The 72,089-nt window shown below is 44.0% G+C and overlaps 1 protein-coding gene across 2 annotated transcripts; it reads right to left on the bottom strand.

Annotated features, from left to right (window-relative positions):
• Positions 1 to 13,442: 13,442 nt before the first annotated feature.
• Positions 13,443 to 70,641, bottom strand: LOC147446387 (DHHC-type zinc finger family protein). Of its 2 annotated transcripts, none has more exons than XM_086525627.1 (7): positions 70,369 to 70,641; positions 22,961 to 23,210; positions 21,823 to 21,929; positions 14,639 to 14,765; positions 14,463 to 14,548; positions 14,157 to 14,222; positions 13,443 to 14,077 (listed from the first exon to the last, which is right to left on the bottom strand). In XM_086525627.1, the coding sequence occupies exons 1-7, from the start codon at positions 70,564 to 70,566 to the stop codon at positions 13,952 to 13,954; spliced, it is 960 nt and encodes a 319-aa protein (XP_086381753.1). In that variant the 5' UTR covers positions 70,567 to 70,641; the 3' UTR covers positions 13,443 to 13,951. The 2 variants fall into 2 exon arrangements, with proteins under 2 accessions (XP_086381753.1, XP_086381754.1); XM_086525628.1 differs by having other exon boundaries at positions 21,823 to 21,914; positions 70,369 to 70,640.
• Between the last annotated feature and the right edge of the window lie 1,448 nt (positions 70,642 to 72,089).

Raw genomic sequence — 72,089 nt, 5'->3', positions numbered from 1 at the left:
ATCCCTGACGCACTAACCATGTAGGTTAGCTTAACAAAAAAAGAAAAGATATGAGCTCCACACCCTTGATCCAAGTCATCGACCCTTTTTTCAAGGCTAAGCAATGTAAGCAGCCTAATTTTGTACCAATTATGTCATGAGAAACATAGTATATCTAACCATATCATACGCATCTTGCATATGCAGAAACAATCCTTTCTAAGGTAATCAATTGTACAAAGTTTTTGCCCTTCACGCCTGACATAATCTATCAAAACCACTTCATAATTCAATTTACAACCATAAATCATAATCCAATTCTCATCACATGGGGGAATAATTCACCTAGATGATGCACATCCATCCCCTACATACCACTTTAGCACATATCATGGCTCCAAAATCTTTGCCCAATCATAACCAAAAAAAAAATCTATGAGCCGCACCAGCTATCACAATTAAAAGTCAAAACCATAACCATAAAGGAGCTTCAGCTCGTGACCATAAATCATATTCATCATTGAAACCAACTCCCGCACTTGTAGCTTCGATTGTGTTGTAGACCACTGAGCCAACACACATGGCCCTTAAAAATCAAGTTTTTATGTATACAAAAAATAGTACGACCAACGACTGTTGGGATTCAGGCCAACTGGCCAGAATCCCACTTACTACTAACCCATCTACTAACTTAACATATGTACACTTATTCTTTAATACAACAGAATAAGGAGCTGCAAACAACAGGATAACGTTCCTGTGCGCTCTACCCAAAGCAGGTCTCTCTGTGTGTGTGTGTGTGTGTGTGTGTGTGTGTGTGTGTGTCTATGTGTGCTCTCGCACTTGCACTCGCACACGCTTCTCGTGCACCTTCAATTGGTATCAAAGCAAGGTTTGTGCTTGCCGTTTTCACATCCGCGCGCACGTGCACTTTCAAAAGTGCAAACAGGTTTCCGATTTCGGCATCTGTAAATTCAGCATTCTGAGAGCGTTTCCAGAAGGTGTCCTGAAGTTTTATCCCCCTTTCGAAGCTATTTGTGCAGTCTAAAGCTTCATCCAAGCTACACTTCAGGAGTTGCATTTTTCAACTCCACTTTTGCTACAAGTACAGGTACAGGTACAAGTACAGATACAGGTACAGGTATAGGTACATGACACATGTGCAGGTTGTTTAGAGACTATTTTGGGATTGTATATAGCCGTTTAATGGCTATTATGTGCTATTGAGATGGTGTTTATGGGCCGATTAGGAGCACTTTTCGGCATCGACATTGTCTCGGGTTTTTCAGGCATCCATCTCCTCACAAGTTCTTGCATACATACAGGACATCCAGGTTTCTTACAGGTTGCAGTGTTTTGCATCAGCACAGATTTTAGTGGGAGTACTTGATGCGCATATGCATTGTTTATGCTCTTTTAATAGTGCTTGAGCTCTTTTGAGAGAGGTTTTACTCCCCACAGGGATTTGTTTACTGCTTGCACATTTCGTTTGGCGCCTGTTTGAGTGCGTATACTGCACCTTGCAGTATTGTTGATAGTGGATGTACGTTGAGTTGCGAAAACTGCCATATGTACCTTTTGTGGAGCCGATTTGGCTTGTTTTTGGCAGTCCTGACCGTTTTTGAGACTCGGTTCGGAGGCCCTTTCTGAAACTGGGCTGGTTTCTTGTTTGTATAACCTTTTGTGAGGGTCGATAGCGTGAGTTTTTCTTGAGCTGGGGAATTCTCGAATGTTGAGATCCTTTCGGTGATATAGGTTGCCTCTTTTTTGTGGCGTCGCCATAGGACATGTATAGAGAGGGCTAGGTGCATTTGACGCCATGTTGGCAGTCTTGGGTCAGCTTTTGACTTTTTATGCACAATTAGTGGTTGATGTGCATGTCTTATGCTCTGAGAGCATTACTTTTGATGCGTTACTGATCTCTTATGACAGTTTTGGACTAAGATTCTGTCAGTTTTTCTGGGGAAACTCTGTCGAATTTTTCCCAGAATTATCAATGTTTATCGCCATATTATCTTTTGCTTGCAGCCATGTCATCTAGTGGTGAAAAGGATATTTACAATATTCGGAAATTTGATGGGATGAATTTTTCTATCTGGAAAGAGCAGATTCAAGATGTTCTTATACAAAAGGCTAGCTGGATCCTATCATGGAGCGCCCAGAGGGTGAGTATACAGATGTTGAGTGGGAGAAACTTGATGCTAAGGCCAAATCTACCCTTCGTTTTCATTTGGCCGAATCTGTGTACTTTACTATAGTTGGAGAAAGGATTGCTAGAGATGTATGGGATAAGTTGTGTTCCAGTTACAAGAACAAAAGTGCTACTAATAAGGTTTTCTTGATGAAGAAGCTGTTTGACCTTCGAATGAAGGAAGAGGGCACTATTTCTACCCACATTAATGAGTTCAATATCATTTTCACTCAGTTGACCACTCAGGGTTTGGTCTTCAATGAGGAAATCAAATGTATCTTCTTGCTATGCAGTTTACTACCCTCTTCTTGGGATACGTTCTGTACTGCGATTAGCAACTTAGCACCTGGTACTGGTCTAGTGTACAATGACATCCTTGGGAGTCTGTTTACCGAGGAGATTCGCAGAAAATCTCTCGAAGGCAAGAAGGATGGTGATGTCTATGTTGCTAGTGATAGACAGAGGGGTCACACTCAAAGTCATGCCAAAAGTAAGGAACATGGGGGCTCATGCAATAAGTCTCGGGGTTCTATGCATAATGTCGAGTGCTATCACTGCCATAAAAAAGCGCATGTGAAGAAGGATTGCAGAAAATGGCAGCAACAAGGGCAAAGCAAAGTTAGAGGAGATCAATGTGCTAGAGTCTTCAAATGCTCCTTTGTAGAGACTCTTCCAGTGGTTGTTATGCCACTTATCTCTGACGTATTGGTCTTCACAGCAGATCTACCTGTCACGGCTCTTGTTACAGAAGATGCGCAGTACGCACAGAATTGGATAGTAGATTCTAGTGCGAGTTTCCATGTGACACCACATAGAGAGTGGTTCTCTACTTATTCTCACTCTTGTGGAAAAGTGAGACTTAGTGATGCTTATAAACTAGACATTTAGGGTGTCAGAAATGTCAAATTTCATCTAAGGAATTGCACGCACTTTACTTTATGTAATGTCAGACATGTGCTCAAGTTGACTAAGAGCTTGTTTTCTGTTGGCCAGCTTGATGATTTGGGCTACAACACCACATTTGGCAATGGTTCATGGATAGTACGCAAAGGTAATATTGTTGCACTCAGAGGTCAGAAGCATGGTACCTTGTATTCCATGCATGTGTCAGATGTTGGTCATGATTACATATCTATAGGCGAGCTGCCGTCTACTGAGTTGTGGCATTGCCGGCAAGGTCATATTAGCTAAAAAGGAAGGAGAACTCCGACTCGTTTTGGCTACTTACCAGTCTTGTCTTATGTTGACTTTCCTGTTTGTGAGCATTGTATCTATGGCAAACAGACTAGGTCCGTTCATTTACCATTGGGTCAAAAGCGAATTGAACCTCTAGATTTAATACATAGTGATGTTTGTGGTCCTATGTCAACCAACTCTCTAGGGGGGCCCAACTATTTTGTGACATTCATAGATGACTCTACTCAAAAGGTGTGGGCATATCCTTTGAAACATAAGGATCAAGTTCTTCCTGTGTTCCAGAAATTTTTGGCACTTGTTGAGAATCAGTCAAGCAAGAAACTCAAGAGGTTGCAGATTGACAACGATGGAGAGTATGTCTCGAAGGAGTTTGACAATTTTTGTGCTAAAAGGGGGATTAAAAGGCAGTTTACTGCACCATACACACCAGCTCAGAATGGAGTTGCTGAGCACATGAATCGTACGATTGAGGAAAGAGTCACAGCCATGCGTTCTATGGAAAATCTCACACAAGGCTTTTGGACAGAAGCCGTCTTGACCGCAATGCCCATTATAAATTGTTCACCTAGTACGCCATTGAATTATGAGATTCTAGAAGAGTTATGGTCTAAACGTAAGCCCCATTATGACCATCTACGTGTTTTTGGTTGTGAAGCTTATGCTCACGTGCCTAAAAAACTTCGACAGAAGTTAGAGCCAAAGTCACACAAATGTATTTTCATTGGATATGGTGTAGATGGAGAGATGAGGTATCGTCTCTGGCACCCGGAATCTCGTCGAGTCATCCGTAGTTTAGATGTGATCTTCAATGAGTTGAAGATGCATAAACAACCTATCAAGAAAATAGAGATTCGGAGAGTCACTTTTGAGGATGTTGCCTCAGAGACAATGAAAATCAACTCAACGGGCTAGTGATGTACCTTCCACTAGCAATGCTCTAGAGGGAGCAGATAGCAATGGTCAAGGAGTGAGACGGTCTACTAGAGTCTCTTGTCCACCTACACGTTTTGAGCCAAGTCATGATTACATCATGTTGACCAATTGCGGTGAGCTAAGCTGCTACCAAGAAGCCATGATGATGGATGATGTGGTGAAGTGGGAGCAGGCTATGGAATCTGAGTATAACTCGATTCTGGCTAATGACACTTGGGACTTGGTAAAACTGCCAAATGATGCAAAATCTTTACCTTGCAAATGGGTTTACAAGAAGAAATTTACCTCAGGTGATCCAAATACAAAGTACTAGACTTGTAGCCAAAGGGTTCAAACAACAAAAGGGGGTCGATTTTGATGAAATCTTCTCGCTTGTGGTCAAGATGACAATGCTTAGAATCGTACTTAGTCTTGTAGCGATTGAGGACATGGAACTTGTCCAAATGGATGTGAAGACAACATTTCTTCACGGGGATCTCAATGAGGATGTTTACATGCAGCAGCCTGAAGGGTTTGTTCAGGAGAATGCGTCTCGTGAGGAGCTAGTATGTAAGCTCAAAAAGGCACTTTATGGTTTAAAGCAAGGTTCAAGACAATGGTATCATAAATTTGATGCATGTATGAGGTCTCAAGGATATAAAAGGAGCAAAGAGGATCACTGCTTGTACACAAGAAAGCTAGATGATGGCTCGATGATCATTCTAGTTCTGTATGTTGATGACATGCTTATAGATGGGAAATCCATTGAGGAGATTGCCAACTTGAAGAAAACACTTAGCAACAATTTTGCAATGAAAGATTTAGGGGATGCTACACACTTTCTTGGCATGTGAATCAAAAGAGATCGCAAACGTCGTATTCTTGCGTTATCTCATGAAACATACATCCAGAAAGTTTTGCAGCATTTCAATATGCAGGGGGGGAAGCATTGAGAATCCCAATGCAGGCATTCTTGAAACTCAGCAAGGAAGATGCACCCAAATCTGATGTTGAGAGAGCAGAAATGGCTAAGGTACCATATTCTTCGGTAGTGGGCAGTCTCATGTATGGTATGGTGGCCACAAGGCCAGACATTGCTTTTGCAGTGGGAGTGGTGAGCCGATATATGGCAAATCCTGGCCGCAAGCATTGGAAAGCACTGAAGCACATTCTTAGGTACCTCAAAGGTATGGTTTGTAGGTGTTTACGCTTCGGGAACAGTGATGCATCCATCGTGGGTTATGCGGATACAGACTATGCGGGTTGTGTCAACAATAGGAGATCGACATCTGGCTATGTTTTCATATTTGCTGGAGCAGTAGTATCTTGGAGGTCATGTCTTCAAGATTGTACCTCGTCTTCCACTACAGAAGCAGAGTACGTTGCATTGTCGAATGCAAGTAAAGAGGCTGTGTGGTTATCTCGCATGGTTAGAAATCTTGGCATTGATGAGAATCCAGTGATATATTGCGATAGCCAGAGTGCTCTTGCATTGGCAAGGAATCCCGTTTTCACTCCAAATCGAAACACATTGAAGTTAGGTATCATCTCGTGAGAGATTTCTTGGCCAAAAAGCTCATTGATTTGGTCAAGGTACACACTGACGATAACCCAGCAGATGCTTTGAGGAAAGGCTTAGGTTTGGAGCGGTTTACACATTGCAGTGAGTTGATGGGTATAGGTTGAAGCCACTAGATTGCTTCATGGTTGTACATGCCAGATCACTTGGACTGCACTGGCCTTCAAGTGGGAGTTTGCTGGGATTCAGGCCAACTGGCCAAACATCCCACGTACTACTAACCCATCTACTAACTTAACCTATATACACTTATTCTTGAATGCAACAGAACAAGGAGCTGCAACAACGAGATAACGGTGTTGTGCGCTCCACCCAAAGCAGGTCTCTCTCTCTCTCTCTCTCTCTCTCTCTCTCTCTCTCTCTCTCTCTCTCTCTCTCTCTCTCTCTGCTTTCACACTTGCACTCGCACACGCTTCTCGCGGCACATTCAACGACTAAACATAATCTCAAATCATCAAATTAAGATCACTCAATTATATGCAAATCATGCACCACAATCGCACATCACCCTCCTTCCACATAGAACTAGTTTTGATCTAAAAGGATGGAAAGTAGTACATACATGCACATGAGACATCTGCACCTATCGTTCGAGGTTTCATGCATCAGATAGAATTTTCAAATAACCTTACTTATAACACAAAACATCCCCATCCCTTTGACCATTCATATGCCATAACTTCACACTTAGGTACAAAACAACTTTTCTCTATTTTCGGATGCAGACATGATATTCAAGAGGGAGTGTTTGACCTCATACCAATATATAAAGATCAGCTCTATAACATAGAATATCACCTTGCCACATCATTTTACACATATGAAACTCATGCTAACAATCATGGCGTGAGAAGGAGGCCGTTTTATGCAAAATTTTCCATACATTTTGGGTTGGATAACCATACATCAACTCATGAGTCTATGGGCATCAAACAAGTGGATAACCCCACCAAAACAAACCATAAAATATATATGAACTTCACATCAAACCCACCTTTCTATATGGTATCCTCATTATTAGTACCCCTACACATAAAGGTAATTCCGTACAAACAACGATTAATAGCTCACCCTCATGAAGTGATAAAGGTGACCTAAGTACATCAATTAACATCTCTAATCAAGGTCTTTACTTGACTAAGTGATTTTTTCCATCCGATAAGTCTATACAATGACTCTACAAAGAGCTTAGGGTTCCAAATATTGAAAGTGCAGTGGGCAGCAACCTATATTTTGACCCTGACTTGTCGCTCAAGCAAAATTCTCACATGATATATGAAAAACAAAATGCTCTAAATGATAAGTTTAATCTCTAATTAGAAGGGTTTGGCTTGATTCATAAGGTTTGGAAGATATAGACAAAATAGTGTCCCTATCGTCTACATGACATGAAAGCAACGTGTGCTTTTTAGGTATCTACATGATCATAAACACACTGCATGCATGCAGCATGCTAAACATGATAAAACAAGCAGTAATCAACATTGTACACTTTCAACGAGACTATATATGCTTAAGTCCACATAAAAACCATTGATCGAGAGTGTAGTTTTTCTGCACATGATGGAAACAAAAGTAAAGAGAGAAAGTAATGATGGCTATGCAGTTTAGAGATTCTTACCATGAATAAAAAGTGATTATCAGTGATCAAGAGGATTTTTTCTTTGTTACAAGAGGGCGATGATGAGAGCTACTTAGATGATTCTGCCATAAAGTTGATGTAGAGCTTGTTCACCATGATAAAGAAAGAAAATATAGTAAGAGAGTAGAGAGAGATGGTCCTTTTTTTTTCTTTTAGTAAACTAGAGAGAGAGAGATTCTTATGGAGACGGTGATGGAGGGCTTGTATCACCTCCATATAATATGTACATAGAGTTTTATTGTATTTTATACATATGTCAGCTTCTAAAATTGAGTATTATTGCTCCTTATATAGTGAATCTGCAAGCTGGAGTGATACCCAAGTCAGAACTGGGCGCCTTGTTTTTTGCCAGGAATAGCCCTAAGCTTTTGAAAAAAGTTTTCCCTTTGCTAAAAACAAGTCTCGACTTTTAGAAGTCAACTCTTGGCCATACCATCCAATTTTCTGTTGTAATCTGCTCACTAAAACGATATTTAAACAACAAATGTGATCGTAAGTTGACTAAATCATACCATGATGTCCCAACATGATCATGATGCTCACCGTATTGCTCAACATATTTACGATGCCGCTTTTTATGAAAATGATCTCCTTGAAAATTTTGTTTAATCTCGTTCCTCCACCCTATGTCCATTCTACACTTTTACGGTGACTAAAAATAATAATTTTGGGTTTAATCAATATTTGAAAACACGTTGCTTTTTTAAAAAGGCTAAAAAGCACAAAAAACAAAAAATAAATAAACTAAAATAAATATTTCTAAAATTGAACCACGGCTTCACCTAGCCTACCTGAACTAGGAAACGAACCTATCAAAAAGCATTAAAAAGAATTCAAAAGGTAGATTTTTATAAAATTGTAACTTAGCTTCTTGGCTTAGTAGATTGAGGATTTGGCTCTATTTTTCACCAAAAAAACACCGAAAAGCACCGAAAAAAATAAAAATAAAATCCAAAATTGAACCAAGTGTTTGTTTGACCTAATAGAACATGGAAAACACCTTGCTTTCCTCTGTAAAACACCACAGTATTGAATAGCAAGCATTTTAAACCAAAAGAAAAATAATGTACATTGAAAATCTAATTGTGTTGTTTTTAAAGGAGATCCAAAAATCAAAGATCTTACAAATCCCTATTATGAAGTTTTTGAGAAATCATCTCCTTTATGTCTCCAAACTTTTTGACTTTACAACACTATATATGAAGCTCAATTTGGAGGGCCTGAAATTTTCAGAGTCAAGTCTCTTATCTCTCAAAAGTTTTTCTTATAAGTTTGAGAAGGATAGGTAGAAGACATTATTAGTAGAAAATTCAGCCTTGAATTTTGACTTTTTCTGGTTACAATGTAAGAATGTAAACATAGAAAATGGAGAAAGAGATTCATCAAGATTATAGATGAAATTGACATCACATCTTGGTTGAATTTTCTTTTGGATAATTTATGTATAGCCTTCATTGACTCTCTTTTCAAGCAAACAATTAGTATCCCTATGGGCACCATTTGTGCTATTTTTCTTACGAATCTCTATCTTTATATGTATAAGTTTGATTTTATGGAGCATCTTGCCTTTGCTTACTCTTCCCCAATATTTTTGCACAAGTTATGAAATGTAAGACGCTTCGTAGATGATCTTTTTGTTCCTAATGTTCCTTCTTTTCAAGATTTTATGTACTTGGATTCAAATTCTATAGGTGGAGGAAATTTTCCTAAGAAGTTTTGTGAACTTCATTGTACCACTGATAGTGTTTGTGTGCCTTTTTAGACCTTAAGATATCTCAAACTCCCTTGGATTTGGAATTAGATATCTTTGATAAACGCCTTGAATGAGAATATGTCGATTCAAATATCATCTATATGCCTCACATTGCCTTGAACATCTCTCTGTTTGCTAAATATAGTGTCATTTGTTTTTAACTCTTTAGACTATATCGTCTTACTCTAGTAAATCTACTTTTGTTGTTCAGTTGTGCCATCTTATTTCTTTACTTGTTGAGAAAGGATTTTCATTCAAAAGAATCGTGAAAGATGTATATTTTTGCATCGTAATAAGTTTATTTTCAATTTTTCTTCTTTTGGAATGTTCAAGATAATCAGTAGTAAATTAAATAAAACTGGAAAACTTAAAAGCACATTTATTGTTTGTCATAGTAACACACTAATTTGTTGTTGTTGTTGAAATCTTTAGTGCTTTTAATATTTTTGCTCACTTAACAAATGCCAGCCTTATTAGGGCTAAGTATGCCCATCACTTCCAAGGGGTGATGGAGACTCAATTAATTGGTTTTATGGAGTATGTTCAAAGCATGAATAAACTCTATACAAGCCTGCACCTACTCTTGGGCACTTATGGCATAAGTAGGGATGTCATAGTTATTGTCCAGGCTATGCATGATAAAGGTGATAATCTTATTCTTCCTAGTTGGACAAGCAATGAAGTTGAAGTTGCATACTGTCAAGTTTTGCACTTTGTACTACCTTGGTTATGTTTGTCTCTTCCAGGTAAGCTTGTAGTAGTATTCATTTCTAGTAGTTAGCTTACATCATGATTTAAAAATTTGTTCCTGCAAAAATTGTGGAATACGATTTCTAAGATTAAGTTTTTAAGATGTCGTATCCTTGTTAGTTTAAAGTTGAATACTTGTTTCAAGTTTAGTCAAGTAAGCTTCTTCAACTTGTTTTGCTTATGCCTTTCCTCAAAGCATTTTCAAGTGAACAATGGTTTGTTTCATCTAGTTTTGTTTGGTAACAAATCAAATGACTTAATTCTTCCTTTTTTTTTTTTTTTCTTGTCTCTTGTTTTCTTATTTTTGTGCAAGTGTTTTATCTCCTCTTATAATTCTCAAGTTCATCTCCTCTTATCATTCCAAAGTTTAGACTATTCTGACCTTATGAAGGTATATTCATGAACAATGTGCCTAGATAGGCATGCATAACCAAAGCCTGTCACCGTTTTCTAAGGATGCCTTAAAAAGGCACTACAAAGCAAGCTTCTAACTTATATAATGGAGAGGGCTCTCGAGAAAGTGCCACGTGGGTGCTTCACATAAAAACAAAAACATTAAATTAAAAAAAAACAACGATATCAACCACCACGCGACTATGCAAAGATACATGTCTTCTCCGTTCTACAAGAAACAAGCTTCACGAAGGGTATATGTGTGTGTGTGTGTGTGTGTGTGTGTGTGTGTGTGTGTGTGTGTGTGTGTTGCGTTCGATTGTTGTTACCAGCAAAGTAATTCGCTCTGTTGAGTACAAGGGCTCTCTCTCTCTCTCTCTCTCTCTCTCTCTCTCTCTCTCTCTCCAAGTTCCCAAGGCCAGGCTCACACCCTTACCTTCCTTACCATCGAAAACTTTCCAATCAATGTCCAAAACTGCTCTTGGGCGATAGTGATGAAGGTGAGCAAGATATAACCGTGGTTCTCCACTTACAACTTTTTTTGAACTTAAAACTATTGTCCGAAGTGTTCATGTCTTACAATCCTTTAGTTTTTTATTGTTTTGTTCAAAAGTTTATTATCCCACTGATTGGAAGTAATTATATGTATGGTTTCTATGTAGCCCCAATTTTTATAAGACCTTAAATAAATATTTAACATACGTATCAGAAGGCCACCACCCCTTTTGATCCAAGTGTCTTAATTCCCATATTAGCCCATAAGTCAGCTTTTCAAATATTACTTTACGATATTGTCAGGCACTTAACTCCTCTTTCACAAGTACCATAAAGCCATAAAGTAACCTAATCCCCAACTTTAGATATCTCCTTTTACAAAAATTGTATTGTTAGGTTAAGACATCAAAACTCGATTGTGTTATCAAGAAAAACCAAATCTCATAGGCCCACTTGGGCATACAATATCCAATATGATTCCGTCTATTTTAGTAAGTGTCGTGCCAAATAAGAAGAAAACCTACCAAATCTAGTCAACCTAGCCTTTATCTAGTTAAAATTGTCACACCCTAAAAAAGTGGCATCCCTTAATATGTTGTTAGCCTGGTACGCATCTAGTATCAAATAGAATGAGAAGTTACCCCAAAGTATGCAAAACAACAGGCCCCACAATCGGTTCAAACAATAATCGCCCTTTTGGGCGAACCTGCTCAATACACCAATACCTTACCTACGAGTGTCAAGGGTAAATCATACTACCCTTCTTGCTTTTTCAAAGAAAACAAACTTTAGGCTGCATATTATCAAGACAAGAGTCCTACTAGACTTACGACAGTAAGTACCTAATACTCTCATTATAGCCGTCAGCCATGGCATTTATCTAGATCCGCACAATTTTGTTTATGCAGGGTTTTCTGACACCCAACATTAAGGTCACATGTCTAAATCGAGGTTTGCTCCCCTTGGTTCCTTGTCAAGAAACAAAGGCAATACCACAACATTATTCGTCTGTAAACAGTCAATAATGGGTACAATGTATACAGAGAGTCATGCAGCTATGGTTATTAAAAATCCCTTCCCATCACCTACAATAAACAGTTACAGTGTTTCCATTGTATGCATATCGCCATGCAGGGTCACTGACCACTTTATTGAGCCATTAAACCATCAACGCGAGCTACGATCAAACAGCTCCATACACTTTGTATCTATAAACCCACACCCTAATGAAGAAAACCGTATGCAAAGGAACAATCATCAATAACCAGTCCAAAACAAGACACCCCTTCAAAAAAAACCTTTTGCTAGCCGTAACGCGCATTCACCAAGCTAGGAATTCCCAGCCAAATGCCCAAAGAATATCAAGTTATTTAGTGTTGTTTTGTTTTATTAAATTGCACAGTACACCAAAATCGTCAAAAACCTTCACATACTGACATAGTGCAGGGAAACAGAAATAGAGGTGGCTAAAAAACTGGAAAAAACAGAGGCAACCTCGACAGTGAACGAACCTGAGAAGCACCATCTTTAACCACCAAATCCATAGCCAACTAGTAAACATGTGTTAAATTTGCCCTCAATTCTCTCTTTCACAAACACAATACACAAAGACAAGGCTAAGTGAGTGGCATGGAACCAACCTCACCTCATTTAAATAGTGATCATCACTAAAAGATGTAATGAGTAAGGCCATTAGGGCAGATCCCTTCACAATCTCCTTATCCAATGGTCGATTCACCAAGCCCAAGGCTAGATATGGCAACCGCCATGGTAACTCTCAAAGTGGAAAGGGTGAGAGAGAGAGAGAGGGGGGGGGAGGGGGGGGGATCATCATTGAGCTCGCAAGTGCATAGAAAGCACACTATAGTTGCAAGGTAGAGAGAGAGAGAGATCTAGTGTGATGCATTTACAAAGCACGTACCCCCATTTATTAAGTTACTTAAGTGCTGTCACAAAAAACGAGGATATAAGCCAAGTGCCCCAGTAGGAGTGGTATCACACAATACCAGTGCCCCATGAAGGGTTTAGTTCATGAAAGCCTTTTTCTCTTAAACTTGAGGTGCAAGCGAAGTTAGTAAAAGATCCCATAGGGTATCATAGGAAAGCGCAGATCATGCTTGGGCCTACTTTTTACTAGTCAAAGTAGTAGTACCTGTCTGTATGTGTGTGTGTTCATTCAAGCTCTTCATGCACTGGAAGAACTTCAGATGCACCACAAAAAAATATACAATTTGGTAGAAAGTAGGGGTTCGGGAAACAAAACCAAATTTGAGTCAAGCCCCACTGGTGCATTTCAATCAGAGCTTACAACCTTTATTTTGGGGGTAGAGCGTGGACAACATAGCATACATTTTTTTAATCAGACATGCAAGAATATGAATAAGTGCATCATAAAGAGTGTGTGTGTGTGAAAAACATCCATACAACACACTAATTTTCTCAATGTGAGACAATGCATATTGTATCAGAATAGGTATGTTTTAACTTACCCATCTTTCAATCAGCTCTTTCCCACATAGAGAACAAAGAGGCTTATATGGGGACACATGCACAAGGTAAATGCCATTTTTTTCATGGTCCACATTAAATGAAAACTTGCTATAAATCTGGTCCCTCAATGCTTTTCTTTACATAGAAGCAATAAGCTGGATGCTTGCCAAAAATGCCAGGAATTTGGCTGGTGGAGCTACAGCTACAGTATGGGGATCAAAAACCCCATAAGCAATGTGAATTCCTTCTTTTCTTGTACACATTGTTGTACATTCTTATACACAGGCTCATGTCATCATGAGAGCCAATTAGTATCTTACCTTTCCTCCAGAGAAATGCAACTTCAGCAGTTCATCTCCTGCTCAAAGGCTTCACCTCTACTGTAAAAAGAATACAAAGAATCTGACCAGGATGTCTAAATGTTTGTGTGTGTAAATGCTTTGTATTCCAAGTGGGCACTTCTTGCCGAGATGGATGACTCAGCATCTCATCCAAAAGACAAAACTCACAACTCATCTCCTCCTACATCTGGTTTGCGAGGGAAATCAAGCAATGCAGTGCAGGCAAAACTCACAACTCGTCTCCTCCTACATCTGGTTTGCAAGGGAAATCAAGCCCATGCAATGCAGGCAGTCTCCTCATATCTTCCTCAGCATAAGACGGAATCAACCAATATGATTTTCGCGCCCCGAAGACCTGGTACAAGCTGAGTGTCAATAGTGCTACTCAATGTCCTTCTAAACATAACCACAAATTGCATAGCCAGAAAAGCCACCTGTTCAAAATTCCTCTTTCGACCCAAATCATACTTCCATTTTGCAGATACTTTCTTTTCATAAGCCTGTACACAGCAAAAGAGGATATGTAAGAAGAGCAAACAATGATGGCCATTTTATGGTTGTGGAACTCTTATATCTCACACAAGCAAAATGTGCACTTCAAAAAGATGACAAGGCGTATATAATAATCGTCACAGAAGACAAATACAAACAATCTTCTCTTTTACAAGAGCACGAAGCTTTTCCTCTACACACAGACGAAAGTTAATTCTACACAAGGAGAGAACTCAGAGAAAACAAACCTCAATTGTTGTGCTGTTTCCTGCCACCAACGATGCGTGCATGATGAGAAACCCAAGGACACTCAGTGCAAATGCAAGGTTCAAGACTGTACAAAAAGCAAAACAAAGACATCAATGTTGAAATGAGCAGTACCAATTGCATGGATCTCAAGCTAGAAAGGCAAGAAGGTGCTTACCAAACCCAAGAAATGTGGCAGCAAGCTTGCCTGGAGACCCTGAATCTTCCTCCACATCAGTGAAGAAGGCAATAAAATGAGGCAGCAATGCCAAAGTAACTAATGTTGTCTCCAAGAAAGTATAGAACTGCAATCAAAAGCACATAAAATGGATAGAAAAGGAGCTGCATGAAAATGTATTGAAACATTGAAGCTGTGTATGCACGCGCATGTGCTTGTTTACTTTGATACTTTCAAGTACAGGACGCTATACCAGCAGTTCCAAGCGCAGAATCAAAATTTCTAGAAGGCTTTAGTATAACGAGGGAAAATATTGATACCTGATAGAGACTGCAGTAGTTGAAACAGTCCGGAGTCTGAAGGTGGAAGTTATGCAGTTAAATCTTGAAGAGAGACACTTCTACTTTATGTGCGGGCTTTTAACAGAAACCGAACAAACCTTATTAACTAATGTTAGGCTTTGACCCTGAGGCCAACTAATTCTTTCGGCATGGAACCGGTTTCTTTTGGAAGAGGAGGATACCTTCAGAACTACGATAAGATTTTCTGGAACACTTATCTTTATGTGGTTTCTTTCCAACAAGTTACTCTGGAAGAGCATTGTTGTTAGCTGCCACAGCTGTTGGTCCCTCACCAGAATCCATCCTCCACACATGACACAAGCCAAACTCACACATAGACAAGCTTAGTGAGGGGACATCACGCTCACCTCCCATCCAAAGAGCCAATACATCTGCACCGATGTTGCAAATAATGGATCCGAATAAGCATTTTGTGTCAAAAACAGCTGCCAACTATTATGGATGGGCATTGTTCTCTATTACAGCCGACTTGTAGCATTTAGTAGTTGCAAGCTCACAGACACGCAATCCTGTTACTTCACACAGGAAAAGGAACCGTTGGCAATCATCCACACTCTGAAAATTTGGCATCATTACCTTGATGGAGTCTACTTCATGGTGTACTATTCATTTAAATATCTTTGTGATCAACCTAACCTTCAAAATCGCAAGGGGAGATGGGCCAAACTCATGCATGGGTTCAATTTTGAGATACGTGACCATACAGGTGCCACCAATGCTCTAGTTGGTAATTGCCCATCGCACTCACACAATACCTTCCAAAACAAACTGGTCAACCAAAGACTGTCTAACACAATCGACTCTCGCATCCCATGATACTTGAAGATCTATGCAATGAACAATGGCCATGTGATCGGCTTTGATTATCTTCTTCCCTAACTAGTACAAAGTGAGCTTGCTTGTTGAATCTATCCACTAGGTGTCATCATGCTCACTCCGAGTCTTCCAAAGATCAACGATGGAATCCATGGCAATAATCTCCCGCGGTCTCTCTAGAATTGGTAAAATTTAGGAGTCCTGCTGCTTTGTGTTTGTCATACTCCATCTTTTGACATATCATGTAAGTCTCAAACATATCTGCATCTTACTTGAGTTAAGGCAATAAAGGTAGATCTCTATTGCCTCGAGGGTCACCTCCATGCCTCCATGTCTGAAATAAAGTGGAATATGTATTGCACTCGCGTGCCTGCATGAGAGAGAGAGAGAGAGAGAGAGAGAGAGAGAGAGAGAGAGAGAGAGAGAGAGAGAGAGAGAGAGACACTATGTAGCCAGAGCTCCAATGGTGAGCTCGGTAACCGACCACTTGGCTTTTAGCCCCCACAACCTCGCACCTAAAGGTCACTGTGCCTTCAAGCAGAGCAACCATAAGAAACTTGTAAGGATTCTAGTCGTTAATCCTTAATTAAGTACTTAAACTCATGATTAAGACTTAAGAAACTGAAACTGAACTCAGAACAAGACTTAGAAGACTCTGTGTTTGATTGATTGAAAGTGTGATATAAGGGTTCCTTTTATAGGAATTGAATAGTCATCAGTGAAGAGGCATGCCTCTTTGTGAAGAGACATGACTTTAGGCGAAAAAACACATCCTTTCGGCGAAGAGCTGCAACCATTGGGTGAAGAGTCGCACCCGTAGAGCAAAGGGGTGTGACCAGTCGTCGAAGGCGTGTGGCTTTTGGCGAAGTGGCACGTCTCTTGAGCGAAGGGTCGTGACCATCCAAGCGTAGGGGTTCTGCTTGGCATGGCACTTCGCATATCTGCAACTAGGAGTAGATGTATTGCTGTTAACATAGTCACAATCGTGACATTCCCTCCCTCTTTAAGTAAAACCCAGGGTAGTTGTAGAAACTCTAGGAGAAAGAAATGTATTGTTGTTGTGCTTCTGCATCAAAAGCTCTTTCTGTTAAGTCCCACGTCATGGCGCTGTTATTGACCATGACTATTTTGCCAAACTGAAAACTGATCATATCTGCAACTTGATAAGTGTCTTTGTCAAAGTCTTTTGTAACTTCGAGCTTTGTCCAAGAAAAGATTGAATCTGTATCTGCTTCGAGTGAAATTATTGATAAACTGACTTGAGTTTTCTTTTGAGTAAAGACCACTGGTTGGAAATTTGTAAGGTATTCCATTGGTTTCTCTGGAACAATAAAATCCTCCTGAAGGGATGTCGTAGACTGAGACAGAGTAGTGTTTGGAGATATTTCCATCTGTCAAGGTTTATTCGTGGAACAAATTGTGTCCAATGATTCATTTGTAGCGACTAAAGTAGTGCTGCAAGAGTCTATATCTGCTTTATCATTTGCACCGCTGAAGGTAAGGACTGGAGTCTTCAATTTTGAAAAATTATCATTTACCATAGCATCAGGTATCTGTTTAGAAACAAAGACTGTATTCTGCAAGGGCGGTGACGAGGCGAATTTTCTTGCCTGGATCACGGCCAAAGAAGTGGTTATGTGCTTGTTGGTTGTCGCACAAGAAATGAAATCTTCTGAATCTTCAGATTTCTCAGCGGGTATTAAGGCTTCCAATTGAGAAGGGGGAGGTCGAGGGAGTTGTTGCCTCTTAGACCTCTGAAGGATCCTCTTGCACAAGGATCAGTAAATCTTCAACTTTACCACCATGAGATAAGAAAGACTTAAATGTAGGGCATGGCTCGCGAGGGGGAACTTGTCCAGCGTCGCGGCGTTCACGATCGAGTACTCGACTAGGGTCGGATTTATGTGCCACTAAGTAAGTCCATCTTGATATTGCTCATGATCCTTTGGAAGCTTCATATTGCTGCTTTTGCTGCTGATGATTCGAATAAGAAGTTGGGTGCTTAGAACTGTAACTTTTCCAAGAATATTCATGCTGAGACTTTTGCTGCTCGCACGAAGGTACTTTGTGTCTAGTTGTCTCTGAGAAACCATGCTTTGGGTGAGAGAATTTGAGTTCCGGAGCCTTTAGTTTGAGTGGTTCTTCTTGGTCGACCACTAAAGCTTCAAAAGATGGCGGAGAAAAAGCATTTGTAGTCCGAGAAGTAGTAATATGACTCCGGGAAGAGGTCTGCGTCTGCATCTGCTCCAAGCGAGTGTGAATTGATGCGAGGCTTGTTGAAATTGCTGCCATCTGCTTTTTGAGAACTGCTATCGGATCCTCGAACATAATATTGTTGTCGCCATCTTGTGATCCAGTCATGCTGACTCCTTATAGCAAGTAATTGATAACTTGGAACAAGCTCATGAATTGATACTTCGAGAGCAGGAATTGTTTTTGGAGCGGCATGACGGTGGTTTACATAGACCAAGTAATCCTGGAAGCCGAGAACTGGAACCCGTGTGAGAGTAGGTACTGCTGTAGGAACAGGTTCTAGAACGGGTACTCCGAGAACAGGAATGCTATCTCAAATGGGTTTCGGCTCCGGGATATCGGGAATCACAATACTTCGAGTTTGGGAGTATCGAGCATAACGCTTACATCGTGTGTTACGATAGAACTTCAAGATCTCATCTATAAACGAGAGAAATGGGACAGGTGCGATGAATTCTCCGTCAACCATGTGGCACGCGCGCGGAGAAGGCCCATAAATCCAGCGTTGGGAGGAAGAGCAACGTGCAAATTTTAATATTGCTTGGTGTGGTGTTTTTTTTTTTTTTTTTTTTTTTTTCAAGTTTAATGAATTCGCACCTTATTAAATTGGTCCGACCCACTTTGAAAGTGGCCGGCCAATTTTTTAAAATAAGCAGCCAAAACTCTATTGTAGCGTAAATTTCATTGAAACGCTGCCATAAGGAGTGATTGCGCAATCCAGAAGCTTACGCTACTTGAAAGGGTGCGCTGGGAAGAGAAATCGCTGCTAGAGAAGGGTTGCGCCCTTTGATCCTGTACGCCAAGGAGAGGGTGTGTCTGAGTGAGAAGGCACATATGAAGGGCTGCCCACTCAAAGGGTGAGCACGTGAGGGGTAAGCTCCAAGAGGCACACTGCTTCATCTGCCAAAGGGTGCAGTGTTTCACTTCCAAGAGATGCAAGCTCAGTGATGAAAAGGTGCAATCACCGGCAAAGGGTACGTGCTGAATTTTTGTTTTATTTGCTGAATTTTCCTCTGCTGAATTCTCCTCTGCTGAATTTTCTTCCTCTGCTGAGTTTTCTCTGCTGAATTTCAGCAGTGGTGCAAAAGGGTGCCTGCCAGCGAAGGGTTTCCACCTTTTGGCACGAAGGGACACCTTTCGATGAAGAGGCATCCAACAGGTATGTCGTGGACACCCATCTTTGTCTCTTTATGTTTTTATTTAAAAGAGAAAGTGTTCGGGTTACCTCATATATTCTGGTAGATAATCCATCTTTCTGCTGCTTCCATACAACTCCGGGAAGGGGGAGAGTAGCGGCGAGGGTAAGAGGCTCACAACCTTCGGGTCCTGGAAAAAAGTTGCTCTGATACCACTGTAAGGATTCTAGTCGCTAATCCTTAATTAAGTACTTAAACTCATGATTAAGACTTAAGAAACTGAAACTGAACTCAGAACAAGACTTAGAAGACTCTGTGTTTGATTGATTGAAAGTGTGATATAAGGGTTCCTTTTATAGGAATTGAATAGTCATCACTGAAGAGGCATGTCTCTTTGTGAAGAGACATGACTTTAGGCGAAAAGACACATCCTTTCGGCGAAGAGCTGCAACCATTGGGTGAAGAGTCGCACCCGTAGAGCAAAGGGGTGTGACCAGTCGTCGAAGGCGTGTGGCTTTTGGCGAAGTGGCACGTCTCTTGAGCGAAGGGTTGTGACCATCCAAGCGTAGGGGTTCTGCTTGGCATGGCACTTCGCATATCTGCAACTAGGAGTAGATGTATTGCTGTTAACATAGTCACAATCGTGACAAAACCTCCCATCACCTCATTGCTATGTAGAAGCCGACAAAGACTAGAAGTAGACAACTTGATATCTACAGTCGTACCTATATAACCATGTACAAATGCTCAATGCACATTAGAGAATATGCTCAATACTTGAGTATCACCCAAGTACAACAAGAGATACAGCACTACCTCCAGGCTCCCATAGCCGGTCAACCATGTGTCGATCCAGTACTCTCATTGCGGAGGCTATCTCTGATTGAATCCTATTCAAGGCATGCTCCCACTTAAGCTTGAGATCCTGCAGCATAGCCTCATCACTAGAGGACAATCCACTAGCTGTCAACCTAACATCATGCATACATGGCTCATACCTAGCAATGCATCTAGGTACATGCACAAACTTGTATACCTGCTGCATCGAAACTTTGGCTCGATGTCCAGACCCACTCACAACACAAGAACCTACATATAGAGGTCCAACATTGCCATCCAATGGCTGACATTCCAGCATAACATTACTGGGATCATCACAACCAATATCCTTGTCATTCCATCCATGACCAAGTCTGGTTTATGGCTGTCCGTACTCCTATATAGTCACCCTACATGCCTCAAATGAGATGCCATCATGACTATGTATACACCCCAAGAAGAAACATCTCCTTGTATCCTCAAGTGCACGCATCATGACCTCAGAACGCAACATCTCAAGGTGATCACATGATGGAGTATCACTACTCTGAAGTCTTGTATCTTTACCTCTTGCTACAACAAAAGAGCCTTGAGAAATCTTTAAAGACTCACTGCCAAAGGACACACGATAACCCAAAGCATCTAGCTGATTCAATGAGATCAAGCTCTTTGAAAACATGGGTATGTGACTAACATCCTTGAACGCCAATGAAGAACCATGAGGAAATGCCAAATGGAATTCTCCCACACCCACAGCATCGCATGCGTGATCACCTAATCTCGATTCTCAACAAGCCTTTTCTCGTAGCATCATATGATGTGAACCACTCCCGATGCGGAGTGACATGAAAGGATGTTCCAAGGTCCAGGATCAACTCACGCATCAAGCCATCATCCATGGTTAACAAAGAAGCATGTGGGTATGTAGATACATAAAATGCATCTCCATGCAAAACATGAGTACCATCCTCATCATTCCATCACTCAAAGATAGCATGCATATGTCTATTCTCGACCTCTGTAATAGCTATATACAGAAGGGCCTTAGGCCTAAGAAGCGAATCGTGATTAGTTTTTGGTAAGCTTTAAAGCAATCACATCAACTCCACTTACTATGTAATCTGTCGTCGCTCCAGATTGTAGTTATTCTGATTGTACAGGTGAATGACCTCTTTTTCACAAATTCTTGGGACACTGAAGATCCGGTTGTTTATGTGTTCTCCTGAGAGAGCTTTTGAGATGCTTTTCCTATCCATACAAGGGAATCTTCTTTTCTTAAAGGTGTGAGATCGGCACTGGTGGCTAGAGAGGCTTGCTGCTGGGGCACAGGCCATCTAAATTCTCATCACGTAGGATGACTTGCCAAAAGCTGAAATCATACCTGTAATGCGGGTTGACAAAAAGGGTGGTCATTGCAAATGGCTGAAGGAAGCCAGTTTGAAAGGAAGCAGGATGGGGGTGATGGGGTCAAAGCTGAGGGTGGCAGGGGGTAGAAGACTGAAGGCTGGAAGCAGGTTGGATGCAGGGGTACAAGGGCCGTTCGACAGGAGGAATGGCTTGAAGATACAGGGAAGCCATGAACAAAATTCTATGAGAAAGGCCCTACTGTCAGAAAGTCCTCATATACTGCCTAAAATGGTCCATGTATTAAACCTGGAATCTATGATTAAGCCAGTCTAGTGCTACTGCATATGTAGCAGTAAGAACAGAAGAAATTAACACAAATCAATAATGACATGCTGTATGACAATCTAATAGATACGAATTGCAAGCGCCAGAGTCCAGAAAGAAACCTTACCAAGAAAAGGAGGAAATACTTGTAATTTCGAGCACCAACACAATTCACCACCCAAACACAGTGGTGATCCATTTTTAATATGCAGCGTCCACCTAACAAAACAAACACTGTTGCATTTACCACAATGGCCATGAGCAAATAATGTCAAAATAGAATGATGGATAGTGCATGGAATTACAGTCCTGTAATGGTTTTGATTTTCACATACCACATCAGTCTATATTCACACATAACTATCATTTAGCCGTTGAGCACAAGAAGCATCACAAAAAGTTACACAAGATATTTACATATCCTCAGTTTAACCTCATCGACACTGATTTCAATGCTTAATTAAAAAAACGCTTTATGTCTTTTTCAATACGCCTTATTGCCAACCATCAAAATCTTAGGTTGCTAAGAACAAATAAAGCATAGTTGACATACACAATCAACAAACATGAAATTTGACCTTCCAAACATAAGCAAGAAACACCAATCAAACAACACACCCACTTAGCAAGAACTCGTGAAACAACTATTAAAAAATATTCACACTCTTTTTTTCCAATTGTGGAATGACATACAGCTGCAAAGATCTTTTCAAACCGAAAGAAGGCTCTCTCAACTATCCATTAGATTGCGAGAAAACATGTTAATGTTCCATATTCATCCTCCACAAAAGAGCAAGACGTGCGTTTCCTGTCAGAAACAAGAGACTCTTGCATTTCCTTAAGCTCTTCTCCAATGACATGCAGATTTTTGGAAAGAGCCGTCTAACATCAGTATAAAGAGATACATCCAATCATTAGTGGACTGCTGCTTATCCAAATTAGAATAAATTGTTCTGACTAGCCTTGTGTCCACTATCAGCCTTCTTACCTCTCTATATACTTTAAGCTCAGAAGATCTGTAGTAAGAGAAAAGGTTGTGACCACTGCTGCATGCATTTCCTGACATACTACCAAAAGCAGCCCACTTTGTAAAGATAAGCATTCAGTCTCAATGTTGGTCCACCATTCGGTCGACCTAAAGAATACCATATTTTCAAGCTCGTGCAACTCGCTAATTGTCAAGCCAGTTGGGGTTCAGAGTTCCATGAAACTTTAAAGAAATTTAATATAAAGAACCTTGGTGAAGCCTCAGAGATAAGACATACAGACAGAGCAATGATGGCAGCGTGGTGGTTTGAAATGGTTGCATTTCTTGCAGAATCGCACTTTGGAGTTGTGAGGAAGACTGTGAACCAAAGATGTAGGTAGATTGATTCCCAGTCCAGGTTGCACAGCTGATGCTAGTGGGACCGCCTCAGCTTCCAGATCTTCATCCATGGCAGGACTCCATGCTTGAGGGACACTTCCGGGATCGGTCAGCACCACAGAGAAATAGCACCACAACAGCATGAACAGCTACAATCACAAATAGAGAAAATTGATTTGAAATCATGAATTTACAGACTGTCTTGTGATATTCTGACCATAAATGCCGAAATGCAAAACAAACTTACAAAATAGAAATGGAAAACCTCACCCCCCAGACTGGAGCTAACAAACCAGACGTAGATCATGGGACACATGCACATGAGGGACTCAGAAAAGCTAAAACTTGAGCTTGACAACTGCAAGGTATACCAAAAAGCCCTTATGATATGCTGTCAATCTAAACAAAAACTCCACACCAGAATGTTGTGTCCTTATACAGGCAGGCTCATACATATTGAAAATACGGTACAACGGTGCCTCATACAGTTGTATGGTCGTCGCAGCTGACTATTGACTTTTTTTTCCCCTTATGGAATAGCTAATAGTGATCAATACCACAAGATCCAAAGAACCTGATGAAAATGTGACTTGACAGGCTTCTACATGAGTGACCTGAGAGGTTCCTCCGGGAAATCGATGTCAAAACGAGTGTTCAGGAAATTGCTGCTCGCTGCTGCCTTCGCTCATCCCCCCGCCGCACGCTCCCCCCCCCCCTCTCTCGGCATCGCTCTCCCCCCTCAACCTCCAGCGCGCTGCCCTGCACTGCCCGCCCGCTGCCTGCATTCTGCCCCAGCGCACAGCAGATTCAGCGCCCAGCGAACCCATCCCAGCCCGCCTCGTCGCAGCGCCTCAGCCTGCCCGCCCCAGCTTCGCACTCCCGTTTCTTCCGCATCGCTACCCCCCGCCCCCTCCCCCCGGGTCTTGCTTGGTTGAATTTGTCAACACTTTCGGCGTGCTCGGCCAGCAGAGGGCCACCTCTCGTCATCGTCATTTCGCCCTTCTCCACGGCAGCAGACACTGATGGAGGCTCATGCTCCACCTCGAAGGGACTCTTAAGAAGACCCCCTCGCCCGACCCCGTAGAGCCCACCATCTGACTTGCTCTTTTGCCGACAGAGCAAGCGAGCCTCGCAGCAGAGGTGGAACGCCTTTAGGCGACTTCCGTCATCTGCAAGATTCTCGGCACCAGACCCAGCAGAGGAGAGGTGCATGATCCATAGTTACCGGGGAACGCCCCCTAGCCCCCGTTCCGGCGTTCCGGGGGGGCAGTTCCCTTCCCGAACGTTCCGAAACGTCCCAAAACGTTTGACGTTCCGGGTGGCCAGTGCAAACCGGAACGGCCGTTCCGAAACGTTCCGAACGCCCCCAGAACATTCCGGAATGCCCCTGGAACGGCCAACGGCTATAAACAAATTTGGCAAAAATTGAAAAAATTGAAGTAAATGTTTGAGCTTCTTTTTGAAGTGTGCAAGGCCTCAAGGACTCATAAAATGCACCCCCCTCCCCCTTTCTCTCCACAAGCTAATCCTCAAGGCTCAAGCTCTCTCCCTCTCACACTCTCAAGATCTCTCCCTCTCAAGACTCACTCTCTCAAGGCTCAAGGCTTTAAGCCTTCAAGCTCTCTTCCTCTCCCTCCCACTCTCTCAAATCTCTCCCTCTCCCTCTCACTCTCTCTCGTCTCTCCCTCTCTCTCTCTCTCTCTCACATCATCTAGTCATAGCAAGATTGAATGGTCTTCAAAATGAGTTTTTTGTAAGTATTAGAGTCAAAGCACTCTAATACTCCTTGTATTTAAACACAAGGAGCTAAAAAATGCACTATTTGGGTGTTTTTTATACCTCCCGTTCCGCGCCGTTCCCGTTCCGAACCCCTAGCCGTTCCCCCGTTCCGCGGGGATCCCGTCGCCGTTCCTGTTCCGCGTTCCGGGTAACTATGGCACGATCTTCTCCAGCCCCCCCGGCTTCTCGCTAAGGTGGGCAAGATCTTGGATGTTCAGTTCCTCGGACGCGGCTCCTCCTAGATGGCGTCCAAGGTCATCGCGATGAGTCCCTTGGCCATCAGAGCAGCTCGAGCCCACTTTCGACAGTGGAGGCACGGTTTCGATCCAGCTACAGATGTTTTGGTAGAGGAGGCTGACCTTCCCATCTCCATCTGCTTTCCCGGTTTGAGGAGGGAGTACTTGCCACTATTGTCCAGGATAGGCTCAGAGATTGGGACTGTCCTGGAGACACCTCGCACGGCAACCTCTGTAGCTGCCAAGGCGGCCGGCATCCCCTCAATACGTGTTCTGGTTCGGGACACCCACTCTCCCGAAGGTCACCCTACTACCTAGGGTGGGTGGGGGTTGGTTCCGTCAAAGCGTGGAGTATTCGAGCCTCCCGAATCAGTGTTTCATTTGCAGACAAATGGGCCATTTGGCAAAGGCCTGTCCTCGCACGAGACCTCGGCCCACAGCGCAAGCGCAACCTCATAAGGCTGAGCAGGCCTAGCAGCCAGACACACAGGCTGGTACCTCGACAGAGACCAATGATCAGACAGCTAACGGTTGGTAGCAAGTACCTGGCCGCCGCCGATAGGGGAGGGCTCGCCCCACTGCTCCCCTTGGTGGCCGACCTTCTGCAGCTCAGCAGCACTGGGTTCTGACTGGGAACCCCCTTTAGCAAGACCCGCCTGAGGAGGCCTCGTCCACTTCAGTTCCTCCTCCTCCTCCTCCTCCTCCTCCTCCGCCGCCTCCTCCCCCTCCCCCCTCCACCTCCGCTTTTCGTCCCTCCTCTCTCCCCGGTGGGGCCCACAACCTCATCTCCCGACCCCTCCTCCACTCCTCCTCAGGCGCAGGGGACTGGACATGTGTCTACCGCGAGGCGATCTCTTGGTAGTGCTTTCGCCACGAGCCGAGTGGCTCGAGAGGGACTTCCCCGCCTAAGGCCACCTTTTGTGGTGCAGACTTCTCCCATTGTAGCACTCTCTAGAGGTTTGACTTGCTTCGACATTCGCAGACACTGGGACTTCTTCGACTACAGCTTCACACGGTTCCTGGGTGACTCTTCTCTAGACTTGGAGAAGGCTTGCTTTCGAGTCCATGTCCTCTTCTTAGTAGCTAGAGGCACTGAGGCTCTGGACACAGCGGTGGGTTTCTCCTTTCCGCTGTGCGGCAGGGATTCTACAGAGTGGACCCAACACACTGTTCTTGATTGGCTCCTGATTTAGGCTACTGAGTTCTCACACCACACAGGGGACTTAGGAGTGACAGATTTGGTGCACACACTTTGGTCTCTTGCCAAGTTTAGCATGACGTCTCTGGATGCAGCGGGTTGCAGGCACATAGACGTGCATCTGTTTGCTGACACTCAGAGCCCTCCTTGTTATATATTTGTACATGAGGATTCTTGGACAGAGGATGTAGCCCTTCGGACTGCACGCTCGGCTTGGGACTGGGCGGGACAGTCACTCCTTTCGCGTTGTCTAGAGGTCGTTTGGATGCGGATTACTCCCCATCCAAACCAGCCTCAAAGATAGCGAGGTTGGTTGCTGTGGCAGCATCTGTTTTCTCTCACTGATTCCATGAGGATCATCTCATGGAATGTGCAGGGATTAGGAGGACCCTAGTTTTAGCGTCAGAGGGGTCGGCTGCATCAGGAGCTCCAGAGATGCCTTGTGGGTGGTGAGATTGACATTCTTATGCTACAGGAGCATCATCTTTGTGAGAGCCGCATTAGACGGTGTGGTCAGATTTTGCGTGGTCGGTATCAGACGTTTTGGTCAGCTGCATTTGGACCTGGAGGCATCCAGGAGGGATATGTATGACTATTGCGGATTCTTTGCAGGAGGCCATTGTGGGCAGAGGGATTATTGTGCCAGGCAGGGGTCAGTGGATCGCCATGCAGGTTCAGGGTTGCCTCGTGGGCTTCCTGAACATCGATGCGCCCAATGTGGCGAGTGCACGTGCAGAATTCTAGTCCCAGTTTAGCCTCTGCCGCAGGCAGATGATGATGATGTTGTATTTACGTCCTCGGGGGGCCAAAATGACCCATGGGACCACAAAAAAATCTACAAGAGGCTCCCCTCATGTGTGTAGAGGGGGTAGTGGGCTAGTAGCTTTCTTGTGTGTTAGTGTTGTGTGATGATCCAATACTTTGGCAAAGTAGATGCCTAAAGCTACTGGGGAGGGGTGTGTCCAAGAGAGAAGCTCCTCAAAGGTGACATCCCCTTGCAATAGCAGTGGGAAATCAGCACGGATGTGTGCGTATGCTGGCCACTCGATGGTGACATGGGCCTCGCTTTCCACTTTGTTTAAATTGCATTGTGTGCATGTCCTATTTTCCTTAATATTCAGCCACCCTCCCGTTTCAATCTTGAGCATGTGTGATCGCGTCCGCATCAAAGTAATGGCCCGTCTTGCCCGGTGGGACATAGGTGTCCTGATATGCATCTGGGTGTCCCCAGTCTTGTAGGTCTCCCAATATCGTGTATTGATGTGTTTGCCGTAGTATTCAAATTTGGACCTGTGTACTGTTGTACTCCATCTAGTGTGTAGGGCTTCAAGTATGCTTCTGTCAAAATTCAACCCATGCTCATGTTCAGTGCCTTCCTCTATGTGCATGTCCACATGGTCTCCCACATTCCATCTAGAGAACCATTTCCGCATATCTTCTACGAGACTGGATGTGAGAAATTTACTCTTGTAATTCTTTTGCGGTTTACATCCAGCTTGCCATGCCATGTGGGGTAGACGGCTCTCCGGCATCATCTTAACTTTCATGAGGTATTTGTGTACCCTCTGTAAGGCTTGCATTTCCAAGGGTCTCTTGCCTGTATCCAAAAGCATCACTGAGTATGGGGTGGTAATTTTGATCCCCATGTGTCTACATAGGAATTTTTTTTGTAACTTTTCAATGTCATTCCAAGTGCTAACGGGGATACTCCCCCCTTTCATGAGGTATCTGTGTACCCTCTGTAAGGCTTGCATTTCCAAGGGTCTCTTGCCTGTCTCCAAAAGCATCACTGAGTATGGGGTGGTAGTTTTGATCCCCATGTGTCTACATGGGAATTTTTTCTGTATCTTTTCAAAGTCATTCCAAGTGCTAGCGGGGATAATCCCCCCCCATACCTCTACACCGTAAAGTATTGTTTGGACCACGCTTTGTGACACTTTGCTTGCATATGTTCTCAAATTCATAGTATTTCGCTTGTCCTGCATCAATTCTGTTTTGCGCGCAACTTCCCCATGTATGGTTTGAAGGTACATAGATGCCCAAGTACTTGAACTTCTCAACCGCCTAGAGTGTTTGCCTGTCATACGTGATGATGGGCTGATTCTCATTTCTACATGTGTGGACTGACATAACCTTTGTTTTGGCTACATTGACTGACAGGCCCGTTGCATTGCAAAATGCATGTACTGCATCCAAAAGTTTCTGTAGAAGGAGGACCTTGTAGGCAAAGAGAACCACATCATCGGCATATATGAGGAGAAGAAGCGTGAAAGTACCAATGCTAGGGTGATCTCCCCGCTCTCCCATAGCCTTGTTAATGAAATCATCAAGTTCATCTATGCATAGTCCAAAAAGTGTAGGTGACAAAGGGCATCCTTGTTAACTCCGATAGTGCTCCTGAACTCTTGTGAGAAACCTGTGTTTGTCTCGAGTTTACATCTGACCTCTTGGTAGAGGCGTCCCACTGCTACCTTGAGATGCATAGGAACTCCCAGAGTTTCCATACGTGACCATAGCCCTTGACGGGGTACTGTGTCAAACGCTTTCTTGAAGTCCACAAAACAACAATACAGGGTTTTGCCTTTTAGCCTGGCTTCATCCATCAAGACCCGGAGTGTGATAAGGAGGTCTATCGTGCTGTGACGGGCTCTAAATCCTGCTTGTCCAATGGCACGTTTCCCGTTATTTTCAGCCCATGTGCTAAGATCTTTCTCAATAATGCTTCCAAAAAGTTTTGCCATACATGAGCTCACCATGATGGTGCGATAATTAGTGAGCAAATTGCGGTCCCCTCCTTTAAAGAGTGCTTTTACCCAGTTTTCTTGCCAATCTTGGGGTAAGTATTGGTTGATTGCTTGATTCATCATATGGTGTATCCATTTCTTAGCCTCAATACCTGACCATTTCAGTATTTCAGAGGTAAGATGTAATGCGTCAGCTGCTTTCCCATTCGCCACGCTTTTGAGGCCTTTAATGACTGCCTGGAAGGTGATGGGCTTTGGATGTTCTGCCTGAGCCCCTGTATATATCGCCTCCTGAGTCCCCGACGGGGCATACAAAGTTTGTACATAAGCATACATTTCGTTTAGGCTGAAATCTCCCATCACATCCCCTTTCTTCCTCTTCATGTTACGCCAAGCCTTCTTTGGCTCTTTCTTGAACCTGCTCAAGTCTAGTTGTTCTTTTGAGAGTTCATACATGCATCTCTTTTTCCTCTTGAGTGTATTGTATTCTCTAGCAGCCCATTCCCATTCATTTGAGTGTTGTGCTAAGCCTCTCATCTTACGTTTGGCCTCCTTGCATTCTGCATCAAACCAAGGATTATGAGGTAAACCCTTCCTAGTCTGTTTACCACTTTGATACTTGCCCATAATAATTTTTGCCGCTTCCTCCATTGCATGTCGGAAGATCTTGCACGTCTCTTCAATGTCACAAGGCATGTTCCGGTCAAACAGTAAGCTATCTAAGAGACTAGCATAGTCCTCTTTCTTCGTGAGTTGCATCTTGTATGACCAATTCGGTGTATTCATTGTGTTGACAATAGGCATACTGGGCATGTGTAGGCATATATGGATTGGTGTATGGTATGAGGTTGGTAGCCTGCTACCCACTTCAAAACTATGGACCAAGTCCAATGCATCGTATCTCACCAAGGCATAATCATTTGTACTCCTCCCATGATTTGCCATGTAGCAAGCGTATGATCCAGAATGTACGAACTTATCCGCACCATTCATGGCTACAAGCTGCATTGAGTTCATCATACTTATCATGGCTGACCCCTGTGCATTCATGATGTTATCACTTGAACATCTATCCCACATAGAACCAAGTATAAGTTCCCCATTCTTATCCGCAGGGTGCAGTGAATGGTCTGCCAATTGTACCTGTGTGTTTCCAATCCGGGCATTCAAATCCCCAAGAAGGACAACTGCTCCCTCTTGTGCATACATTGCAATGTCTGTACATAGGTCAGCAAAGGGGTCATTTTTGGATAGCTGTTTTGTGTCATAAAAAGGTGACTCTCGATGCGGGATATAGCATCCTGCAACAAAGATCAATCCTTTTGATGAGCAAACCTTAACCCATATATAGCGCTTGTGGTCATCAATCTTGCATACCTCAACCATCTTTTGAAGCTCTTCCTTATACATTACAGCTACACCTCCTTGTCCTCGCATTTTGGTACCATTCCACCATACGGAGTGCTTGATATATCCACTAATGTCCGGCAGCCTACATGTGTTTTGTTCCCATGTTTCCAATAGGAAGAGTATGTCAGCTTGTGGTAGAATATCCACCAGCCCTTCTCCCTTATGCCATGGGAAACCTCTACAATTCCAACTTGTAACCTGTATGGTCGTGATCCCATGGGTCGCGTGCCCCTATGCATTTTTAGGCGGTGATGCTGGTTTTTTCTCCTTGAGACGTTCCTCATATGCTTTCCTTCTTGCTGTCTGTTGTGTCGGTGTTCTATCTTCACTTACATAGTACTGAGTGCCTTTCAAGTAGAAGCGTGCAGTTTCCAAAATGATGGTCCTTTTGCGAGCATCCAACATTGTGCATACAACTGCCCTATGAGCATCAGTCTTCTTCTGACCCACTCTATGTGCCCCATATACCCCTGCATCTTGCATATCAAGCTTTTCTGCTAACAAGGTGGTAACATCTACATTCAATGACATGACTGTTTCTCCCTCAGGTTCTGGCATGCCTCGTATCACAATGTTTTGGGATCTTTTCTCCCTTTCCTTGTATTCGGTAGAATCCTCATGCATATACATACTCTCATACGTATACATCTCTCCTGTCTTGTGTCCCATGGTCCTCTCTTGTTTCACTATCTGTGCCCAAGATGGAGGAGACCCCTCGGGTGCATCGGTTACATTATCGGTGACCTGTGTTATGTGACTGCCTTGTTCCAACACTTGAGTTTGCAGCGTTTTCAGGGTGTCTTCTTGTTGCTGAAGCTTCAGAGCTTGCAGTGCAATGGTATGATCCAACTCTTGGTTGCGTAGTGTCAGGTTTTTGATGTCTTCATTTTGGCGTCAAATAACCTCATTCTGAGGTTGTACCTATTCTTGGATAGACAGTAGCAGTCCCCAGATGTCCTGTGTAGTACATGTGATCGTCATGTCCCTTGAATCCTTAGGGGGCGTGTCCTTCGGCATTGATTTGATAGGTGATGAGCTCACTGTTCGACCGCTTCTAGATACACTTTGATTAATGTGCGCTGATTGCATAGGTGGGGAATCATGCAATACATGTCAGCACTGTCGGCGCTTTTCCTGTCGGGTTGTCACGACAGTGCAGGGAGTACCTTGGCAGCCATGGTGTACAGGCGGGCAGGTGCGCAATTTAATGCACCAGCTCACTGAGGTGCGCAGGCAGGCGCACGCGGGCGCAGATGCAGGCGCAATCGTGCATTGGGGGTGACTTCAACATGTTGGAGGACCCCTCTGACAAGATTGGAGGTAGCCATACTACTGTGCATGGAGTTGAGTTGGCAGCCTGGGAGAGGTTTTGTATGACTGCGGGTTTCAGATGTGTGGCATCATTCTAGCTTTGTGAGGCCCCCATACAGCATGGCCTTCTCTCGCTCGGACCGTAGAGTGGGAGGAGTGAATCTATCTCGGATAGATCGGTTCAACACAAGTGACCACTTCTGTGACTTGGGTGGGACAATTTGCATTCTGGCTAGGACTTCCTTTTCGGACCATGCACCAATGATCCTCATAGTGACAGATAGACAGACGAGGGGGAGCACGATGCTACGCATCCTTGAGAGGGTCTTGCTAGACTCTGCGCTCAGAGAGCTTAGAGATGCAGTACTCTCCTGCTGACAGAGTGGTCTCAGGACTTGCACAGCTTAGTCCACTCTTTCTTCAGGAGGCTTCGGCCCGCCAAGCTACGGCGAGAGAGGAGGAGCAGCATCTCCGATGGGGCGTTGCTTCCTTGCAGAGGATGCAGGAGCAACATCCAGACAGTCCTTGGTTGAAGGAGCAGTTGCAGCAAGCTCGCCAGGAGCTTGCCAGCATAGAGGAGAGGCGCCATGAGTTTGCTTTCCATCGATAGGCATCTCAATGGACCCAGGTGGGTGACAGAGTGACAAGGGCTTTCTTTGAGGGCAGTGGGACCTCGGCATGGGCATGCCAAGGTCAGCCAATTGAGGAGGCCCGACGGGTCAGTTGCTTTAGAGCATGAGGACTTGCGAGTAGTAGCTACTGACTTTTACCGTGACTTACTTTCAACAGAGCCTCAGTCAGAGAGTCAGGATGCATGCAGAGAGCAGGTTTCGGCACAGATGCCTTGTCTTGTGACCCAAGAGATGCACCAGAGGCTTGATCTACCTCTTCAGCTAGAGGAGCTTCATGTGGCCCTCAGAGCACTTCCCCATGGTAGCTGTCCAGAGGATGGTTTGACTCCCAGTACTTTCTTAGAGTACTGGGACTTGCTTGGCTCAGATCTTTGCAGTGCTTTTCAATACATCCTACACACATGAGAGATGCTTGACAACATGAGTGAGGGTTTGATTTACCTCATTCCCAAGGAGGGTGGCTCCTTGGATGAGATTCGACAGTGGCGGCCCATCACCATCCTTAACTCAACCTGCAAAATTCTTGCCAAGGCTCTCAGTTTGAGGATTCAGCCACTTCTTGAGAGCATTATACATGGGACACAGACTGATTTTGTCAAGGAGCGTAGTATCCTTGACAACGTCTTTACTTTCTGGGAGGCTTCTGCCCTCGTTCACCTCCGTGGTGAGGATCTGATGATACTTCGTCTCGATTTTGAGAAGGCCTACTATAGAGTTGACTAGTACTTTTTGGAGGGCACTCTACGCAGAATGGGCTTCTAAGATGCTTGGATCAAAGGTGTGTCGGCTCTATACAAACGGGCACACAGTCAAGTACTTTTGGCGGGTGGTAGAGGAGACCGCTTCATGCTCACACATTTGGTCAGACAGGGCTGCCCCCTTTCTCTTTCTGTTCTATGCTGAGGCGATGAGCAGATTTTTGGTTTCACAACAAGTTGGTCTACGAGGTTTAGCGCTCCCTATTCGGGGCGACGAGTTACTGGATGCTGAGTTTGCAGACGACTCAGCTCTGTACTTGGAGGGCCAGGAGGCCAACCTTCACAGGTGTGAGCAGGCTCTTGAGACCTTTTGTTGTGCATCAGGCGCACGGATGAACTGGAGAAAGACAATGGCTTTCTCGGTTGGGAGTGCTCCTATACCTGACTGGTTGCAAGGTGAGGGTTTCAGGTGGATTCCCACAGGGACTGCAGTTTGGTACTTGGGTTGTCAGGTTGGTTTGGACTTGTCTCCTGAGCAGTAGATTGCTCCCCTCCTTTTGTGAAGCTGTTACATTAGAGCTCCGCACGACTCTCTCTCGCGGGCAGAGTTGTAGTGGCCAACCAGGTGTTGTTGGCTACTATGTGGTACATTACATCTTGTTGGATTTTCTCGAGTTCCTGCATTAGCGAGGTAGAGAGGCTAATCAGGAATTTCCTTTGGTCAAGGCGCGACACTCAGATAGCCCGGGCCAAAGTGTCTTGGCAGGTCATCACTCTTCCTTCTTCTTGGGGGGGTTGGGGATCATAGACACAACACAGCACAGCACAACCCTTCTTCGGAAGTTTGTTGTCAGAGGATTGCTGCCAGTGGAGGAGCCCTGGAAGGAGTTTTGCCTTCAACGGCTTAGTGCTAGAGTGCTTCAGTCTGGAGGCCCTTGGAGACTTTCGACCAGATGGATTTTTACAAAGATGTGCAGGGTTGGCTTGAGCAGGAGACTGGAGGACCATTTTGCTATGAGTCTACTCCGCTCTTGAGAGAATCTGAGGAGAGGCCTGGAGCAGCACCAACCTACTTGCACGGAGGAGCGCTTGCCACAGCCCCTTGTTTGGAACCCCATGGTTAGCACTCAGAGAGGCCACTTGGTTGGTAGTAGGCCTCATGTTTCTTGGGATCCCATGGCAGAGGGTCCAACACGCACCTTAAGTGACTGGTTACAATTCTAGGCTTGTCAGAGGAGCTCCAGAGCATCCAGTTACAGGGCATGAGAGGGGTGCAGAGCATGTGTCAGGACATCACAGAGGCAATACCAGCTGAGTCACGAGTGGCTCACACCTCTCGAGTCAGCGGCGCCCAGATGGATGGGGGCCTTCACGCGACTGGAGGTCATCATCGCAATTCGGGCTTGTTCAGAGATTGTACCTTCCCTGTTCTTCAAGCTACATGGTGAGGGTCGTTTACGCCGAGTGTCAGCTGAGGCCCCACAGGTTGCACAGTGTTGTTTTCAGAGGATCTGAGTTGTGGGCATCTGTGGGAGGACTTGTGTCATAGATCCTGACCCAACAGCTCTTGAGACTGGCCACTAGAGGCTGTGGGCTTGGGAGAGCTGTCCACTTGCACGAGTGCAGTGGGATCTTGGAGAGTGGTTTTGGAGGGACCCTTTTGCCTCAACCGGCCATCCAGGTGTACCTTTCTTTCAGTACACTATTCGATTGGGACGTCACATACTGGCAGCACGGAGAGAGGCTCGTCCTGCTGCAGCACCTCATTGGCAGGAGGAGGGTCTCACAACTGAGTTCTTGTCAATTTTTGGGCGAGGTTATGGGACGCCAAACAGCCGCGGCGAGTCACTTTGTTCCAGTGGCTAGTTGCACACAGGGCTAAGGAGTTGGCTTGTATACATAGTGGTCTCTCGGTAGCATGTGCTGCTTGTGGCCACCCTGTGGAGAGTCAACGTCACTATCTTTGGGACTGTCCTATGGCACATCAGGTTTGGCTTCGGGTTCTTCGGCCGATGCCAGTTTTTTCCACAGCACGACAGTACACTTGGGGGCAACTGCTTGGTCCACTCTCACGGGCCCAGCACTACAGTTTGAGCTATCCTCCACCAACAGGATGATAGTGATACAGGGGGGTCCACCTACACTCCAGCCTGCTACAGAGCTTACTCCACAGGACTGGTGCAGTGAGAGAGAGGAGTGTTGGGAGCTCATCTGTGCCCTGACACTCTGGTTCATCTGGCGGGCCCGCTGCTTCCGCATCTTCGAGGCTCGCCCCTATACCACCACCAGAGACAGTTCAAGATCTTTGGCTAGAGCTGATCCATACTCTATGGGGATAGTTCGAGAGACTTCAAGGCAGCTCCGACCACATGGGGGAGCGCAGAGAGGCTTTCCTTCAACTCTGGCGCCCTGGGCCTTTCTTCACCATGGTCCAGGGTGGGCTTAGATGGCACTACCGTCCACCTATGTGGCTTTTCCCTCCTCCCATCTCCTGATTTAGCCTCATTGTACATATGCTGGGGTTTTTTTCATTGGGAGAGTCTCCCCTTCTGATTGTTGTAGCCCTCTCTAGTAGAGGTGGTTGTAGCCCTATGGGCACTTTCATTAACTAATAGAAGGATCTTTTTCTCGAAAAAAAAAAAAAAACGGGTGTTCAACAACCAAATAAGAGAAATGGCCAGTTTTTTAATACTTTGTAGCACTAGCTACATCTGAGGGGTCATACATGGACAACTTCTGGTTGGGATCCATTGGAGTAGAGATAGGCTTGTAGTCGATCGTACCAAAAGCCTCCACCAATTATTGACATGGCGAGAAGGATGCCCCCCTCTATCTACCATATCTCCAGTCCAAGAATCTGATGTAGCAAGCCAAGATCTGTCATCTCAAACTCCTTGGCCAAGGTCTCACCACAAATATGTTGTCATGCTCTCGTTGTCCAATACCATTGGGACTATCTCCTCCTAAGTAATAGTGTTCAATCGACCACTAGTAATCATGGAAGAATAAAGTTGGAGTAACGAAGAGGTAACTGAGCCAAAAGTTGAATGGCCATGTCCTCCAAATAGATCCTCTTGCCCTAGTGGAATTCCTGAAATCTTGTTGATGTGGTCCTCATGGTTGCCTACTTGGCATCCAAGGTCCACAATTGCACCTCCAATAAAAGACACTCGATCATATAAAGAGGCAAGTTAATCCCAAATCATCTTCACACCCTTCATCAATCATACGTAACTGATAACCGATGGTGTACACACGTAGAAAGATAAAGAGAGAGAAGAAAGACGCACCGAATGGGTCCCAACCAACCTTCTCAAGGGCCCTCCACATTGTTATCGATGTGGTATGTGCTTTAGATTGCATAATGAATTGTACACCAATGCAATATCTCAATACAAGACTCGACTCGACTCGAATGGAAGATGTTACCACGCTCAAATGGAAGATGTAACCGTGGCAACTCTTCGAAATGAAGCGCCTCCGAGTTGAATGGTCACACCAATAAGGTCCGACTCTACGTGGGTTGAGGATTGTCACGTGCGCATTGCATTGGAGCCACATGTGACGTGGACAAGCTAAGGCTAAAGGTCAGCTCATTCTTATTCTAGTATACTTTTTTGAGCCTCTAGGACGTGCATGAACAGGCACGTCATAGTTGCATACCCTCACTTGCATAGTACATATAGGCATGTCAACAATCACTTAAGTCATTGATTAAGAAGTGACTTTGACATGACATTTGTAAAAAGTAGGGAGGGCGAATGGAAAAAAAAAAAACCTATAAAAGAATCACTTGGATCGTGGGTTGCGATCACTGATAATCCTTCTGGGCATACCATGATGCTTTAAAATCTGGGCAGAAAGACTTAGCCATGTGATCAGCTTTAATAGTCTTTCTTATTGGAATTAAATGAGCTTGCTTACTAAATTTGTCTATAATACTCTAGATTGCATCATTTCCATTCGGGGTTCGTCGCAAATCCATTATAAAATCCATGACAATACTTTCCAAGGGTACCTAAGGTACCGATAGGGCTGAAGCAAGCCAGGAGTCTTATTGCGATCATACTTAGCTTTTTGGCATGGTATGCATTCTCTAACATATTTGTCCGTAGTGTTGACCAATAAAAATATATTTCTAAGGCTTGTGTCGTGGACATTATGCCTCTGTGTCCTGCGTAGGGAGAAGCATGTGCTTCATTCATCACCTTTGTTCTAAGTGGATGCGCCACACAAAGAGCTTAATGAAAATAAAGGTAACCATCTTTAATAGAATAGGGAAAAATTTTAGTACCGGTTTGTGGTTGTTGCCAAATTTCACCAAAATTGAGGTCGTCAGGGTACATGTGTTTTGTTATGGCATTTACTTGGGCCGTCAAGAGAGAGCATCTACCACCACATTCTTACTTCCAGAAGTGTGTAGTATTTGGAAATGAAACATGGAGAGAAAACTGGCCATCCGCATCTGTTTCTCAAAAAACTTGCGTTGAGAGAGAAAGTATCAAAGACTTGATGATCTGTCTTGATCGTAAAATTTGCTTTCAGAAGGTAGTGTTTCCAAACCATAGTTACAGGGAATGGCCATTTTCAGGTCCCCGTTCCCGTCCTAAATTCCCGTTCCGGATCCCCGTTCTGTGTTTCAAACTCCAAGGGTGTCTGCACCATAGTTACCAGGGAACGCCCCCTAGCCCCCGTTCCGGCGTTCCGAGGGGTAGTTCCCTTCCCGAACGTTCCGAAACGTCCCGGAACGTCTGACGTTCCGGGTGGCCAGTGCAAACCGGAACAGCCGTTCCGGAACGTTCCGAACGCCCCCGGAACGTTCCAGAATGCCCCTGGAACGGCCAATGGCTACAAACAAATTTGGCAAAAATTGAAAAAATTGAAGTAAATGTTTGGGCTTCTTTTTGAAGTGTGCAAAGCCTCAAGGACTCATAAAATGCACCCCCCTCCCCCTTTCTCTCCACAAGCTAATCCTCAAGGCTCAAGCTCTCTCGCTCTCACACTCTCAAGATCTCTCCCTCTCACACTCTCAAGATCTCTCCCTCTCAAGAGTCACTCTCTCAAGGCTCAAGGCTTTAAGCCTTCAAGCTCTCTTCCTGTCCCTCCCACTCTCTCAAATCTCTCCCTCTCTCTCTCTCTCTCTCTCTCATCATCTAGTCATAGCAAGGTTGAATGGTCTTCAAAACGAGTTTTTTGTGAGTATTAGAGTCAAATCACTCTAATACTCCTTGTATTTAAACACAAGGAGCTAAAAAATGCACTATTTGGGTGTTTTTTATAACTCCCGTTCCGCGCCGTTCCCGTTCCGAACCCCTAGCCGTTCCCCCGTTCCGCGGGGATCCCGTCGCCGTTCCCGTTCCGCGTTCCGGGTAACTATGGTCTGCACGAACCAAGCCGAAAAAAATAATCTCCAAATTGTCTCTCTTAAGCTTCAATCCGAAACAAGGAATGGCATTTCATGCATGTTGCCATTCTTCGTTCCGATTTCTCGTTCCGGGTAACTATGTTCCAAACTGAGAGAGCATGAATGATTGCCATGAGTTCTTTGTCATAGATGGAAGCATGAAGCTTCGCAACACGAAGTCATCTACTTTCATAAGCTATTGCGTGGCCTTCTTGATTAAGAACTGAGCCAATGCAATCGCTTGAAGCATCACAATGTACTTCAAATGGTTTCCGAAGATCGGGTACAATAAGGATGGATCCATGTGTGAGAAGATACTTAAGCTTTTCAAAAGATTCCTTATGCTTAGTCCCCCATACAAAAGATATTTGTTTCTTAGTAAGATCGTGGAGAGGTGCAGCGACGAGCAAAATGGCGAATAAAGCGTTTGTAGTAGGAACAGAGGCCAAGGAAACTCCAGACATCATGAACAGAAGCAGGTTACGGCCAATCTAAAATAGCTTGAACCTTTGTTAGGTCCATGCGTACTTGATTATGGGAGACAATGTGTCCCAGATAGTGAATCTTTGTCAAGAAAAATTCACTCTTCTTAGCATTAACTTGAAGTTTATGTTGTCGTTAGCACTTGCATCTACATCATATTCTTGCCCTTTGAAAGAAAAGGAAAGTTTCTTATTTACATAATCTGGAAGTGGATGAATTTTGTAATGCCAAAGCATTCCCAAAATAACATCGCATCCTTGTATTGGAGCAGCTAGGAAAGACTCTCGATCAGAGTACTTTCCAATCTTTAAATTCAAATGCCCTTGCATTGAAGTGGAATTTGTTGTTAACCTTTCAAAGGCTGATCCTGAACTGCTTCCCAATCTCTCTGGAGTAAGTCCAAGAGATTCTAAGGTATCCAAGGAAATGAAATTGTCGGTGGAGACTGGATCAAACAAGATCAGTACTTTGTGTTCCTTCAAGCTGCCCCACCCTTTGAGTAGCTGCCTTTTTCCTTTCTCCTTCCTGGTATTGGCTTGTACGTCATGTACTGAATTTGATACAGGAGGAGGAGAATCTTTCTTAAGTTGTGGGCAATCTAGTTTCCTATGGCTTTTCTCGCCACAAAAGAAACATTTATCCTCTTCCATGTAGAACTTTAACTGGCGGGAGTAGCAGGCTGTAATTCACTGTTTCAAGCTCCATTTCGCGTGCCAATCACATCCGTAGCAAGCCCTCGAGCTCCCGCACCTATTGGGCTGAATCGGACGAGATTTCTCGCGTGAAATCTCTCCGAATTCACCTATACCCGTGGAGGATTAGCCACTAGCTAACCCAATACTTGTGCAAGAGGCTCTTGCCTCGGCAATCGCGCATGAACCCACACAATTGTACATACAGATGAAAAGCCCTCGAGCGGGGCATCACGCCTCTCTATTCAGAGGGGGAGAGAGATGCACAAGAGCGTAATCATCGCGCTACATAAGACAAGGGAGAAGCCAAGCTTTCCATTAAAGCTGTGAAACTTGCACCCACTACTCACCCACACTCTGTAGTCACTTAATGAGCAAAATTCAGCTCCTCTCTCAAAAATGGGCGGCCCCTCTTCCAGCTAGACTGGGAAACTGTTTGAGGAACTACCAAGTGCCCACTTAGCCTCTTTTGAATTAATTCCTAGTACCAACTGACTTATAAGTGTAGCGAGGGGACCTAAATGACTTTGAACTGAGACTAGACACCTTTTACTGCTCGGATTCCAGTGCCAACTGGCCCGACCATCTCGTGGCGACTTGCGCTTCCCAACTGCGGGTGAAACTCTCGGCCATCAGCCGTTTCACACTAGCCACACAATGTCCGGCCATTTGTGACGTCAAAAAGAGGGTCCCAAAAATTAAATAAAAATCAAGGGAAAGAAACCAACAACTAAGGTTAGTGGTTGCCACGTCCTCGTGACATACTCCCCTCTTGAAATCGCAAATGTCCTCGATTGCATGCCATATATACATGCCATTAATGATCTTGTGTTGTTAGCACCCTTTTATCATCGCATGTACCCGCAAGAAAGGTCATAACACATAGATACAAATGACTTAATGCGACCTTCATACTTTTGTAGAAGTGAGCATAATACCATTAGCACTTATAGAACAATGTCCACTTCTATTGCATTGAATCCATATGTACATTTGATGTGCTAGCTCCATCATTACCCCTCCTTTGAACTCATTGAGTTGGGGCATACGTAGGCTGTAACCCAAAGGCCTCAAGATAAAGTTGCAATACATTTGGTGACTCTAGCAATTCAGACTCTTCCATCGACTTTGCATCCACAGGTGGATAGTTCTTGAACTTTGCCAAATACCGTCGTGCAACTTTCCCTTAACTTTTCTTTCTTTATGTGCCAAAATATGCTCAGGTACCAAGTTCTCATCAAGTTCATCAACTTCTGGTTGATCCTCCTGTGGCATATCTTATCGCACATCACCCACAAAGGATCTTAGAAGACTCACGTGAAACGCATTATGAATCTTCCGAGTGTCAAGTAATTTCAACCTAAACGCAACATCACTGATCTTCTCAAGTACTTGAAAAGGCCCATAGTAACGCATGCTGAGCTTCGGAAACAACCTTTCCTTGCCCTTCATCTTCTTTAACCTTGCCTTTTTAAACCGTAAAAGTACCCAATCATAAAGTGAAAACAGCAATTCACGACGGTGACGATCAACAACCCTTTTTTGCTTTGCCTGAGTCTTCTCCAAGGCAACTCTTATACATTCATCCATGTTCTCAACATATCAATCTGCCTCAAAGATCTTGTCCTCTGTATGCAAAATGGAAGGAATCTTTTTGCCACCTTCAACAATCTCAAAAGGTGCCTTGCCTGTTGACGGATGCACCGTATTGTTATACGCATACTCAAGCATAGGCAAATACTGCTCCCACTTGCCCTTATTATCTGACACATAACATTTCAGCAGATTAGCCTCTTCTGACTGTCCATCAATTTGTTGATGAAACAAAGACGAGAACTTGAGCGTAGTGCCCATGTTCTCAAACAATCCTCTCCAAAACAAACTCGGCATGCGAGGATCACGATCATTGACAATCAACTATGGCATACCATGGTACTTGAACACATTGTACATAAACAACCGTGCCATCTGGTCAGCTTTTTTTGACCAAATGTCGTCCTAAACGCAGTCTTGTGCACATCCTTTGGCCTTATACGAATCTGATGGCACCCACTCTTACAATCCATCCCGCTGAAAATTGCAACACTCTCTAAATGGTCAATCATATCATCAAACCTTCGAATAGGAAACCTGTTCTTGATGGTATTCTTACTCAACGCATGGTAGTCAATACACATGCACCAAGAGCCCTTCTTCTGCACTAGGAGCACTAGGGAGCAAAAAGGTGAAGAGCTAAGTTGAATCAGCCCCTTATCTAAAAGCTCCTCAACCTGGCCCATATCTCTTTCTGCTGAGCCGCACTAACCCTGTAGGGAGGTCTGTTTGGTGGGCTACACCCTGGCACCAAATCTATCGTATGGTCCTCAAGCCTCTCCGACGGCAATCCCTAGAGAGTCCTTTGAGGGAGAATCTTCAAATGAACAAAGACAAATGACTACCCACTGCCGCCGAAGAAGTCGAAGTATCTCCAGTCCTTCTCACCGCAATTGTTGCAATGTCATTTCGCCTTTAAGGCTTCCTGCTCAGCATCGCTCTTCTTGTCTTTGGTCTTGTTGCTTTTCTTCTTACCCTTCTATTTCTTGTTGTTGGAAGAACTGATCAAGGCTTCGGAGCCTGACTTCTTCCCTGTATTGAACCGCTCCTCCTGGTCCAATACCATTAGAACAATCTCGCCCCAAGAGATAGTATTCAGCCGACTACTCGTAATCAATGAGGAATAGAAGTTGGTATATTGAGGAGCTAATTGGGCCAAAAGCTGGATGGCCATGTCCTCTGAATTGATAAGCTTTCCCATATGAAGTATCTCTTGTTTAAGCTCTTGCATCTTGTTGATGTGATCCTGCATGGAAGAGTTCTTCACATCCAAGGTCCTCAACTGCACCTCAAGGGATATCCGCTTCATTGGACAAACTCGATCATAAACTGAAGAAAGCCGATCCCAAATCAACTTTGCATCTTTCATCAATCGTAAGCAGCTAATAACTCATGGTGTATTGTTGATAATAATCAAAAGCCCGGATTCGAGCATTGACACGCTCCCATGACTTTGCTTCTGCAAGGTCCTTTGGTTTTTGAAAGTTTCTTGAGACAACCTCCAAGCTCGTAAGAGTCGAAGACCGCCATCATGGTAGTTTTCCAAATGGCATAGTTGTCTCCATTCAATTGCCGATCTAAGGGAAAAGTAGGAAGGGTAGGTATCTTGAATGGTTGATCACCTACGCCGGAGTAGAACTGGGACCAATCTCCCCACTCCTCGTTGATGGGTGATTCATCACCAACATTGGTAGCATCCCCATGATGTACTTCTTCATCACGTACTGAATTCATGTTGGAATCATCACTCCTCTCCATGGTGTTGGAAAACTTGGGTATGTGATGAGGCTAGGTCAAGGTAGAAGTGAGAAAATCTGCAAATCTGCCCTGGGTGTGCACACAGCAAGAAGAGGGAGCGCTAAAAAGAGGGTGAAAAACGCCACGGAGAGAGATCGATGGTGGAGAGAGAAAACGCTAGAGAGAGGGTGTAGCCTAAAACACTGGATCTTTGCATTGCACAACATATGCCAAAAGTACAAGGGGAGGGATTGTTGGGTCTAAAGGCCCTCTAGCCACCCTTGTACACTATTTTATTCTTTGGGTGTGAACCACCCCTAGAGTCACTTATGTGACCCTTATAGTGTGTACCCTCATAATAATAAAAACACAACATTGGTAAGTGTGCCCTACAGCACAGGAATAAACTACGTACGTTTCTCTCTCTCTTTCGCACGCTCGTAACCTGCAAGAAACAGCCAGCGCTATCTACTCTTGCTACCAACACTTCCTTCAAACTGGTATCAGAGCATAGTTCGTGCACGTCTCTGCGCCAGGAAGCAACAGCAGACACTTTCTCTCTCTCGATTTTCAACCCTCTCTCTCTCTCTCTCTCTCTCTCTCTCTCTCTCTCTCTCTCTCTCTCTCTCTCTCTCTCTCTCTCTCTCTCTCTCTCTCTCTCTCTCTCTCTCTCTCTCTATTAGATCATCACGGGAGGACAGGCCGCAGTGATGGATGGGGAGACATGGAGAAGCCTCTGGTCTCTATGATCTCGCGGCTCATTAGAGCCAAGGCCTCAGTACCACGTGCTATTGTTCGAGCAGAGCTAGCTGCCCCCCCACTAGTGGTTGAGGCACTCACTAGATCGGTCTCCTTCATACACCGCATGTGGGAACTTCCTAGAGACAGATATGCCCGCCTTGCACTTGAGTCCTCTCGACAGTTAGCCATGCAAGGAGATACAGCATGCTGGTATGGGGAGATGACATCATGGTTTCAGGCGCATGGGTTCAGCATAGACAGATTGCCTCCCTTCCAGTACTCACTGGATGCACCCTCTCTGACTCTTACACAGTCCGAGATCACCGGGCTCATCCGCCAGGACTTGACTCAGCTAGACACCAGGAGGACATGGATACAACCAGCACAGGAGCTGGGCACGAAGATGGCTTTCTACAGAGAGCATCTCCTCCAGCTTACGGTTGATGGTTTTGTGACGAGGCCCAAATACATGGACACCCACTTGTCTCATGGGATACCATGCGCTATCGGCCAGATACGTACATCTTCACACCAGTTGCGGATCGAGACTGGGAGATACATCGGAGTACCAGCAGAGGCTAGGACATGTCCCCCTGTGTGACATCAAGCCTGAGACAGAGTTGCACTACACATGCCACTGCCCCGTCTACTACGAGATACGAGGCCACTTCCATTGCTTGTTCAGAGAGGGCTTTGGACCATTCTCCAGAGTCATGCAGTACGAGGATCAGAGATGCTTGGGTTTGTTTTTGCTCGAGCTACGCAGACACAAAGAGAGCCTGATGAGAGGAGAGGCTAGCCAGTCCTAGAGATAGATCACAGATTTCTTTAGAGCTGCCACTGGACACTCGGAGGAGTTACTACCACAGCAGAGCTCGTCGCCTCACACCAGAGGCACACTGATCGACCGAGCGACTGAGCTGGGAAGATCCAGACGCCCACGACTGCGGAGGACTACACAGCATCGGCGGAGGCTGCATCAAAGGATTCGGATCACTTTGGCTCGACATGCACGACGCCAGGTCAGACTACTGACCATGGAGGAGATTGATGAGATCCGCCAGCGACCGATGCTGGATCTCTTGTGATCTAGCTATCCCAGCTAGCTGCTTAGTTCACACCTAGTAGTTTAGGATTCCATAGTATTTTATTGTGACATTTGGCATTTCATTTTTGTCATACTCTAACTTTGTATCAGATCCACCACATTGTAACTTTCTGGTCTCATAGGTCACTTTGGCCTTTTGAAGACGTTAATATAACATTTCATCTCTCTCTCGCTACGATTTTCAGCCATATGCTCTTTCATTTCCTCTCACTATAGCCCACAGCTTCTTGAGGAAGCTTTGAGACTGTGAGAGTCTCGCTTTCGCAAAAGAACAAGGATTAGCAAGCAAAATCAATCACAGCAAAAAGGGAGATTTTGCAGGTGGTTGAAATTTCAGCAATTTCACAGCATTTTGATGCTTTACAGGTGAAAATTGCACTTACAGGTTGAGGAAAAATTGAGGCTTTGGCTGAAATTGCAGAAATTTCAAAAATTAGACCGTCAAAATTTGGGGCTTTTGCTGAAATTTCACTACTTTGCAGACATTTGTGCATGTATTGCAATTTGTGAACAATTTGAGCAAAGAATTTGAGGTTTATTCTTGAGTTTTTTCAAGAAATTACGTGAAAACGCAGGTTTATACGCATCGGAAAGTTTATGTGGCGCATATTTATGTATTTTACACGTGGGACATTTTGCAGTTGATGTATTGCTGAAAATACATTTTGCAGCAGCTTGTAATCCAGTTGCAGATTTGAGGTTGATGCATATGCATTTTGGTTATACTGCTGAAGTGGGAGTATTCGTGCAAGGATTGTATTTCCTATTTGTGTGCTGAAATTTCAGCTTTTACTGTTGAAATTCATCCTTCTTTACTGCTATACACTTGTGGTAAAGTGCCGGTAACACAGTATTACCATCCCTTGCTCTTCTACATTGAGTATTAAGCCCGTAAGAGGCTAAAATCTCAGTTTTCAGCCTGCTGTCATAAAAATACAGCAGTGAATTTTCGAGTCTTTTTGCACCGAAATGGCCTTTAATGCGTCTACAAGCAGTAAGTCGAAGTCTCTCCTTGAAATCAAAAGGTTTGACGGCTCTGGCTTGCACTTGTGGAAAGATAGAAATGCATGGAATCCTATTCTTGAAAGATTGCGATGATGCACTTTTGGACGTGAAACCTGCAGCTTTGTCAGATGAAGATTGAGCTAGGCTTAACAAGAAAGCAATTGCTTACATCAAGATGGCGGTGTCTGATGATATGCTCACGGACATTAAGCGTCTCGACATTGCTTATGCTATCTGGAAGAAATTAATAGATACGTATGAGAATACAACTCCTGTGAATCAAGTGCATCTTATGCGAAAGCTTATAAACATGGAGTTGGATGGGTCTAAGCCTGCATCTGAACACTTGAGTGCTTTCACAAGTGTCTTGAGTCAATTGCACGACTCTATTTGCAGCCTTTTGGTGATAAGCTCAAGGCTATCTTCTTATTGATGACTTTGCCTGACAATTGGGAAGCTTTGGTTGTCTCTTTGAGCAACAATGCTGCTTTGACGTTTGATGGTGTACGAGGTTCTATTCTCAATGAAGAGATTGGAAGAAAGACCGGCGGTGAAAGTAGCGGGTCAGCGTCTAATGTAAGAGGCAGGTCTGAAAAGAAGAATAATGCAAACAATAAAGGCAAAAACAGGAGCAAGAGTAGGGGTAAGTCCAAGGATGTTACATGCTGTCAATGTGGACGCAAAGGGCATAAAAAGCCCCATTGCAGGTACTACAAGCAGGAACTTGAAAGAAAGAAGCAGCAGGGCAAGAAGAAGAAGTGATGCTAAAAGTGATGATCATCACTCTTCTTCCAAAGAAGTTGCGAAGGAAAATGTTGCTTCGAGTGTTGTCATTGAAGAAATTGTTGATACGGATGATGCACTTGTTGTTGACTCATGCCTTCATGATGATAGTGTAGCAATGGCCAATGATATGTATATCACAAAACCAAAGGTAATTGATGCATTACTTTCAACACAGGATGGCTTGTCACAATCATGGATAGTAGACAGTTGTCACAAACTGGTGACGTAGCTGCCCAGTGTACACACACACACCCTGTTTTGTAGGTGCAGGAACCCTCGCATTTCACGCTGTAGCTGCTGACAGGAAATGCCTGTACGGTGCTGAATTTGATGACATGGCTGAGTGTACGGAAAAGCCTACGCAAAAGCAACGGGCAGATTTACGGGCCAGCTTTTTCTTCTACATAAGGCTTTTACGTAAAGGCTGGACTCTACGCAAGAGGAGAGAGGGCTTTTATTTTTAAAAGTCTGGACTCTACGCAAGAGGAGAGAGGACTTTTATTTTTTAAAGGCTTGCTTTATTTTTGCTAAGCTATGGCTTGAGAGAGAGAAACCTCTTTTGCTTTTAACTGGAAGCTTTTTATGGACAGCTTTTGGGGCTCTGCTTTTGGAATCCCTTGTAAACTTATTTAAGAGTCTCAGGGCTCTCACTTCTCAGAGCATCTGAACGCAGAGTCTGAGTGTGAGCGCCTACCCGCACTTTTGTACTTTGAACACAGATTAATACAAAAAGAAATACCGAAAGGGGCGCCAGTCTTTGGGGCCAATATCTCTAGGCACGGAACTCCGTCGGGCCAGTGTTGAATCAATTGTGAACTGTGAACTGTTTGAAGTGATTATTTGTGGTGTCGTGGTAGATTCTCGACTTGGAGTATCCAAGTCTGTTACAGTGGTATCAGAGCACGGCCGATTTCTCTTCTACAAGAAATCCGATGCCTTTTTTTTTCGCGGCACCTATGGCTTCAGGCAAAGATCGGTCGACTTCCTCTGCATCCGGCGATGCGGGAAGAGATCACAACGAAGATTCACGTGAGTAGTATGGCCCGCCTCGACCTACTCAGGCGGAGCTTGAAGAGATGGAGCGTCAACGATTGATCGGCGACGCAATAAAGATGATGCTCAATTTTGCGAAGGATCCAAAATTTGCAAAATATATGAGCGAGACCTCTTTCGATGAGGTGCATGCGCAGTGGCAGCAGACCACAGAGCCACCCCTCAAACCGGCCCTAAAGGAACCTCCTACGCCGAGGATGTACACAGAGCAAGAATTAGAAGACGTGGTTGATGCACGAATTGCTCAGCTTTTTGACGCGCAAAACAAAGCTAAAAAGCACGACAAAAAGCAGAAGAAAGGTGCTGACTTCCTAGGTTATTTGGGTCGTCAGTCTACTTTTGAAAAGGCAAGAAAGCAGAAGAAGCGTGTTCGATTTGAAGGAGTACTTCTTCTTCTTCTTCTTCTGAGAGTTCTTCTAGCTCCTCTGGCACGAGCGAAGAAGACAGAAAAGGCAAAAAGGGAAGCAAAAAGAAAAGCTTCGGAAAGGGCAAGAAAAAGACAAAGAAGCCTCATTAAGCCCAAAATTTCCAAGTAGTGGGGGTTATTTTGGCCCTTGCATTGCTCGACCCAGCAATTAGAACCTATACAACCACCACTTTAGAAAGTCAGTTCAATATCCCCATGCGCAGTAAAACAACCCAAGCACCCCAGCAAGCCTAGCGTTTTTCCATCAGTACCCTCAGCCCTCTTGCGTTTTTTCTAGCAGAACCTCATCATATCCCTAGCGTTTTCGGTCATGTTACCAGATCAGTCCTAGCGACATCAAAATGCAACCCCAAGCATCAAATAAGCCAGAGTTTTCATATGTCAGCCCTTCATCTTCATCATCATCGGCATCCTCGACATCAGCCACAAAAGATCAGCCCATAGCCTCGTCAGTTGCAGATCCAAATCCAGATCCACTAGCATTCTCAGTTTTTAGCGCTTAACCTCGTGGATCCAAGCATCCACCACAAGATCCAATCAGCATCTCAAAATCTAAATCCATTGTATCAGCATTTGTGCAATCTAAAGCAAATACCTCTCTAGCAATATAGAGGGGGGCCCTTGGAGGGGGATTTGGGACCCATCCGTTGTTAAGTCTTCTTCTCTCTCTATCACTCACATAACCTTCATTCTCTCTTCTCTCTCTAGTCTTTTGCACATCTCTCTCATGAAGTAAAAGGAACCTTGAATACGGACTGAGCACTCATCTTGAGTTATCACCATAAATCACTTCCACTGCACATTACAAGGCTGAAAATGCAAAACGCTAAGGCTGATCTAGTACAATGGGCTGATGATGGCAAAATGTCAAAGATGTTGATGGGAAAAACGCCACGGCATGGTGTTGTTGGTGCATGTACTGCAGGTATTGGACTTATGCTTGAGAAGTGACCCCTAAGGTCACTTATAAATGGAATTAAAGCTAGGTCGGGCAATGCTAATAAAAAAACCCCACGTCTTCTCATAATAGGGCTAAGTGTCACTTATTAGTACAATTAAAACCTATTATAAGAGGTGCTTCGTATGCAGTGACTACCTAGGCTGGGTACTAATGATTTTTATGGGAACACCCCCCAGTGTCTACACCTAGTCACCTATAGCTAGTCTACATGATGACTCGCCGGTCTCCTTGAGTGGATCACTCTTCGAGGACAGCACATTGGAGACCAAGTCTTGCGTGCATTGGTCTCGCAGTGCCTCATGCTTTAGTTCCATGGCTATCCTCTTTTCTTCAGCCGCTATGCGTTGAGCTTCAGCCTTCGCGGTCCCTCCCTAAAGCCATGTTGTCACGTGCACATCTAACCCTATATGCATGTGGACAAGCTGACTCCTACCTCTGGGTTTAGGACAACCTAGGAAGTGTTCTGGCACCCTTGTGAGCCTATACGCAAGACGTGCATGTCCAGCACTTTATAGTAGTTGATCCCCTCTGATTGCACGGCCCATTAGCATCAAGCATAAGCATTTCACCGCATGTGAACCACCTCTTATTAGGCCACTTAATAATAAGTGACTTTCTCATGTGAACCACCTCTTATCAGGCAACTTAATAATAAGTGACTTTTGAATTTTTAATGGAATCGTAGGGCTTGGAGGCTATTGCTCGAACCACCTCTGAGGGGCTATATAGGCAACCCTTGGGAGCGCTTGAGAAGGCAAGAAGAAGCATGCAGTACCCGCAGATCAAGACCAGCACCAACGTTTTTAAGACCAGCACCTCCACGTTTTCAGCATGCACTTTTCAACCCTCATCACCAGTCATCAACATCAACACTTTAGCGTTTTCAAACCCCAGCTCCCAGCCTAGCGACATCAGCATTTCGAGACCACCATTACGAGCGTTTTCAGCATTCAACCCTTAACCTCGTCGCGGTTTCAGTTTTCAGCCCTTAGTTGTTGGGTTAAAGGCCTAAATAACCCCTTTTTGTACATTTTTATACTTTGTCCAAGTTCATATAGAACCTGGACACATTTTTTTAAAGTACTTATAATAAAAGTCGAAAAACCCAAAACTCACTTATTGAGTTTTCCCCAAAAACGTGAGCTCTCTCTCTCTCTCTACTTTCGATTGCTAGCGCTTCTTCTCTGCCGCCCTACTCCTTGCCCCAAACCTGCAATACATCGCGACGCGCACCTACCAATACCTTCTGCTTCGCGCTTTCAACTGTTATCAATGCCCTAGGGTTTCAAAACAGCCTTGCGCAGTCTGCTGGACAGCGAGTTAAAATTGCTCTCTCGCGATCAATTTTGCTTCCATAGCGAAGCCCCTTTCTTTCGGAGTCGAAAAGGTCACCAAAACTGCCAAAAGAGCCCAAAACAGGCTGTTTTTAGGTCAAAACAGGCTGTTTTTAGGTCAAAACAGTTGATTTACAAGTTATAACAGGTCAAAACAACAATACGCAAGTGTACCAAAGTTGTGGAATCACATGTATTGATGTTTGTCGCGACAAATTGAGTGAAAAGCTGAGTACATGTGCTTGAAATTGCTCTTTTCAGCTGAAATTTCAGATTTGGATAGTTTCATGTAAAGAAATTGTAGTCTTTTGTATGCAAAGTCTTGTGGTTGCTCCTATTTGTTGAAATTTTCAACCGATTGCATCTCTCTTGTATACACACTTGTGGTTGAATTAAGATGGCTCCTTCCTCTTCCACATTTGACAATAAAGGTTTGATGGAAATGAAACGGTTCGATGGTCAAGGCTTCGATCTTTGGCAGGAATGCATGCAAGGTATCCTTTTCTTAAAAGATTGTGAAGATGCATTGGAAGAGAGTAAGCCGCAAGGTTTGTTTGACGAAGAGTGGGCCACGTAGAATAATAAGGCTATGGCCTACATCAAAATGGCTATCAATGATGACAATTTGACGGACATCAAGCCTTTGGACTCTGCTTATGCAATATGGCAAAAGCTAAAGTCCAATTATGAAAACACCACGCCTGTGAACCAGGTGCATTTGATGCGAAAGTTGGTGAATATGCAACTTGATGACTCGAAGTCAGCTTCTGAGCATTTGAGTGCTTTTACAAATGTGTTGAGTCAGTTGCATGACAATGGGCTTCAACAATTTGATGATAAGCTGAAAGCTATTTTCTTGCTTATGACATTGCCAGATACTTGGGAAACTTTGGTTCTCCTTGAGCAACAGTCCCACCCTCACGTATGACGGTGTGAGAGGGTCTATTCTCAATGAAGAGATTAAACGCAAGTCTAGTGGGGAAGGTGGCAGTTCTGCCTACAATGAAACAGGTAGAAATCAAAAGCGTGATGCAAGCAACAGGATTCAAAATAGAAGTAAGAGCAAGACAAAGGATAAGGATGTCACTTGTTATCAATGTTACAGAAAGGGTCGCAAGAAAGAGCAAGAAAGGAAGAAGCAAACGCAAGATAAGAAGAAGAAAGGGGAAAAATCAGCAGATGAATCCTCCAGGGATGCTGAGAATGCAAATGTGTCCTCTAGTGTGGTCATTGAAGAGTTATCAGACGTTAGAGGAAATTTTGGTTACAGCTTCATGTGTCTAATAACTAATATCTAATTCTTCTAAATGATTTTCTCATGTTAAACTGATCATTTAATATGGGGAAGTGCCAGGGGAGAAAAAGCTAGAATATTGGTTAAGCTGGTAGACCGTCCACAATAGGGATCCAAAGGGGGGGCCATCTGCAAAAGAGCAAGGTGCAAAAATGGGCTTAAAAGACCCTAAGGTTCAGCGCATTAAGACTTCCAAAATGCTAAGGTTCCAAAATTCAAAGGTTGTGTCCAAAGGTCAACAGCCTAGGAAAATTGGATGCTTTGTGTGTGCTCAAAAAGTCTTCATGCATCCCTACATAGGAGGGGGCGAGCCCTAGCAGTAGGAGATGAGAGAGAGACACACACACATACACAAGCTCCTTTTACACAAAGGGAATTAGGGACAGATGTCAGCTCCCTAGCCCAAATGCCCACAAGGTGTACTCAAATCCTATTGGATGGCCTTGGAGGTGGACCAATGAGAATTAGGCTAGAGTAAATCTAGTTTAATTATTTTAAAAACACTTAATAAAAGAACCAATAGGAATTAAGCTCTCTAGAAGACTATTGGACAATCTCCCAAAGGATCCAATGATCATTCAGCAGCCCAATGGCTTGCCTGATTCCTATTGGCCAGGAGACAAAGGGGTTCAATGAGAGTTTAGTTGCATTAATTAATTACCTAAAGCTCTCACAAAAGGAGAAAGGGGGACACATGTCAGAAGGCTATCACTTATGCTCCTTACATTTCATTGGCTAAGCCTAGCATGGGCCAATAGGGTGTGAGCATGAGCAAATAGCAAGAGGAGTCGACCAAGAGAGAGAGGGAGGTGATTTTTGGAAGGGCATTATTGCACACACTCACACTAGTCTATGTGTGGAGTAAGAAGACTCTCTCTCTCCTTCTCAAGCTTTAATGGAAAGCTTATCACCTACTCCAAGCTTGTGAGAAGGGAGGCCTACACCAACAACTCTTGGCTTTGTGATGCAAATCCAACCAAGAGCCAAGCTTCAATGCATGCTCATCTCCTCTACCATGCTAATTACTAAGCTAAGCTATGCTAATATGAGTGATTATGTGAGGAGATGTACATCTTTCTCGTAAGACGACTAGTTCTTCCTCTCAAGCTACTCTCATACCCCGCTAGCTCTCACCATCTTCGAAGGTGTGTGAGGTCTTGGGTCTGAGACCGTGAGGGAATTGATGTTGTGTTTAAGTGTTTTGCTTAGTGCTTGAAATTTCCATCTTCATTGCACTAGCTAGTATTGAAGCAACACAAAGAATTGTATTGTAAAATGTCTCTATTGATGGGAGAAACCATATACAAAGCCTTTTGGAAGGGGGACCGGCTCCATGTAAATCCGGTCCTCAACTGTTGTCAATAGCTTAATTTCTCTCTCTTTTGAAGTATTGTTCATCCTATCTAACTAGGTGTTATACTTTTTTTGCTCTCTCCACCCAAGCACTCTTGTTATTCTCATTAGGAATCTATTCTAATGAAATCCTCACTATGTTCATGCTAATTTCCTCTACACACAAGTTATCAGGCCATTAAATGTTACATTGGTATCAGAGCACAAGGTTTCTCTTTTCTTGCTCAAGAAGGAAGGTCCTCAAGCTAGCTATAAATGGTTGGTACTATTAATTGCATTTGAGTAAGTAGAATAGGGATTTTTCAGCCTTGCAATGTGCTTGCCTTCGTGCACATAACAGGGCATCATCGTCAAGAGCTATGGTCTTAAGAGTGGAGTCCTACGGGGCTTGCCTACGGCTTAACCACGATTGAGCTATTAGAAGCTTGAGAGGAGCCGGTTTTGTTTTGGTGTTGAACGACCCTCTCTTCTATTCCTTGCAATTAATGGTATTCGCGCCACGGGTACAGTAGCTTGAGTACTTTTTATAAAGGGGTAAAGAGGAGTAGCAACTAGGGCTTGAAGTGCCAAAGTACACCTAAAAAGTTTACACCTAAAAGTTGTTAGAATGGCTGACGATAGTAAAGAGAGTGAAATTAATGTTGATAACTTTGATTTTGCTAATGAGCAAGCTACTAATGATGCCCCTATGCTTGTTAACTACCTTGTTTCTAGGCTTCAATAAGCCATGGGCAATCCATCCCTCCAAAGTGAAGTGCAACGGCAGCTTCGTGCTCATGGGATTCTCCAAGCTTCCCACCATGACAAGAGAGTACCTAAGAAGCCTCCTTGTGAGACTCCCAAAAGAGGCCTCTCCGATTCGGGAAGAAGAAGAGGATCTATACAAAGGAGAATTCAAGAGCCCCCACCGACGGAACGACAAAGAAGCCTCCTGCCACCTCGGCGGAGATGGCTCCACGAAGACGGCGGGCTAAACGCTCTCCATTACCTCCAAAACGGAGAAGACCATCGCACACTTCTCCACACCATAATTCAAAGAGGGATTAAAAAAAAAGCAAGAGAAGAAAAAGGCGAGACAGAGGACACCCTCTTCTCCATCTTCTTCATCCTCTTCCTCTTATGAAAGTGATGGCTGAAGACAAAGAAGATCAAGGTAAGAAAAAGGCGAGAAAGAGGTCACCCTCTTCTCCATCTTCCTCAAATTCTTCATTTTCTAAAGAAAGTGATGGTGCAACTTTTGAACCATCAAAAAGAAGAGGCCATAGGAAATCCTATGCCGCGTGGAAGAGGTCGTCCAAGCTCAAGAAGTTCAAAGAGGGAGGGAAGAGCATCTCTTTCCTTACCTACGATGGCACCTTTGGTGCTACGGACAAATTCTTGGCCTTTATCCAACAATTGGATGCGGCATTTGGAGATGAGGGCTTCACGAAGTCCTCTAAGCTACGCCATATAGCTATGCACTTTCAAAAGTCTGCCAGGCAATGGTGGTCTAGCCTACGGGCCAACGGTGAAGCTCCATGAACATGGAAAGCTTTAAGAGCTTCCATTATGAAGCAGTTTTTGGCCACCGATGCCAAAGACAAAGTACTCACCGAATGGCAAAGCTTGAAGCTCTCTCCCTACGAATCCATTCACAAATATGTAGACAAGTTTTGGGACTTACAACTTAAAGCCATGTCTTCAAAAAGTTTGATTTTGGAGAGCAAAATCAATAATTTTGTGCGGGCTTAACTGAAGAAATGGCGGAGTATGTCAACTCCCAAAGGCCACGCACCATATCGAAGGTTATACACCATACTATGGTGGCTTCTCAAATCAATTTCCAAACAGGGGCTAAGAGAAACTCTAAGCCCACGAAAAACAAGGGTTTTAATGAGCCTAAGGGGAAGGACGATGTCCAAAAGTCTCCTAAGGGCAATTCCAGCAAAGCTAAAGAGAAGGGAGTTTACAAAGGCAAAAATAAACTCTCTCCTGAAGAGCTTGAGCGTTATTGCAAGGATAACCGTTGTTTCAAGTGCGGCGAGCAAGGGCATGCGTACCGCGCTTGTCCCGAAAAGAACACCCGCCATGAGCCTCTTACTACCTGGGTCGAAATCCAAGAAGAGGAAGCTCACCACAAAGGATCTCCTCTATGCCATGCTTAGGGAAAGGTAAGAGCACATGATGCTTTTATTCTCTTTGACCCTGGTTCTACTCACAATTTCATATCCACAGAGTTGGCCACCAAGCTAGGCATACAAGCTTACGAGATGGGAGATGTTCTACCCGCAGACGGTGCTTTCAAAGGACAAGAAGCTCAGTCACTCCCTTAATCGGGAAATTGAGGCTCCATGTCCAAAGCTATGTGGACAAACAGGACTTCTTTCTCTCTCCTCTCAAGCACGAGGATGTAATCCTAGGGGCACCATGGTTTGATCGCATGGCTGCCAATGTTAAATTCCCTGAAAGAAGAATCTACTTTAGGTTCAGGGAAAAAGATATGTACATAGATGGTAAGCAAATGGGTAACACCATACCCATTGTACATACGCAAGCTTTCAATAAGTCAATAAAGAGCTCTATTTCCGTGTACCTGAAGATTCTCAAAATGAACCTAATGTTTTAGCAAAAGAAAATATACACACTCACAAGGAATTAGAGTTATCCAATTTTCTCAAGGGGTTTCAAGATGTCTATTGACGACATCCTTTGTGAGCTACCTCCTAAACGAGGCAATGATGACCATGCGATTGAACTTCTTCCAGGAAGTTCACCACCTAATAAATCTCCTTATAGAGTTTCTCAAGCTCAACAAGAGGAGATTATGCGGCAAGTGCATGAGTTAGTTGAGAAGGGCATGGTTAGGCCTAGGTCATCTCCATTTTGTTCTCCTGTGCTATTAGTGCAAAAGAAAGACGGCACATATCGTTTGTGTGTCGACTATAGAGCACTAAATAGGATCACTATCAAGAATAGGTTTCCCATTCCGAGGGTAGAAGACCTATTTGATAAGCTACAAGGATCAACCTACTTGAGTAGGATTGACATAAAAAGTGGCTATCATCAAATAAGGATAGTTGATCAAGACATTGTAAAGAGCACTACATTTGGTCTTTACGAATACATTGTCATGCCTTTTGGCTTGACCAATGCACCAGCCACATTCAACCGCTTGATGGAGAAGCTATTCAGGCCTCACCGAACCTTTAGTGGACTGTTCTTTGATGATATTATCATCTACTCTAATTCACTAGACGAACACAAGCAACACCTTCAGGTAATATTTCAAGTTCTAAGATAGACTAAACTTTATGTTAATCGAAAGAAAAGTGAATTTTTCTAGCAAGAGATTCAGTATTTAGGTCACATTATCTCTCAAGATGGCATCCAAATGGATCCATCAAAGTTAGAGGTAATAAAAGGATAGCCTAAACCAAGGAATCTTCATGAACTAAGAAGCTTTATAGGTATGTGTACATACTATAGACGCTTCATAGAAAACTTCTGTAACAAACTTGGACACTCCAAGTCAAGAATCAACCGCGACAGCACCAAATAACCACTTCAAAACAATTCACATATCACAATAGATTTGCACTGGCCCGACGGAGTTCCGTGCCTAGAGATATTGGCCCCAAAGACTGGCGCCCCTTTCGGTATTTCTTTTTATATTAATCAATCATCAAAGTACAAGAGAGCGGTAGGGTTTCACTCTCAGACTCTGCGTCCAGATGCTCTGAGAAGTGAGGCCCTCACCACTAATTTAAATGTTACAAGGGATGCCCAAAAGCAGAGCCCCAAAAGCTTTTAAAATCAAAAGCATCAATTCTCTCTCTCTCTTAGAGAGTCTTTTCTCTTTTTTTTTTTTTTTAAAAAGCAAAAGCAAAATTCGCGTCGCTCATCATTTTCCAAAAAAAAAAAAAAAAAAAATAATCCGCCTCCGTGATTTCCGGAAATTAGGGTTTCTGGCAAAAATTAGGGTTTGCAGGAATTTTAGGGTTTCTGGCAGAAATTAGGGTTTCTGCTGTCCGCCACGTCATCACTTTGTGACAACTTCTCACAAATTGCAGGACCATTACATGACCTAACAAAGAAAAACATTAGGTATACATGGTCTGCCAAGGAGAACAATGCTTTCGAAAAGCTTAAAGAAAAGCTTCTCTCTCAACATGTGCTTACACTACCGGATCTCTCAAAGCCATTTGAGGTCCAATGTGACGCTTGTGGCGATTGCCTTTGTCACAAACGGGAGCGCATAAGAATGTAAAATATACTCGGATAAATAGAATTTATCACTTAATACTGAAGCCAAAGGATATAGAGAGAAATAGATAGAGAGAGATAGAGAGTGAGAAGATCGACACAGTACTGGGGACCAGAAGATGGGCTGGTCCCACCCCCTAATAGTATCTTTATTACTGAGGAGAAGTCTATACAAGCACTTGAACCGAACGTATTACCACGTTCGTTCTAGAATAAGACTTGATGGTTCCCGGAAGCCTCAGCTTCCGATTCCTAGGGCAAAACCCTATCCCAAGGAACTTCCGTTCCTTATTCCAATTCCTCGAGAATCAAGGTTCTCACCTCTGGATCTCACCTTCCAGACTCAGGGCATGGAATCCCTGCAACTCTTTTCCAACTCTCTTTCCAGAGTCCTCTTCCCGCAGAACAACTCTGCTTTCCCGGACACGAAGTCCTTACTTGGGAATCCCAACTTCCGGATCGCAACTTGAGAGACTACCTCTCTCCGATCCGTGGATCTACTTCCCAAACTCGGGTACGAAACCCTTGGGCTGATCTGGCTCTAGTTCCTCAGAGCGCTTTTCTCTTGCAGAGGCTCATACCTTCCTCTGCTCCTACTCCCTCACTAAGAGAAAGTACACCTGCAAACAAATACTCAGAGTTCATAACATGAAAATCGTTACCTTCAAAGTCTCGACGCTCGAAACGCAACTCGATTCTCGAAAAGCAATTCCCTGGAAGAGATTTCTACATAGAAAATCCTCTCTTCCAATCCTACACACAAAAGAGCGGTGTTCTCGGGTTCCTTCTCGTAAATCAGCCTCGTCTACGACGTTTATGGGCTGAAAACAGAGAAAAACAGCAGCTTGTCGCGATGGAAACACGCTCCGTAGGCACTTCTTCGCGAGGGAACTCGCGCACTGAGTCTTGGCGACATCTGGTACACTTGGGGCAGCCATGGGCATCACCGGCAAACGTCTTCTTTGCGGGTGAACTCTGCAAAAACTGATCCTCCCCTCTGAGTGAGGGCATGTGATGCTTTTATAGCTCCTATCCACGGGCATGAAGAGCTGCTCGCGTAGAGATCGTGGCCGGTTTTTTTTTTTTTTCGTTGTTTTGCCAGAAAAAGAGAGAGAAAACGCTGGCTAATCTGTTGCCTTATTTATCAGATGGCTGCCCACTTATTAAGTGGGCGGCCGGCATATTGTACAAATAGTCTGAACCTGCCCAAAAACTCAATAAAACCTTATAAGTTAAAAACAATGCTTTCACAGCACTTCCCAGGCGTCCCTGGATGCAATCACATGCACAGTTGCAATGCAGACATAGACTTCCTCGCGGGAAAGCATCTGCTTTCCCGAAAAGCAATCCCGCTTTCGCTTTCTCAGAAAGCATCTGTTTTTCCTCAAAGTTTCCTTTGAACCCATCTTCATTCAAGTGCTTGCTTTTTCCTTGTGCACAATTCTAACACGGTTCGGAATTTCCTCTCGACTATGGATATCCCCTTTCCGATACACCCGTCACCCACCTTGTGACGCATCAGGAATACCCATCACCTAGTCCTTTCCTACCGAGCTTACGGTACAATCTCCTTCGCGATGCTCTATGTCGCCCATCCTATGACGCATCAAAGATGTCCGTTCCCGGATGGTCGGATACTTCTTTCTGATGCTCCCTGTCACCCATCCATTGTGACGCATCAGAAGTACCCATTCCTGGTGGCCTTACAGATATTCCCGTTCCTAGTGTTCCCGTCATTACTTTAAATGACGCACTAGGAATACTCTGTACTCGGATGTCTCTAGTGAGAAAAGCCCTCTCACTTAAAATTCCAATAATTCATTTAGAATTATTTTTCCTTGGTGTTCCAAGCGAGAAAACCCTCACTTATAAATCCAATAATTCATTAAGAATTATTTTTCTGTAAGATAAAGCCAATTTAGCAACATCCGTCTCACTTATAAACAGTTGTCCTCAACTGTAAAGGTCCAACTGAACTGCCGGGGAGAAACCGGAAAGATTCCAAATCTTGCTCAATGGTGAGTTGAGCTAGTCCTTTCTCAAAAGAGAACTTAAAAATTAAATTAAACAAAAATTCAATAATTTAATACTTACCTTACCGGTTCATGTCTTTCCTCTAGGACCTCAAGGATATCCTTCACCTTTCATTAAAGTTACGAGCCATGTAAGAACTCGTCATTCGCGTCTTTCCAACAGATTGGAAGTTTCCTCATCCGAGAATCTGTTAACTCAATTCCACCTTCTCAATTCCGAGAAGAATAAACCTCCTAGAAATCAATCTAGGTCTATGTCCTTGCGCATCACCTTGCGCTATTAGTCCTAAGGATATTAAACCTCATGTGTCCTCCCACATAGGGAATGCCCAAGTCATAGAGCATTAAGTTCGATGTCTTTCTTCCACAATTTGCAATCACCTTAAAGAAGGTTCTTGTTCCAAGCCGTCGCTCAACGTAGGCGGACGGTTCCAGTCCGAAGATTCCTTGTGCACGACAGCACTTCCTTCCAATCGTTTCCTCCTACGAGTTATTACCACCAGCAGTGATTTCCCGACGCCCATTAGCGTCTCTTCCTTACAAAATCATAAAAAATGATTCACCTTGCAAGCATCAATGACGATTTGCAAAATCTCAGGCAGATAGGATTCTAGCCATAGCATTTTCTGAACGTACATTCAAACCCGGTTCACAATAGAGCGAACCCTCTTTGATTCTCAGGGATGTTCTCCCATATGTAATTCTTACCGTTTTGAAACGGTTGGCGAACTATATTCTTACGAACATAATAGTTCGAATTTATTCCAGCAGCGTGTAAATGCTACTTGACCCGCTCATGGAGAAACATATACCGCAACCAAAAGTTGCTCTGTAATGGTAAAAGCACATAGCGTACTCAATGATCAACGACCATCAGAAAACCTCTTCTCCGTAGAGAAACTCAAATTTCTTCTACTGAACACATCTCAAATAGAGATTCTCGTGTCGGAATATCCTTGCGCGCAAAAAGACGCTCAAGAGAGTATAACAAACTCTCATCCAGTTCCTTGGCATAGGTCTGCATCTTCATGTGTTATCCATGTACCCAAAGGTGTACATAAGTTTCAGTGAGCCTAGGAAATTTCCGTCCCTTCGTAAGATCCTTAGAGCGAAGACACTCAACCTGACGATCCCTTGGCTCAATCTTAGAGCAAAACCCGCTCATCAAATAAACTAGGATTTCAATGCTTGGATTCCTCGAGCACAGGCCGTAGTCGTCACTTGTTCCTTCCCTTGTAAAGAGAGTATTCGTTCACTTGTGCGAAAAGCACTACCATGTCTTCCTTGACCGGGTAGGGGGTGTTGGTTCATAAGCTTAGTGAAAGCTTTTCTTGGTTGAAAGCTCGGAATGGTTCCTTCCTTTCTGCCGTCCTACCCGCAATAGCAGGTAATTTGTTGGTGAACTACCGGATACTAGATCAATAGTTGACCTTCCGGATGGTTGAGCAAACCAATTCATCTCAAAAAACAATGTTTCAAATCGATCCTACTCTCATAAATACTCGAGAGTGATTATCCTAGTTAGACACATGCATATCTCGTGCATAAAAGCAATATGCATTTTATGAGTTCCTCAAAGATTTAACTTTGATCAAAGACTTGCCCTCTCACTTAAAGTTAGAGGGGCAAAAATTCAGGAGTTAGATTGAATTCCCTTACTCCAAACTTTCTTCGGATAGCAATGTATCCTTCCAGGAGAGGTAACAAAAATTCGTCGTTTCTGTGTTCAATGGTTCTCGTCCCACTGCGGGGATTAGATTCTATGTACACTGAGATGTACACTTTCAACTTGTATTGCTGAGTCCACCATTTGCTGCAAAGTATCTTGCAGATGCGTCTACAAAATTCGGGCAAAAGTCCTTCATTGAATTTCTTCATCTTTCCTTCCTCAGAGAGGGTCAAGAGTGGAGCTACCTTGGCACGAGTGAACCACTAATTGCTTGGACTCGCTCATATTTCTATTGGGCAAACCGATCCCAATCTTCTTGGATGCCTTCCTCAAAGCGTAGAGGAAAAAAATTTGTTGGAAAATTCAGCCTTGAATTGAATCCAAGTCTTGTTGTAAGTTCCTTGAGCTTGGGTATACTTGCAATCCCCTTGAGGTGTTTGGTCACATGCCTCACCTTCGAAGCTTCTCACAAATTGCCGTTTGCAAAGGCAACTTCAAACTGTCGAATGAAAGCGGTAGCTTTCGTAGCATCTTCCGTTCCGTCAAAAGTATCAAGCTTGACCGGAGTGTTCTGAGATCTAGAGACCTTCTTCATATCCTTCCCGAAATGGCGGGATTCCATGGCTTTAGTTGATATTTTTTTGGATTCTGAAGGATCTCGAGCATTCCGCTCCTTGGATTCTCTAGGTTCTTGAGCATCATGCTCTTGTCGCCTTCTCAGAGAATCCCAAGCCTTGTGTTGACTTCTTGAAGAGAGAAAAAAAATTTCCAACTCTGCGAGCTTTTCCTTGCAGGACTTAGGGTTCCGCCTGCTTACTTCTCTCTTGGCTTGTCATGGCTTCTTCTCGTATCTTCCCAGAGTCGTCCTCCTTTACAGAGAAAGAGAGGAGACCATGCTCTGATACCACTGTCACAAACGGGAGCACATAACAATGTAAAATATACTCGGATAAATAGAATTTATCACTTAATACTGAAGCCAAAGTGTCACAAACGGGAGCGCATAACAATATAAAATACATTCGGATAAATAGGATTTATCACTTATTACTGAAGCCAGAGGATATAGAGAGAAATAAATAGAGAGAGAGATAGAGAGTGAGAAGATCGACACAGTACTGGGGACCAGAAGATGGGTTGGTCCCCCCCCGTAATAGTATCTTTATTACTGAGGAGAAGTCTATACAAGCACTTGAACCGAACGTATTACCACGTTCGTTCTAGAATAAGACTTGATGGTTCCCGGAAGCCTCAGCTTCCGATTCCTAGGGCAAAACCCTATTCCAAGGAACTTCCGTTCCTTATTCCAATTCCTCGAGAATCAAGGTTCTCGCCTCTGGATCTCACCTTCCAGACTCAGGGCATGGCATCCCTGCAACTCTTTTCCAACTCTCTTTCCAGAGTCCTCTTCCCGCAGAACAACTCTGCTTTCCCGGACACGAAGTCCTTACTTGGGAATCCCAACTTCCGGATCACAACTTGAGAGACTACCTTTCTCCGATCCGTGGATCTACTTCCCAAACTCGGGTACGAAACCCTTGGGCTGATCTGGCTCTAGTTCCTCAGAGCGCTTTTCTCTTGCAGAGACTCATACCTTCCTCTGCTCCTACTCCCTCACTAAGAGCAAGTACACCTGCAATCAAATACTCAACGATCAGAACATGAAAATCGTTACCTTCAAAGTCTCGACGCTCGAAACGCAACTCGATTCTCGAAAAGCAATTCCTCGAAAGAGATCTCTCCATAGAAAATCCTCTCTTCCAATCCTACACACAAAAGAGGTGTGTTCTCGGGTTCCTTCTCGTACATCAGCCCCGTCTACGACGTTTATGGGCTGAAAACAGAGAAAAACAGCAGCTTGTCGCGATGGAAACACGCTCCGTAGGCACTTGTTCGCGAGGGAACTCGCGCACTGAGTCTTGGCGACATCTGGTACACTTGGGGCAACCATGGGCATCACCGGCAAACGTCTTCTTCGCGGGTGAACTCTGCAGCAGCATCTCCTTCTTGCAAAAACTGATCCTCCCCTCTGAGTGAGGGCATGTGATGCTTTTATAGCTCCTAGCCACGGGGACAAATAGTTGCTCGCGTAGAGATCGCGGCCGGTTTTTTTTTTCTGTTCTGCCAGAAAAAGAGAGAGAAAACGCTGGCTGATCTGTTGCCTTGTTTATCAGATGGCTGCCCACTTATTAAGTGGACGGCCGGCGTATTTTAAAAATAATCTGAACCTGCCCAAAAACTCAATAAAACCTTATAAGTTAAAAACAATGCTTTCACAGCACTTCCCAGGCGTCCCGGGATGCAATCACATGCACAGTTGCAATGCAGACATAGACTTCCTCGCGGGAAAGCATCTGCTTTCCCGAAAAGCAATCCCGCTTTCTCAGAAAGCATCTGTTTTTCCTCAAAGTTTCCTCTGAACCCATCTTCATTCACGTGCTTGCTTTTCCTTGTGCACAATTCTAACACAGTTCGGAATTTCCTCCCGACTATGGATATTCCCTTTCCGATGCACCCGTCACCCACCTTGTGACGCATCAGGAATACCCATCACCTAGTCCTTTCCTACCGAACTTACGGTACAATCTCCTTCACGATGCTCTATGTCACCCATCCTATGACGCATCAGAGATGTCCGTTCCCGGATGGTCGGATACTTCTTTCCGATGCTCCCTGTCACCCATCCGATGTGACGCATCAGAAGTACCCGTTCCTGGTGGCCTTACAGATATTCCCGTTCTCAGTGTTCCCGTCATTACTTTAAATGACACACTAGGAATACTTTGTACTCGAATGTCTCCAGTGAGAAAAACCCTCTCACTTAAAATTCCAATAATTCATTTAGAATTATTTTTTTTCCTTGGTGTTCCAAGCGAGAAAACCCTCTCACTTATAAATCCAATAATTCATTTAGAATTATTTTTCTGTAAGATAAAGCCAATTTAGCAATACAAAGGATATAGAGAGAAATAGATAGAGAGAGATAGAGAGTGAGAAGATCGACACAGTACTGGTGACCAGAAGATGGGCTGGTCCCCCCCCCGTAATGGTATCTTTATTACTGAGGAGAAGTCTATACAAGCACTTGAACCGAACGTATTACCACGTTCGTTCTAGAATAAGACTTGATGGTTCCCGGAAGCCTCAGCTTCCGATTCCTAGGGCAAAACCCTATTCCAAGGAACTTCCGTTCCTTATTCCAATTCCTCCAGAATCAAGGTTCTCGCCTCTGGATCTCACCTTCCAGACTCAGAGCATGGCATCCCTGCAACTCTTTTCCAACTCTCTTTCCAGAGTCCTCTTCCCGCAGAACAACTCTGCTTTCCCGGACATGAAGTCCTTACTTGGGAATCCCAACTTCCGGATCACAACTTGAGAGACTACCTCTCTCCGATCCGTGGATCTACTTCCCAAACTCGGATACGAAACCCTTGGGCTGATCTGGCTCTAGTTCCTCAGAGCGCTTTTCTCTTGCAGAGACTCATACCTTCCTCTGCTCCTACTCCCTCACTAAGAGGAAGTACACCTGCAATCAAATACTCAAAGATCAGAACATGAAAATCGTTACCTTCAAAGTCTGCGGCCGGCATATTGTACAAATAGTCTGAACCTGCCCAAAAACTCAATAAAACCTTATAAGTTAAAAACAATGCTTTCACAGCACTTCCCAGGCGTCCCTGGATGCAATCACATGCACAGTTGCAATGCAGACATAGACTTCCTCGCGGGAAAGCATCTGCTTTCCCGAAAAGCAGTCCCGCTTTCTCAAAAAGCATCTGTTTTTCCTCAAAGTTTCCTTTGAACCCATCTTCATTCAAGTGCTTGCTTTTTCCTTGTGCACAATTCTAACACGGTTCGGAATTTCCTCTCGACTATGGATATCCCCTTTCCTATACACCCATCACCCACCTTGTGACGCATCAGGAATACCCATCACCTAGTCCTTTCCTACCGAGCTTACGGTACAATCTCCTTCGCGATGCTCTATGTCACCCATCCTATGACGCATCAAAGATGTCCGTTCCCGGATGGTCGGATACTTCTTTCCGATGCTCCCTGTCACCCATCCGATGTGACGCATCAGAAGTACCCGTTCCTGGTGGCCTTACAGATATTCCCGTTCTCAATGTTCCCGTCATTACTTTAAATGACGCACTAGGAATACTCTGTACTCGGATGTCTCTAGTGAGAAAAGCCCTCTTACTTAAAATTCCAATAATTCATTTAGAATTATTTTTCCTTGGTGTTCCAAGCGAGAAAACCCTCACTTATAAATCCATATTTTTCTGTAAGATAAAGCCAATTTAGCAACAGCCTTGGAGCTGTTTTGCTCCAAGAAGGACATGCCATAGGCTATGAAAGTCGAAGGCTCGACCCAGTTGATCAAAGCTCTAGGCAAATATGAAAAGGAACTCCTCGCAGTTCTACATGCCTTGGACTCATGAAAGCACTATTTACTGGGGACTCCTTTCATTCTGCGAACGGATCACCAAAGTCTTAAGTACTTCATGACGCAGACCGAGCTCTCCGACAAACAAATGAGGTGGGCAAATTTCCTTTCGCAATTTCATTTTCATATTGCTCACATTGCTGGCAAGCATAATCAAGTAGCCGATGCACTCTTAAGACGGTCAAGAGTGAATGCGGTTTCCGTAGCAACTCACAATGATCTATCTTGTATGATAGATGAGTATGCTATTGATCCCGATTTTAGAGATACTAGGGAAGAAAGAGGAACCATTTACTCTACAAGATGGTTATCTTCTCTATGGCAATAGACTAAGCGTTACTAACTCACTACGTGAGAAAGTAATGATGAATCTCATGCTCCTCCTTATGCGGGGCATAGAGGGATTCAGTCTATCCTAAAAGGGATTGAAATATATTTCTACTGGCCTACCATGAAAGCAAACATACAAGAGTATGTTTCTAAATGTGTGGTATGCCAAAAGACGAAGTTTGATAAAGGGAAGCAACCTGGATTGCTTCAACCTTTGCCAATCCCTAATTCACCATGGGAGAGCATATCCATGGATTTTATCTTTGGATTGCCTAAGTCTATCCATGGGAATACAGAAATATGGACGATAGTAGACAAGTTCAGTAAACAAGCTCATTTTATACCTGTCAAAAAGACTATCAAAGCCCATCAAATGGCGACCCTCTTCATTTCACAAATCTTCAAGTACCATGGCTTGCCAATGTCCATAGTGTCGGATAGAGATCCTAGAATGACGAGTGATTTCTGAAAGGGTCTCTTTGAGAATTTAGGAACAAGGCTAAATTTCCCTTCGGCCTATCACCCACAAACGGATGGCCAAAGTGAAATAGCTTACCTAGCAATTCTTCATCTATTAAAAGTCTATGTAACGGAAGTAGATCAAAGATCCCAATGGGATAAGTACTTACCCTTAGTGGACTATGCCTACAATAACACTATACATACTTCCACGGGAAAAGCACCTTTCGAGGTAATAGAGGGAAGATCAAAAAGTCCCCTGCTACTTAAGGTACACGGGAAGATCTTCGCTGCAGATGAGTATAGCCGAGATCTACAAGAATCTTTCCAAAAGATTAAGGATGCTATCTCTATCTCATAGCAAAGGCAAAAGGCTGCTGCTGATAAGCATAGAAGAGCCCAAGCCTTTAAAGAAAATGATTGGGTCTTACTCAAATTTTCCAAGGCTCGATTAAGGCACACGACGGGCAAGAATCCTACGGGACACCAAAAGTACTATGCTAAGTTAGCAAAAAGGTACTATGGTCCCTTCCAGATTCTTAGACCAATCAATGAGATGGCCTATTGTCACGTGACACATCCAACCCTATGTGTCCGTGGACAAGCTACGGCATGACCAGGGTTCAATTCAGTCAAGTCAGTCTAGAATAGGAAGTGATCTGGCACTTTTGTGAGTCTGTTCGCAGACCGTGCATGTCCAGACACTTATATTAAATGCATATCCTCTGGTTGCACACAGCATGACAATCAGATTCTAGTCAGATCCCATCAGTAGCATTTTTACAGTGCATAGACCTATTTTTCCTATTTTTGACATTTTTCACTTATTATTTTTAAGTGACTTTTGTTGGAAAGTAAGTAGGGCAATTTTGCTAAGTTCGTATATAAGCAAACCTAGCGCTAGCACTTTTTGGTAGAAGAGGCAGCAGGAGCACCTTGCTCAACAAGCAACTTCTCAGCAAGACCGACCCGCGACAACTCTAGCGTTTTAGCATTGCGGAAGGCCTAGCGTTTTTGCATCAGATCAGCCAGTGTTTTTGCGCTTGCATATTCACAACGACAATAGACAGCAGATCAGCCCTAGCGTTAGCAGATTTCCACCGCAGAACCCAAGTCAGCCTAGCGTTTTTGGATCAGCCAAAGACCTAGTGTTTTCGCAGATCTTCGCGACAGAAGTAGCAGTCGAGCCAACATTTTCAGTTTTCAGCAGTCAGACACCACAGCAGAACCCCCAAACCTCACAAATCTCACCTTCCCGCAACAGTTCCTCGCCGCACTGTCAGATCCCGCGAAGTTTATAGATTCAGCCCGAAAAACGCAGATTTCAGCATCTGCGTTTTCAACGCCTCGTCGTCACCATCGACATTGTCACCGACATAGAGTCAAAATTCGGCAAATAGAAGATTTGCAGATTAAGCCATTAGCGTTTTCAGATTTCAGCCCGTCTCGTCGTCGTCGACGAGTCCAAGCATTGTAGAGATTTGTGCAGTCACAGGTAGACCGCTCTCGCCATAGAGAGTGGGGCCTTCGGACGAGGGTTTGACAACATTCTGGTGTCGTATTCTTCTCTCTCTATCTCTCAGTCGTCTCAGCACCTTCATTCACAGTGTTTATCCACTTTGTTTGTGTCCATTGCACTCTCTCACTAAAGGAACGGAAGGCTCTCCCTTCCGTAAGTAAAAGGAACCTTGAGCACAGTTCGGAGCACTCATCTTGAGCAAAGTTCAACATTCACTTCCGCTGCACCTTACTCCTATCAACTCAAGTTGCCCAGCCATTGGCTCATACAAAATGCTTTCCATGTGAGCCTACTAAAGCCTTACAAAGGAGAGCCACCACAAAAACCAACTATTGAAGACCCACCGGAGATCGAGGACCAAGAAGAGGTGCTGCAGCTCGAGTCCATTCTCCGACATGAAGACAAGGTACTAAGAGGCGGTAAGACTATCCGACGATATCTTATTAAGTTTAAGAATTATCCTTTTGAAGATGCTAGATGGATGTAAGGCATACAACTAAAGGATAACCTAAACCTTGTCAATGCTTCCCTAGAGTAAGCAAATGTACAAATGTTAAAAATGAACAAAGTTTTTGTCTTATAAGACTCTTTTTCTTTATTGTGCACAAAAATGAAGTAGTATGCATGTTTAGATCAAGTTTGCGGAGACGACGTCTCCCAAACACCAAGTAGAGCTTGTCACTCTACTATGGAAGATTGATAGGACTAATGTGCAGACATGCTTGCGGCAGCTTAGGCTCTCAAGCGCCAAATGGACTAGTCATCCACTCTGGAACGATGTCGTAGGGTAACATAGGGATCCTCTACCCGCTAGAAAAAGAATATGCTTTATCTTCTCTATCCCATAGTCGAGGACGACTATGAGTTCAAGAGAGAGGTAATGTCATAATAACTAATATTTAATTCTCCTAAATGATTTTCTCATGTTAAACTGATCATTTAATATGGGAAAGTGCCAGGGGAGAAAAGGCTAGAATATTGGTTAAGCTGGCAGACCGACCACAGTAGAAATCCAGAGGAGGGAAAATAGGGATCCAATGGGGGGGCCATCTGCAAAAGAGCAAGGTGCAACAATGGGCTTAAAAGACCCTAAGGTTCAGCGCATTAAGACTTCCAAAATGCTAAGGTTCCAAAATTCAAAGATTGTGTCCAAAGGTCAACCCTAGGGGAAATTGGATGCTTTGTGTAGCATGCATGCTTAGATCAAGTTTGCGGAGACGACGTCTTCCAAACACCAAGTAGAGCTTGTCACTCTACTATGGAAGATTGATACGACTAATGTGCAGACATGCTTGCCGCAGCCTCAGGCTCTCAAGCGCCAAATGGACTAGTCATCCATTGAGGAATGATGTCGTAGGGTAATATAGGGATCCTCTACCCGCTAAGAAAAGGACTCATGAATATGCTTTATCTTCTCTATACCATAGTCAAGGACGACTATGATTTCAAGACAGAGGTAATGTCATAATAATCAATATCTAATTCTCCTAAATGATTTTCTCATATTAAACTGATCATTTAATGTGGGGAAGTGCCAGGGGAGAAAAAGCTAGAATATTGGTTAAGCTAGCAGACCGGCCACAGTAGGGATCCAAAGGAGGGAAAATAGGGATCCAAAGGGGGGGCCATCTGCAAAAGAGCAAGGTGCAAAAATGGGCTTAAAAGACCCTAAGGTTCAACGCATTAAGACTTCCAAAATGCTAAGGTTCCAAAATTCAAAGGTTGTGTCCAAAAGTCAAAAGCCTAGGAAAATTGGATGCTTTGTGTGTGCTCAAAAAGTCTTCATGCATCCCTACATAGGAGGGGACGAGCCCTAGCAGTAGGAGATGAAAGAGAGACACACACACACATACACAAGCTCCTTTTACACAAAGGAAATTAGGGACAGATGTCAGCTCCCTAGCCCAAATGCCCACAAGGTGTACTCAAATCCTAATGGATGGCCTTGGAGGTGGACCAATGAGAATTAAGCGAGAGTAAATCTAGTTTAATTATTTTAAAAACACTTAATAAAAGAACCAATAGGAATTAAGCTCTCTAGAAGACTATTGGACAGTCTCCCAAGGGAGGTAATCATGCAAAGGGACCTTCAGAGGGTTGATTAAGAATCCATCGGTGCCTCTCTCTCTCTCTCTCTCTCTCTCTCTCTCTCTCTCTCTCTCTCTCTCCAAGGGTGGTAAATTGGTAACCCTATTCAGGTCTTGAGTTTAAGGCTGCTGGATAGTCAAAAAAGTCTTTGAGGTCTCTTGGGATTGTCGTAGTAAGAGGTCTTGAGTTCATAACTGTCAGATGCTTAACAAAATCTTTGAGGTCCTTTGGGAACCCATTTAAGAGGTGTTCAGTTCAAGACTTTAACAGATAGACCTTTGAAGTCTCTTAGAACTGTTCCGACAAGTAAAGATTTTCTCTCTTTCTATCACCCAAGTGTGTTATGTCATTTCCCTCTTGAATAACAGGTCTTGAGTTCAACTCTCCTCATCGGCTAGATCTTTAAGGTCTCTTGAGATAGTTTCCTAAGACGTTATAACTAAATCTCTCTCTCTCTCTCTCTCTCTCTCTCTCTCTCTCTCTCTCTCTCTCTCTCTCTCTCTGCACGCGCACAAAGCAAACACAAACATAGACATACCAGAGCATGAAACAGCAGAAGCACAAGAAGGGCGAGGATAATGTCATGAAAAGAAGCAGCAGGACCAAGGAGCTGCGGGATGTAAGAGGCGATGACGACAGCGTAGTAAGAAACAGCTACTATGGCTAGCACCACCACAATCATGATGGAGCCCACGATCCGTAGGCCTGTGCAGAACCGGAACACGTTCCACGCCATCGTTTGACAAGCAAGGGGCCTGCTGATTACGTTGCTTCCATGGAGAGGGAGGGAGGGAGGGAGGGAGGGAGGCAGTCAAAACACTATAAAACGGGGCACGGTCTCAAACCAAAATGTATAAGCCTTACTATAAGGAATTTAGGTCCCTGTCACAGACGTCCGCCCGGACAGGTTTGGGGATGAGGCAGCAAAAGCTTGAGCGAAATCAACCCCTTGCCCATCCATGCGCACCGGCGGTCATCCGCAAATGCGGTGGCGCGAAGACATATCGGAGGGTCTCAACTTTAGCGTCAACCATCAATGACGAAAACCCTTCAACCGAGGCTACGTCCATTTGACAACAGTGGTTGCGAAAAAGTAAACTTTAAACTTTGTTCACTTGTGTGACACAAAGAGCGCTCAAATGGGTATTTTTTGTGATAGGGGCCTTAGGTTGGATTCAAACTGCTCAAGGGGAGCAAGCACCTTTTCCACTAAGAATTCGAGAAGACTAGGCAGAGGTCCAACATATGGTTCACACACCATGGGTAGACTCACTCACAAAAAGTGGGGTGTGTCAAGCTCTCTCTCTCTCTCTCTACCCGATTAGTTGAGAGGGGAGTCTCCTGCCCATGGGCAGCCTTACCAGCGTGGAACACTCTCACACACACTTGGGCATAGGTCAGCATGCCACCTCGAACTATGTGTGTAATGGAAATGGCCTATGAACTTTGCGAGTAGCGGAAATTAGAGATAGCACTTTTGTGGAATTACTTTGTAAGCATAGAGGGTGAACTAAGTTGATGGTAGCAACATAAACATAGTATTTAGTTAACTTGGCATGAACAATACTTTTGCAAGAGAGAGAGTTTAGAGAACATGACAACAGTTGAGGACCGGATTTATGTGGAGTCCGTCCCCCCTCTAATAGGCATTTGTATTATAGTTTCTCCCATCAAGAGAGACTTGGTACAATACAATCTTTGTGTTCCTTGTGACCTAGGTGATGCAATGAAGATGGAAAGCTTCATGCATCACAAGCATAACATGAACCATGCAAAAGCATTAACTATCCCAAGCCTCAGTCCCAAGGCCTCAAACACCTTCGAAGGTGGAGAGAGCTAGTTGGAAATGAGGGTAGGGAAGAGGAAGAAGAAACATTTCATAAGAGAAAGAATTAGTTCCTCACTTATCATCACTCTTCTTGCTAGCATATGACAGGACAAGGGTCCTGTAACCTAAGGACTAGGATGGTCATGGACTACGGCCAAGGGTCGGGCTAGATAGTGTGGATAGGGGATCCGTTTAGGGCAAGGGGCTAGGAGCCTGCCTATATAATGGGAGGTTGGGAGGAGGATCTCTAGTTTAGTTTTCCTAGTTCTTACACTGGTATCAGAGCTTAGGTGGCCTAGGAGGTCTCTCTTTCACTCTCTCTGTAGGCGTTCTCACTTTTGGCTCCTAAAAAGGGGGCTTTAAGGTGTGAACCGTGGCTTTTTTAGGGATTTTTCTAAAAATAGCAGTTTTGCTTGCCTAAATCGGGTACG

This window comes from Adiantum capillus-veneris, chromosome 12 (assembly GCF_014529385.1).
Source record: "Adiantum capillus-veneris isolate H3 chromosome 12, ASM1452938v2, whole genome shotgun sequence".
NCBI classification, from domain to species: Eukaryota; Viridiplantae; Streptophyta; class Polypodiopsida; order Polypodiales; family Pteridaceae; genus Adiantum; species Adiantum capillus-veneris.
This window is presented reverse-complemented; position numbering and strand designations above follow the sequence as displayed.

Coding starts and splice junctions, on each gene's coding strand:
- LOC147446387 (XM_086525627.1), bottom strand. CDS start 70,566: ATGGCGTGGAACGTGTTCCGGTTCTGCACAGGCCTACGGATCGTGGGC. Junction 14,549..14,638: donor TGCCACATTTCTTGGGTTTG/GTAAGCACCTTC, acceptor CTTTTTGTACAG/TCTTGAACCTTGCATTTGCA. Junction 14,078..14,156: donor GAAAGAGGAATTTTGAACAG/GTGGCTTTTCTG, acceptor AGCTTGTACCAG/GTCTTCGGGGCGCGAAAATC.